This window comes from Coregonus clupeaformis, chromosome 11, assembly GCF_020615455.1.
Source record: "Coregonus clupeaformis isolate EN_2021a chromosome 11, ASM2061545v1, whole genome shotgun sequence".
In the NCBI taxonomy this organism is placed as follows: domain Eukaryota; kingdom Metazoa; phylum Chordata; class Actinopteri; order Salmoniformes; family Salmonidae; genus Coregonus; species Coregonus clupeaformis.
Genome location: NC_059202.1, coordinates 1473841 through 1545929, shown reverse-complemented (window position 1 = coordinate 1545929; position 72089 = coordinate 1473841). Strand labels below are relative to the sequence as shown.

The following is a 72089-nucleotide window of genomic DNA, read 5'->3' as shown; positions in this document are numbered from 1 at the left end:
CCAAGCAATCTCCATAGACAAACATTGGCAGTAGAATGGCCTTACTGAAGAGCTCAGTGACTTTCAACGTGGCACCATCATAGGATGCCACCTTTCCAACAAGTCAGTTCGTAAAATGTCTTCCCTGCTAGAGCTGCCCCGGTCAACTGTAAGTGCTGTTATTGTGAAGTGGAAATGTCTAGGAGCAACAACGGCTCAGCAGCGAAGTGGTAGGCTACACAAGCTCACAGAACGGGACCGCCGAGTGCTGAAGCGCGTAGTGCGTACAAATCGTCTGTCCTCGGTTGCAACACTCACTACCGAGTTGGTATTGGTATTTTATTAGGATCCCCATCAGCTGTTGCAAAAGCAGCAGCTACTCTTCTTGGGGTCCACACAAAACATGACATAATACAGAACATTAATAGACAAGAACAGCTCAAGGACAGAACTACATATATATTTTTTAAAGACACACGTAGCCTACATATCAATACATACACACAAACTATCTAGGTAAAATAGGGGAGAGGCGTTGTGCCGTGAGGTGTTGCTTTATCTGTTTTCTTTAAAAACAGGTTTGTTGTTTATTTGAGCAATATGAGATGGAACGGAGTTCCATGCAATAATGGCTCAAAATAATACTGTATGCTTTCTTGAATTTGTTCTGGATTTGGGGCCTATGAAAAGACCGCTGGTGGCATGTCTGGTGGGGTAAGTGTGTGTGTCAAAGCTGTGTGTATGTTGACTATGCAAACAATTAGGGATTTTCAACACAATTGTCACGAACCGGCTCAAGTTCGTAACAAAAGGGAGACACGTGGAGACAAGGAATACTTAAAGTATATATTTATTAACTAAAGTAAACTAACTCAAATAACGATGGGGTGTGTAATCAGTAATCAGTAGTGTAAGTGAGTGTTTGCTTGCATAAATGTAATATGGAAAAGTGTTGAGAGGTGCCAAAGCAAACAACCAAAAAGGCCACAAAAATACCACAACCAAAGTCAAAGTATCTGCCTGGAGAGAGTCTCCTTCATGAATGTGGAAGAGGTCCATTTATGCTGGGACACACCCGGCCCAGGTGTTTCCCATGTAGCTGACGACCCTCCCAACTCCGCCCACCGGCATCCTAATAAGAAAACAAGAGCAAAGAGAGAATACGGCAGACAGAGTGGGAGGTTCGTCACACCCCCCCCCCATAAGACCGGGGACCAACAAGGACCCCGGACCAACGTACCAGCCCCTGCGTCCCAAACCGACAAATTGTACATGTTCACACCTCCACTTGCCCCACCCATCATCCTCCTCTCCAGACCTCAGAAACCTTTACACAGGAAGCAACCTTTAAGAGGAAAGAAGAACACAAGACTAGGAAGGGACAAACAGGAAAGATAGAACATGACAAAATCAAACAATGGTCGGTCACATCAATATTCATGAACAGGGCGCACGAGAGCGCATCAGCAATCACGTTATCAGTCCCCCGGATGTGCCGCACATCTAGATGGAAGGATTGTAAAAATAAACACCATCTCATTATCCTCTGATTAGGGCACCTCATGGACCTCAAAAAGGTGAGAGGGTTATGGTCGGTGTAGACCACAATAGGTACTACACCCGACCCAACATACACTTCAAAGTGTTGTAGCGCCCATATAAGTGCTAATGCTTCTTTTTCAATGACCGAATAGTTCAACTGATAATGGTTAAACTTTTTGGAAAAGAAACTAACAGGCCTCTCAACCCCAGCCACATCTGCTTGCAGCAAAACTGCACCCGCCCCCACATGACTAACATCCACCTGCAAGGTAAATGACAAATCCACACGAGGAGCAGCCAGTACCGGAGTTGAAGTAAGCAACCTCTTTGCATCTTCGAAAGCCTGTTGACAATGAGAAGACCATACGTACACAGCCTTAGCTTTCAGCAAATCTGTCAAGGGAGCGACCACAGTAGAGAAGTTCCTACAAAAACCACGATAATACCCAATCATTCCCAAGAAACGCATCAGTTCCTTTTTAGTAGCTGGTAGTGGAAAAGCATCAATAGCTACCACTTTAGCCCGAACAGGACGCACTTCACCCTGCCCAACCACCTTTCCAAGGTATGTAACAGTCGCCTGAGCAAACTCACATTTAGCCAAATTTATCGTGAGGCGACCCGCAGCCAGACGTCCAAACAAGGCTTGAATACGGGACAGATGTTCCTCCCAAGTATCTGCATATATCACTACATCGTCCAGATAAACAGCGCACCCGGCCAGACCAGAGACAACCCTGTTCATAAGTCGCTGAAAAGTGGCAGGCGCATTACGCAGTCCGAAACTCATAACCGAATACGAGTACAGACCAAAAGGTGTAATAAAGGCAGAGATTTCACGTGCCCTACTCGTCAGTGGCACCTGCCAATAGCCCTTTAACAGGTCAAATTTGCTCACAAACTTAGCTGCGCCGACTTGATCAACGCAGTCCTCCATCCGAGGAAGAGGAAATGAATCCGGCTTAGTGACATCGTTTACCTTACGGTAGTCCGTACAAAATCTATTTGTTCCATCCGATTTACTGACCAAGATACAGGGAGAAGCCCAACTGGAGAAAGAAGGCTCTGCTATTTTACTCTCCAGCATGTACCGGACCTCAGCATCCAGACAACGCAGTTTCTCTGAAGAAACTCTATAGAACCGTTGACGAATGGGGTCAGCATCTCCAATGTCAATATCATGTTCTATTAAGTTTGTACGTGTAGGTGTATCAGAAAACAACCCTGGAAATCTCCGAATCAAACCAACTATCTCTTTCCGCCCATCAACAGGTAGATGAGTAAGAAGGCTATCTAAAATCTCCAGTGTCTCTGAATTTTTCAATCTACCCTGCAGTATGCAATCGTCGGGACCAGAAACATCTTCCCGCTCCTGCACAGACCTAGCATGACCAAAACTCTTGGAATAAACAGTATCAGCCAAAAGAACAGCCTTACCGTCCTCTGTAGACTCCCACTGTTCAGTCTCAGAGGAACGTGCATAATAGGGTTTTAACAAATTTACATGGCACAGTTGGTGTGCTTTCCTCCGTTCTGGAGTGGCAACTAGATAATTTTGCTCAGTGTACTGGGCGCACCACTGTATATGGACCTTGAAACTTGGCTTGAAAAGGAGAACCAACAATTGGCAGCAGAGCCAGAACCTGATCACCTGGACTAAAGTGACGAGGCTCAGCTCGGGCGATCATATATGCTCTTCATCCTGTCCTGTGAAGATGATAGCTTCTCTTTAGCCATTTCACCAGCGGCATACAAGCGTCGCCGAAAATCACCCACATATGATAACAGGGACTGAGGAGGCTCGGGAGACTTCCAGTCATCCTGGAGAACAGATAAAAGCCCACGCACCCGATGTCCAAACACTAGGTCATTTGGGCTAAAACCCGTGCTCTCCTGTGAAACCTCCCTAGCAGCTAACAATAACCAAGGCAACCCCTCCTCCCAATCCTTTTCCATCTCAGTACAATAAGCTCTCAACAAAGACTTAAGTGTTTGATGGAAACGTTCCAGTGCTCCTTGACTTTGGTCATGATAGGCGCTAGACAAGTTGTGTTTAATATGGAGTTGTTGGAGAACCTGACCAAAGAGATTAGAGGTGAGAGGTGTTACGTTAAACGGTTGTCGGGAGAGGTTGTGTTTTCTCTAGCAGGAGGTAAGCTTGGCTTCTTATATGGTGTTGAGTAAAGCTTAAACCATGTATTTAGATTGTAGGTAGGTATTGTAGGTAGGTATTGTAGTTAGGTATTATAGGTAGTTTACTTAGGTAGTTATTGTAGGTTATTGTAGGTAAGTATTGTATTCGGCGGACCCCGGCGAAGCACGAGGCTAGCTTACCCACTACTTGGACCAACAAAGCTAGCTAGCTAGCTAGCGGGTAGCTACTGGTAACTTTTAGCAACTGTGGTTAGTTGTTTCCAATGTTATTTCACGCTTAAGAGTACCTGTGATTGAGCCAGCTGTTTTTCTAACCTCATTATCCGAGGCATGGTTGGTAGCTGCTGTACTTAATTACAGCTACTGATTGCAGTCTGCCACACAGACAGCTGGCGTCGGGTAAATTTGGCTTTATACATAGCTTGGGCTTTGTCGAGTAAGGCTTAAACTATGTATTTAGATTGTAGTTAGGTATTATAGGTAGGCATCGTGGGCTGTATATTATTAGGTAGTATAGGTAGGCATCGTGGGCTGTGTGGGTAGTTGTTGTATGTAGTTATTGTAGGTTACTTTTGTATTCGGCGGTGCCGGGTGTAGCACGAAGCTAGCTAGCTAACTCACCTCCTGGATTAGCTGGCGAGTAGCTATTAGCAACGGTAGCAACTAAAAACATTATCCTTTTAGCCAGCTACATTCGTTCGCAACGACGCCGTTTTCAAACAAAGTCAACACAGCAGCCATTGCTAGCTAGCCAACACTACCAGCTGGCTGTACTGTGGTAGCTAAATACAATATCTTTGTGCTAGCTAGCCAACGTTTAATTATTGCTGCGTTATGAAAGAACTAGAGACGGACACGAATGATCTGTTTAGTGTGTTCACACACTATTGGTAGTTTGTTGTAACCAAGTATTGGTGCTAAACTGTGTGTTATTGGATGCTAGCATGCTAGTTAGCTATGGCGTCATAGTTAGCTAGCTGAATAAAGTAAGTTGAGTCTATTCATTGAAACATTGAACCGCTGTAGTTTACAACAATTCTAATTTCTAAAGTGGAAGTTGGGAGAGTTTTATCCGGGTGGTTCAGTGAAACAATTATAGTTTCTGAGGTGGAAGTTGGGAGAGTTATATTTTTTTTGGTGAGGGAGGCCCTGCTCTCTCCTTTCCCAGATGTTTAGTTCATTTCATTCCGATCTCCTCTGCATTATTGTAGCCATCTGCTACAGCCTGTCAACTATGCCTCTGCCTATCCCTGTTCTCTCCTCTCCGCACAGGCTACACAAACGCCTCACACCGCGTGGCTGCTGCCTCTCTAACCTGGTGGTCCCTGCACGCACCACACACCTGGAGTTCCAGGTCTCAGGCAGCCTCTGGAACTGCCGTTCTGCCGCCAACAAGGCTGACTTCATCCCAGCCTATGCTACCCTCCAGTCCCTCGACTTCCTGGCGCTGACGGAAACATGGATTACCACTGAAAACACTGCTACTCCTACTGCTCTCTCCTCGTCTGACCATGTGTTCTCGCATACCCCGAGAGCATCTGGTCAGAGGGGTGGTGGCACAGGAATCCTCATCTCTCCCAAGTGGTCATTCTCAATTTTTCCCCTAACCCATCTGTCTATCTCCTCATTTGAATTCCACGCTGTCACAGTCACTAGCCCATTTAAGCTTAATATCCTTGTCATCTATCGCCCTCCAGGTTCCCTTGGAGAGTTCATCAATGAGCTTGACGCCTTGATAAGTTCCTTTCCTGAGGATGGCTCACCCTTCACAGTTTTGGGGGATTTCAACCTCCCTACGTCTACATTTGACTCATTTCTCTCTGCCTCCTTCTTTCCACTCCTCTCCTCTTTCGACCTCACCCTCTCACCGTCCCCCTACTCACAAGGCAGGCAATACGCTTGACTTCATCTTTACTAGATGTTGCTCTTCTACTAATCTCACTGCAACTCCCCTCCATGTCTCCGACCACTACTTTGTATCCTTTTTCTCTCTCGCTCTCCTCCAACACTACTCACTCTGCCCCTACACAGATGGTAACGCGCCGCCGCAACCTTCGCTCTCTCTCTCCCACTACTCTCTCCTCTTCCATCCTATCATCTCTTCCCTCTGCTCAATCCTTCTCCCTCCAATCTCCTGATTCTGCCTCCTCAACCCTCCTCTCCTCCCTTTCTGCATCCTTTGACTCCCTGTGTCCCCTATCCTCCCGGCCGGCTCGGTCCTCCCCTCCAGCTCCGTGGCTTGATGACTCATTGCGAGCTCACAGAACAGGGCTCCGGGCAGCCGAGCGGAAATGGAAGAAAACTAAACTCCCTGCCGACCTGGCATCTTTTCACTCCCTCCTCTCTACATTTTCTTCATCTGTTTCCGCTGCTAAGGCCACTTTCTACCACTCTAAATTCCAAGCATCTGCCTCTAACCCTAGGAAGCTCTTTGCCACATTCTCCTCACTGCTGAATCCTAAACCCCACACCCCCCCCCCTCCTCCCTCTCTGTGGATGACTTCGTCAACCACTTTGAAAAGAAGGTTGACGACATCCGATCCTCGTTTGTTAAGTCTAATGACACTGCTGGTCCTGCTCACACTGCCCTACCCTATGCTTTGACTTCTTTCTCCCCTCTCTCTCCAGATAAAATCTTGCGACTAGTGACTGCAGGCCGCCCAACAACCTGCCCGCTTGACCCCATCCCCTCCTCTCTTCTCCAGACCATCTCCGGTGACCTTCTCCCCTACCTCACCTCGCTGATCAACTCATCCTTGACCGCTGGCTATGTCCCTTCCGTCTTCAAGAGAGCGAGAGTTGCACCCCCTTCTCAAAAAACCAACACTCGATCCCACTGATGTCAACAACTACAGACCAGTATCCCTTCTTTCTTTTCTTTCCAAAACTATTGAGCATGCCGTCTTTAGCCAACTCTCTTGCTATCTCTCTCAGAATGACCTTCTTGATCCAAACCAGTCAGGTTTCAGGACTGGTCATTCAACTGAGACTGCTCTTCTCTGTGTCACGGAGGCTCTCCGCACTGCTAAAGCTAACTCTCTCTCCTCTGCTCTTGTCCTTCTAGACCTGTCTGCTGCCTTTGATACTGTGAACCATCAGATCCTCCTCTCCACCCTCTCCGAGCTGGGCATCTCCGGTGCGGCTCACTCCTGGATTGCGTCCTACCTGACCGGTCGCTCCTACCAAGTGGCGTGGCGAGAAGCTGTCTCCGCACCACGTGCTCTTACCACTGGTGTCCCCCAGGGCTCAGTTCTAGGCCCTCTCCTTTTCTCCCTATACACCAAGTCACTTGGCTCTGTCATATCCTCACATGGCCTCTCCTATCATTGCTACGCTGACGATACACAACTAATCTTCTCCTTTCCCCCTTCTGATAACCAGGTGGCGAATCGCATCTCTGCATGTCTGGCCGACATATCAGTATGGATGACGGATCACCACCTCAAGCTGAACCCTAGCAAGACGGAGCTGCTCTTCCTCCCGGGGAAGGACTGCCCGTTCCATGATCTCGCCATCACGGTTGACAACTCCGTTGTGTCCTCCTCCCAGAGTGCAAAGAGCCTTGGCGTGACCCTGGACAACACCCTGTCGTTCTCCGCTAACATCAAGGCGGTGACCCGATCCTGCAGGTTCATGCTCTACAACATTCGGAGAGTACGACCCTGCCTTACACAGGAAGTGGCACAGGTCCTAATCCAGGCACTTGTCATCTCCCGTCTGGATTACTGCAACTCGCTGTTGCCTGTGCCATTAAACCCCTACAACTCATCCAGAATGCCGCAGCCCGTCTGGTGTTCAACCTTCCCAAGTTCTCTCACGTCACCCCCCTCCTCCGCACACTCCACTGGCTTCCAGTTGAAGCTCGCATCCGTTACAAGACCATGGTGCTTGCCTATGGAGCAGTGAGGGGAACGGCACCTCCGTACCTTCAGGCTCTGATCAGTCCCTACACCCAAACGAGGGCATTGCGTTCATCCACCTCTGGCCTGCTGGCTCCCTTCCTCTGCGGAAGCATAGTTCCCGCTCAGCCCAGTCAAAACTGTTCGCTGCTCTGGCACCCCAATGGTGGAACAAGCTCCCTCACGACGCCAGGACAGCGGAGTCACTCACCACCTTCCGGAGACATTTGAAACCCCACCTCTTTAAGGAATACCTGGGATAGGATAAAGTAATCCTTCTACCCCCCCCAAAAAAAAAAAATTAAAAAAAAAAAAAAGGGTTTCTTGTAAAGTGGTTAACCCACTGGCTATAGGGTGAATGCACCAATTTGTAAGTCGCTCTGGATAAGAGCGTCTGCTAAATGACGTAAATGTAAAATGTAAATGTAAATTAGATCCTTGATCACTTTGAATGACCTTAGGGATTCCAAACAGTGAGAGAAACTGAGTCAAAGCTTTTAACACAGCCTTAGTCGTGATAGACCGGAGAGGATAGGCAGCAGGAAACCTAGTGGTCTGACACATCACAGTCAACAAATAATTACTACCCTTTCTAGAACGAGGCAGAGGACCAACACAATCAATAATCAAATACTCAAAAGGTTTACTGAGTACAGGAATAGGGAACAGTGGGACCGGCTTAATAGCTTGATTAGGTTTACCAGTTAATTGACAGGTGTGACAAGTTTTGATGAAATCAGAAACATCCCTCTTTAATCTTGGCCAAAAGAAATGTCGTAATATACGATTGTAGGTTTTTCTCACACCCATATGCCCAGCAACGTCATTGTGAGAAGTTGTTAGCACCAACTCACGAAGCTTAACTGGTACCACCACCTGACTAATCGCCTCCCCCAGAAAACAACTACCATGAGACATCCACTTTCTCATCAGGACCTCTTCTTGGAGAAAATAGCCCTGTGCGACATCTCCCAACTGTTCCACAGGCACAATTTGGTCCCGCAACTCTTCTAATGTAGGGTCAGTCCGTTGCGCCTCGATTAAATCGGAGCGGGATATAGATAACGGGATAACAGGGAAAACAGTAACAGACTTCTTTGTGGTATTCTCGTTAGCCAGCTCCGTGACCAGGTCGTCATGGATCATAGAACGCGTCACTGCACACGCAGAAAACACCTCTGGGAAATTCTGCGCACTCTCATCAGGAATCCCTACAATTGACGGCTTAGTGGAAACCACTAAAGATGGAAACGCGATAGGCCACACACGCTCCCCAGCCAAGTTATTTCCAAGGATCACGTCAATACCCTCAATAGGCAATGAAGGACGCACCCCCACAACAACCTCACCTTTCACCAGTCCACAATCCAACATCAGTTTATGCAATGGAACTGACAAGAGTGTTCAAACCTATTCCCCTAATTAGAACACTATTCCCCGAATCAGTCTCCGCAGAGAAGGGTAACACAGATTCCAACACAAATGATTCAGAGGCACCTGTGTCTCTTAGGATCTTTACTGGCACTAGGTTCTTACTTCCTACCATAGACACAAAACCCTCCGTAACGAAAGGTAAATAGTCGGGATCAATATAACCTTTCACCTGGCTCTGGGCATGAGACAATGCGTCAGGAGTGAACTGATGTGGAACAGGAGCTGCTAACGCTGCAGGCCTCGATTTACCATAAGCACCTGTACTGAATTTACCCCTAGACCTAAGAATCGGACATTCATTTTTCCAATGACCTAATTCTTGACAGTAGTGACACTCTTGACCAACGTCAGTTTTACCACGGGTATCAGGCTCAACCCTAGTTGAATGAAACTCTGCCCGGGAACCGAAGTATCTCGGCGAGCGAGGCCCAAATCTCTGCGAACGCCCCCACTCACTCCGAATACGGGGTTCTGCAAAAACATTTGTGTGAGTCAACACATATTCATCTGCCAAAACCGCAGCTTCAGCGACAGTCTTTATTTTTCGTTCGTTAATGTACGTCGCTATACGATCAGGGATTGTGTCCTTAAATTGTTCTAACATAATCAGATCACACAGCCCTTGGAACTGCAGAGGCAGAACACCAGCGATTGAACTGTGAAGATAATATTCGCGCAAACTCAACATGAGTCTGCTGATCATCCCTTTTTAAAGTTCTAAATCGTTGGCGGTAAGCCTCAGGGACCAATTCATAACTCTGTAACACAGCCGTTTTAACCTTCTCATAACTAACACTGTCTGCTACACTAAGAGCTGAATATGCTTCTTGCGCTTTACCAGTCAGCACACACTGCAACATCAAAGTGTGATCAGAATCAGGCCAACTCCTAGCGTCAGCAACACGCTCAAACAACGAAAAGAATGTCTCCGGGTCCTTTTCATTAAACTGGGGCAACAACCGTTAATTCCCAACAACATCAAATGTGTCTGGATTACGACCAAAAGAGGAACGACCCCTAGGTAACTCTGGGTCACCTTCCCAGAGCAAACTCTCCCCTGAGAGCTTTCCTTCCCTAACCAACTCTAGTCGCTCTTGTTGCAGCTTGATTTTAGCACGCTCCATATCCTGTTTAAATTCCAATTCCCTTTCATATTTTACACGATCATGCTCCATTTTAGCTCTTTGTCCATTTCGTTCATGCTCCATTTTAGCTTGTTCATGCTCCATTTTAGCTCTTTGTCCATTTTGTTCATGCTCTAGCTGTAACAGAAGCAGTTCTTTCTGCTGTTCAAAAAGAAGACTACTATGACTAACCGATGGAGCGGTCATTGTAACATATCGGGGAGACAACGTGTCCTCAGCAGAGGCTGCCCCAGTGGTAACATCCAGAATACCACTCTCCATCAAATTGGCCTTCAATATTAACCTAATAGAATTTTTTAGGCGTTTATCACTAATTTCAACCTTTTAGTGTTCAGCAACCTTCAACAGCTGTTCTTTAGTACATAATTCTAACAGTTCTTCTGATGGAAAGCGAATGAACTCGTCTACATTAGACGCCATAATCAGGAGAGAAAAAAAAAATATATATATCATAATAATCTTGCTCAACCCCTCTGCTGAGCACACCAGACACAAGAGAAATGACAATCACACCGAGCACCACAGAAGAGAGCTGGGATATGGAGCTTCCCCATAACCTACAATAACTCAACCCTAGTCTTCGTGTGGATTCGCGGTGGGTAATTACGCACTGTAGCCCGCTGGCAAGGAATTAAACCCCCCAGCACGCTGGTAGATTCCACCAAGCCACGGATGTGCCCCCGAGACAACTGCTCAGTCCACAGACACCACACAAAAATAACAAACATTTAACCATGCCCAACGTATCCCAAAACAAAACACGTCACTAAGCCTATCAGGGGAAAAAGCTATAGCTCCGGGTAGAAAATGTCACTACCCTACCCAATCTCCCACTGAGGTACACAGCCGATTGTACTCACCTCCTCAGACCGATGCCCCAACAGCGAGTAGAGCAAGAGTTTCCAGGCTGGGCAGGGACTGGAAACTAACCAATGTACTCTCTCCAACGCAGTACACAACCCAAAGGAAACCAATACTGGGCCTATCAAACTCAAACAAACTAACAAAATTTACACAAAAAAAAACCTACAGAATTGGACATTAACTCCACGTTCTCCCAAACACAACCAGTTCAAGATCCCGGACGAACCCCCACTTGTCACGAACCGGCTCAAGTTCGTAACAAAAGGGAGACACGTGGAGACAAGGAATACTTAAAGTATATATTTATTAACTAAAGTAAACTAACTCAAATAACAATGGGGTGTGTAATCAGTAGTGTAAGTGAGTGTTTGCTTGCATAAATGTAATATGGAAAAGTGTTGAGAGGTGCCAAAGCAAACAACCAAAAAGGCCACAAAAATACCACAACCAAAGTCAAAGTATCTGCCTGGAGAGTCTCCTTCATGAATGTGGAAGAGGTCCATTTATGCTGGGACACACCCGGCCCAGGTGTTTCCCATGTAGCTGACGACCCTCCCAACTCCGCCCACCGGCATCCTAATAAGAAAACAAGAGCAAAGAGAGAATACGGCAGACAGAGTGGGAGGGTCGTCACACAATATAAAAATTATAAAAATAAGAAGTGATGCAGTCAGTCTCTCCTCAACTCTTAGCCAAGAGAGACTGGCACGCATAGTATTTATATCAGCCCTCTGATTACAATGAAGAGCAAGACGTGCTGCTCTGTTTTGGGCCAGCTGCAGCTTAACTAGGTCTTTGCAGCACTCGACCACACAACTGGACAATAATCAAGATAAGACTAAACTAGAGCCTGCAGAACTTGCTTTTTGGAGTGTGGTGTCAAAATAGCAGAGCATCTCTTTATTAATAATATAATATAATAATAAATAATATTACGGACAGACCTCTCCCAATCTTTACAACCATTAAATCTATAAGTTTTGACCATGACAGTTTACATTCTAAGGTAACGCCAAGTAATTTAGTCTCCTCAGCTTGTTCAACAGCCACACCATTCATTACCAGATTCAGCTGAGGTCTAGAGATATTCAGGACCAGTTTGTTACTGGCCACCCATTCCAAAACAGAATGCAAATCTTTGTTAAGGGTTTCAGTGACTTCATTAGCTGTGGTTGCTGATGCGTATATCGTTGAATCATCAGCATACATGGACACACACGCTTTGTTTAATGCCAGTGGCAGGTCATTGGTAAAAATAGAAAAGAGTAGAGGGCCTAGAGAGCTGCCCTGCGGTACACCACACTTTACATGTTTGACATTCCAAACTGCCTCTGGAAGTAATGTCAACACAATAACTGTTAGTCGGGAGCTTCATGAAATGGGTTTCTATGGCCGAGCAGCTGCACGCAAGCCTAAGATCACCATGTGCAATGCCAAGCATTTGCTGGAGTGGTGTAAAGCGCGACGCCAGTGGAAACGCGTTCTCTGGAGTGATGAATTACGCTTCACCATCTGGCAGTCCGACGGACTAATCTGTTTTTGGAGAACGCTACCTGCCCCAATGCACAGTGTCAACTAAAGATTGGTGGAGGAGGAATAATGGTCTGGGGCTGTTTTTCATGGTCGGGCCAGGACCCTTAGTTCCAGTGAAGGGAAATCTTAACGCTACAGCATACAATGACATTCTAGACAATTCTGTGCTTCTAACTTTGTGACAACAGTTTGGGGAAGGCCCGCTCCTGTTTCAGCATGACAATGCCCCTGTGCACAAAGCGAGGTCCACACAGAAATGGTTTGTAGAGATCAGTGAAGAACTTGACTGGCCTGCACATAGCCCTGACCTCAACCCCATCAAACACATTTGGGATGAATTGGAACGCCGACTGCGAGCCAGGCCTAAACGCCCAACATCAGTGCCCGACCTCACTAATGCTAGTGGCTGAATGGAAGCAAGTCCCCTAAGCAATGTTCCAGCATCTAGTGGAAAGCCTTCCCAGAAGAGTGGAGGCTGTTATAGAAGCAAAGGGGGGACCAACTCCATATTAATGCCCATGAGTTTGGAATGAGATGTTCAACGAACAGGTGTCCACATACATTTGGTTATGTAGTGTACTTGTCACTTCAAAAGCACTCAAGGATCTCAGTCTCGGCATTTGAACTTTGTTTGTGGTATAGCGTGATAAGCATAATTCAATATAATTCCAATGCAAGAACCCCCCAAAAATCGCAGAATTTAACTGCCCCCTTAGTCACTTTATCCTGGCGCCCGGTCTCAAGTCATTTCATCCTCTCTCTCTCTCTCTCTCTCTCTTTCTGGTCTCTGTCCATCTCTCCTCACTCTCTCGGCTCCAAACTTAGCCACCCCATCCCTGCATCATTTACCTCTGTTTTTCAGCAGGTTTCCCATGCAGTTGCCATGGCAACCGCTCCAGTCCCTTGGTCAGGGCCCAGGGTTGTAAAACATGAAGGATCCAGGCCGTTACACCCAGGGCTGTTTCCTCATCTTTAGGAAAGAGGAGAGAGGACGGCCAGGTCCCCCTTGGATTCAGAAGGGGAAGGGAGGGGGGAAGAGCCGGCCAGGGGGAGGCTGGGACTGCCCATGCCAAGACTTACTGCTCTACAGGGTCAAACAGTGTGTGAGAGTCAGAGTTCGACAGAGGAAGAGAGCAAGACGAAAAGAGAAACCGAGTGGGATTGAAACAGAGGAGACAGAGCATAGGCAGACAGAGACAGAATGAGAGAACATAAAGGGAAACAATGGAGATGTTTTTATCAAGTTCTGCTTTCCTAGTACGACTGGTTCTTATTGCCGCTCCAAATACTGTACACCATTACATCACACTGTGTCTGGGAAATCTCCCTAAAGCACTAAAGTGCTCCGAAGAGCCCAATTTATCTGGAATAGAGTCGCTCCTCACACACTTGTACACACACACCCCCCCGATATGTACTGTATGCATGCACAGGTGTGCGTACACACACAGAGAGGATGTGTTTTTTTAAGGGAGGGAGTGAGTGAAAGAATGAGTGATCTGTACCATTAATCCATATGGGTTGGCCAAGTGTGGAAACTTACATCAGATAGCGTAAGCCATCTAGTAATATAACCCCACTGCGTACAGTTGAAGTCGGAAGTTTACATACACCTTAGCCAAATACATTTAAAACTCAGTTTTTCACAATTTCTGACATTTAATCCTAGTAAACATTCCCTGTCTTAGGTCAGTTAGGATCACCACTTTATTTTAAGAATGTGAAATAACTGAATAATAGTAGAGAGAATGATTTATTTAAGCTTTTATTTCTTTCATCACATTCCCAGTGGGTCAGAAGTTACACTCAATTATTATTTGGTAGCATTGCCTTTAAATTGTTTAACTTGGTTCAAACGTTTCGGGTAGCCTTCCACAAGCTTCCCACAATAAGTTGGGTAAATTTTGGCCCATTCCTCCTGACAGAGCTGGTGTAACTGAGTCAGGTTTGTAGGCCTCCTTGCTCGCACACGCTTTTTCAGTTCTGCCCACAAATGTTCTATAGGATTGAGGTCAGGGCTTTGTGATGGCCACTCCAATACCTTGACTTTGTTGTCCTTAAGCCATTTTGCCACAACTTTGGAAGTATGCTTGGGGTTATTGTCCATTTGGAAGACCTATTTGCGACCAAGCTTTAACTTCCTGACTGATGTCTTGAGATGTTGCTTCAATATATCCACATAATTTTCCTTCTTCATGATGCCATCTATTTTGTGAAGTGCACCAGTCCCTCCTGCAGCAAAGCACCCCCACAGCATGATGCTGCCACCCCCGTGCTTCACGGTTGGGATGGTGTTCTTCGGGTTGCAAGTACCCCCTTTTTCCTCCAAACATAACGATGGTCATTATGGCCAAACAGTTCTATTTTTGTTTCATCAGACCAGAGGACATTTCTCCAAAAAGTACAATCTTTGTCCCCATGTGCAGTTGCAAACCGTAGTCTGGCTTTTTTATGGCGGTTTTGGAGCAGTGGCTTCTTCCTTGCTGAGCGGCCTTTCAGGTTATGTCGATATAGGACTCGTTTTACTGTGGATATAGATACTTTTGTACCTATTTCCTCCAGCATCTTCACAAGGTCATTTGCTGTTGTTCTGGGATTGATTTGCACTTTTCGCACCAAAGTACGTTCATCTCTAAGAGACAGAACGCGTCTCCTTCCTGAGCAGTATGACAGCTGCATGTTCCCATGGTGTTTATACTTGTACTATTGTTTGTACAGATGAACGTGGTACCTTCAGGCGTTTGGAAATTGCTCCCAAGGATGAACCAGACTTGTGGAGGTCTACAATTATTTTTATGTGGTCTTTGCTGATTTCTTTTGATTTTCCCATGATGTCGAGCAAAGAGGCACTGAGTTTGAAGGTAGGCCTTGAAATACATCCACAGGTACACCTCCAATTGACTCAAATGATGTCAATTTGCCCATCAGAAGCTTCTAAAGCCATGACATCCTTTTCTGGAATTTTTCAAGCTGTTTAAAGGCACAGTCAATGTAATGTATTTAATGTGCAGTAGATCACCTGCTGGGTGTCGACAAACACTGGCGATTCAACATGTAGAATTGTTGGGTAATTAATAGAAAACGTCATCTGATGTTTTGTGGTCAGAGGCGATACCACAGCCATCATTCGTGTTGGTTTTGTTCTTGCCCTTAACACAATTTAAATGGCAAAACACAGACTAGCTCCAAAACAGCACAGCAATAGCATATCGTCACACACCATGGACCCAAACACCAAAGTGTTGAGCACTGAGCGCTCCCTTCCACTCGCTCAACATCTCCACAGAAGCATATTTCTGTACTAGAGAATCTTGAGCTTGTTTTGGAGTTCGTTGACCACTGTCTATAAAGAGAAGATGAACATACTGTTGAATTGCAAGAGCAAAACTTACATTTGTGGCAACCAAAAAATATTTTATTCACATGAATGTGTCCTTCACAGAAATACAGCAGGAAAAACAAAACGTTTTTTTCTTTCTCTTGGTACTCTACATGTAACTCATTGTCAATGTAGTCATTGCGTGCTAGGAATATGGGACCAAATACTAAACATTTGACTACTTTGTTTATAAGAATCTTTAGGGATGTCAATCATTTTGACCCCTACCTTTTTGAGAAAAAAATGTATTACTTCTCTTAGCAATTGTATTAGTATAAAATAATCTAATTTCCAAATTCTTTGAGCATACAATATGTTATACAGTCATTATTGCTCATCTTCATCAAGGGTGTCAATAATTTCAGACCCCACTGTATGTGGGTTAACCAATATGAAAACAAGCTAGGAAAAGATGGCAAAGAAAGGTGGGGTCCAGACCAGAAATGATGTACAAACAGACCAAAGAAAACACAACCATGAATTAGTGCTTGTCTTAGGCTTGTACTACTTTCCACAGCAGTCCAACATGACACGATTGCAGGATGCTATAGAGGAGAACAGTACAGTATTGGTTGTGTGAAGTACGTGTCCAGGGGGTTAGCCTAGCCTACTGTAACCCCTCGAGAGAGGAAAAATTGAGCCAAGCGGCTTAACTTCTAATAGCTCCATGCTTTTCCAGCGCTGAGGTGTAGCCAGTGATGGTCTGTCTGCCTGAGCAGCATCCTTCATGGGTGGGGTTTAATCCCCTGCACTTTGCCCAGGCCAGGTCCTCTTCTGATGATGACAATCTGAGAGGAATAACTAGTTCTTGGTAGGAGCTGTAAAAGTCTCTGGGTGCTCTATGGACATTTCCATCTCTTGATCTGTTCTGTTGACATTTGCTCATTTTCTCTTATTTAATTGATTGTTGATTTAATTGTCTGTATCTATTGAATCCCCACACTCCTCATCCCTTCCATCCACACCTCTGTAGTGGCCATCTCTCTCTCCAGGCCCTCAGGTGCCCACAGAACTGACGATCTGCACCACCTCCCCGTTCTCCCCTACTGGCAGATGGATGGATCCCTCCTTCACCTCCATCTCACCCTGCATGGCTGGGGCCAGCTCTGCCGTCTGGGAAAGGAGAGAATGGGGGAGGGAAAGGAGGGGAGGAAAAGGGGAGTGGGGGTGGGAGGAAGAGATGGGGTAGGAGAAATAGGAGAAGGGAGGGAAGCCAGGGACGAGAGAGTGAGTGGAGGACAGCGGAGGAAGGGGAGAGACAGAGAGCAATGAGAGTGAGAGTGAGTCGGAGGGGAGAGGTGGAGAGATAGGGAAGATGAAAATAGAACAAAAGTAGAGGGAGAGAAAGAGAGACAAGTTATAAAATATAGCTGCAAGCAGACATGGCAGGGTTCAAGCTATGGCCCTATACGGCACCATCAAGACAATTGACACCTCGCCCTAGCATGAGCTTCTTAGTAATCCTTACCACGCTTGCCAAATATTAGAACTCAAAATCGAACAGATCATGCAGTATGCTTTTCATGTAATTTTGAAATAAAAATATGATGTTGACTACTTTAAAATGTATTATCCAGAACCGCTAAGCACCAAATTTGGTGTATAGCATCTATGGATGATTGGCATCAATTGGCATGTGACTGCAGACAGACAGACACAGACAGACAGGACAGAGAGCGCGAGAGAGAATCGCGTTGAGTCATTCTTTCCTGGCAGAGATGCCCAAGTTCTCCCCAACAGCACACCTGCAGGGTTTTCTTCTGCACAGAAAAGTCTTAGGCGGGTGGCCTTTCCCCCAAAAAAAAATTATTTGGGAAATTATTTAGCGTGGGAAAACATTGTGTAAACTTAAAATGACTAAAACCAGGAAATTTGCTTTATAAACTGCCATTTTTTTTCTCAGACACATGGCAAAACCTTCTAGATATGCAGGAAATTAGCTTTAAAACTTTTTTTTTTATTGCCTCATGGCAAATGTGTAGAATTACAGGAAATTAGCTTTAAAACAGCAAAAAAATGTACCACACCATTGACCACAACCACTGCCACGCCCCCACCCACAACCTATGCCCTTATTTGGACATAGAAAAAAAAACCTGACCTGCATCTTTTAATTCTCTTACTCTCACTGTAGTGCAGCTGCACTGGCACAGCAACAGCAGTAAACTCAGCTCAACTCTCTAGGAACAGAGGTAAAACACTAGAGAAGTGCCAACACAACCTGCTCCCCAGCAGTGGCGGTCAATGCCGTTTAAGATGAGGGGGGAAGATTTTTTTTTCATGAGCATGGCCTTATTTCTATTACAGCATATTGGATGACTTTCATTCATATTCCATTGAGGTGACAGTGATACATTCAATACCGCCTTGCACACTCTTGCCTGCATCTAGCTGATATAGGGTGTAGTCATTAGTCCAACAGTTGCAAACCAAAGTTTCTATTGGACAAATGCAGGTATATTTATCGCTGTTCTGTTCGCTTCTGTTTAAGAAATGCTTTTCAACAAAATCGGCGGAATGAATACACCCCTGATCACTTGTGAACACAGTTCACTTTCATAGCAGCCACGTTGTATTCCTTCTCACACCTATGCGCTCTCCTCCTCTCACCTTGTCCCTTTGCTTGTGGATTTCAATGCACAACACATCAGCTGTATTTGACCAGGCAAAAAAAAGAACTTTCCAAGCCAAGCCATATCATAACCACTACACACAGCCTACGTCGTTGTCACCATATTAGCTAAAGTAACATCATAGTCAACATAGCTAATAGAACTAACTCGTTAGTAAACCCGCTACAATCATGCAGCAACGTTACAGTGTAGTCAGTAAGCAGTTTAGCACTTACACCGGCGGCAATAAATTAGTGAAACCAAAAGCTTACCTTGACTTGGAAAAGTTCCAGTGTTGTGTTGGATAGTCGTAGCCAGCTAGCGAACATAGCATCCCTCTGTTTGAGCAGGGTATTCGAGTAGGCTAAACAAGCTAGCTGCATTTGCTAGCTAAGTAATTGAAACTGAAACTCACTTGCTTATCCATTTTGGAAGAAATTACATTTGTTCAAAACTGTTCAACTATTGTCTTTCTCTCACTTTGAGTCAACTACTCACCACATTTTATACACTGCAGTGCTAGTTAGCTGTAGCTTATGCTTTCAGTACTAGATTCATTCTCTGATCCTTTGATTGGGTGGACATCATGTCAGTTCATGCTGCAAGAGCTCTGATAGGTTGGAGGACATCCTCCGGAAGTTGTCATAATTACTGTGTAAGTCTATGGAAGGGGGTGAGAACCATGAGCCTCCTAGGTTTTGTATTGAACTCAATGTACACAGAGGAGGATGGAAGCTAGCTGTCATCTGGCTACACCATGGTGCTACCCTACAGCGTGCTGTTGTGGCTACTGTAAACCTTAATTGCAAAATAGTGTGTTTTAATCAATTATTTGGTGATGTGATTATATTTAGCATAGTTTTATCTAAAAAGGATAACTTTTAAAATGTTTTACCATTTTTATTTTTATGAAATTCACTGAGGATGGTCCTCCCCTTCCTCCTCTGAGGAGCCTCCACTGCTCCCCAGGTTACCCAAGCTAGTGCGCACAGAAGAAGTGTCTGGTGCACCAGACTAGCCAACACAAGACTAAGGTGAGTGGATACCAGCTGGTGTCTGATCTGGACAACTGTATTCTATCCACACTGAAAATATTTCACTAGATTAAACCCAACTCTCATTGTAACAGCCATGAAATCAGCCCTGCAACAGAAACCACACAGCTTAAACTGTGCGACCACCTAGCTACAGCATCCAACCAAACACATCTAATACTAAGTTGTACCATCTCACAAGCATATCCCAGGATCGTATCCATTAGAGCACACCATAGGAAACCATTAAAAAATGTTTTTCAACAGAAAAATAAAACAAGCAGTTGTTATTGAGCATGTCCAGGTAGTCCCTCCCTGTTTCAGTCAGCTTTCTTCCATTTGGTGCCTAATGAATATGACCCAGGTGTCCAACTAAAACTCTTCCTATTCATCTCTGCAAGTGTTTTTCATCTGGCATATAACAGACACCTGTCACTGTATGAGGACCCCGACCAGGACCAGACCCTGTTAGGGTGTAGTAGGGCCAGCCTTAGACCTGACCAGTGTCTGAACCGTCACAATGCTAAATGTAAAAAAACACAGAAAAATCTTTCACGAGGCCAAACAGGCCGTCCTGTTCGGAAAGATCTTATTTGAGTCTAGCTTGTGTACTTTATTTGATCTAGCTTGTGTAATGGAAACTATTATATAAAGAGGGAGAAAAAATGTAGAGATAAATAAATAAAAAGCTGAAGTAATTTTTCAAGAGCTTAGTTATAAATGCTACCACATGTTCGGGAAAACAGATGAGCGATTTGCTCGGTTCAACACTTTTCAGGGAGGGAAAAATGTAGTGACCTTTCCCTAACCTTTGAACTGGAAAAGGCGGCAACCCAATGGTCAGTATTGGCCATTAGTGTACATCTCCTCACAAGCCCACTGTGTTTGATTTGCTTAATGTTTAAAAGGCTCACTCTGACATTTACAGCTATATGAATTTGAGTGTTAGTCTACATTTCTCAAACCCCAATCCCTCCGCTTTATAGCAAACAAAGTGGAATCTTGGTGGCCACCGTTTTGTTGAATTTCAAAATAAAGCCTTCAAAACTTTGTTAAATGACAATGGAGTTGTCTCACTTTGAGTAGCCTAATAGAACAGAATGTAGTGGCTGTTCAACAGTTGTATTCTCTCCCCTGCCTGGTCCATATGCCCTTAGGTTAATCCAAGAGGCTTAATTTTATCTCTTGGGAGCAGGAAATTGGAGATTGATCAGGGCCCGGTCAACTTTGTTGATTTCTGTCAAGCTGTCTGTGTACAATCAACCATTAGAACAAATAAAGCCCATTCACAAAAAGTGTACACAAACAACGGTCTGATTGCTGAAGAGAGAGGAGAGACTAAACACAATGTATGGGGTGGCAATCATGTATACATCTATAGTGACATCACAAACACCAGCCTGGTGGAAGAGAAATTCATTAATTTAGGATGTCTATGGTTCCAAGAGGGGAATGGGGGACGGGTGGGACAAATTACCCAACCGACAAAGAGAGACACCAGGGATGACAGAGGATGCCATGCCTCATTCAGCTAGTCGTCCAAAAGAGTGATAGGTGGTGGGACAGGATATTCTCTGCGTATGCATAAGTATACAATCACTCCAGTCCAAATTAACAAGGAGACTCAAATTACTCCAACTCCGAGTAGGACTGGCATTTCTACAAACAGCCAAACAACAAATCACTGTTAAAAAGAGCCAAGCTTTTTTCGGGTCCTCTTTTAATGTCACACAGGGACGAATCGGCGATAACCATATAAAACGTGACTTTGGGGGAAGTGAGCAAACCAAGCATTACGGAGGACATGTGGCATTTAACATGGTTTTTGAAAAACAAGAGTAAAAAACTAAGCGAAAGGCTTGTTATTTTGTTGTGTTTCTGGCCGTGCCAAGCTAACCACATAAAAGGAGGGCCTGCTGTGGGTGCCTGTGCACCCTTACTGCTTCCAACACATGGCTCCCATTCTCTGAACTCAACCATCAAGGGATTCAAAGCTAATCTAGTAATTATTACTTTCCTCTTTCTGACGCTGAATCTGTGCATTTTACATTGTTAAATGACTGTTTACTAAACACCAGCCCTAGGACTGAAAGGATAAGGGCATTAGCTTTAAATGAAAGCATGACAATAAGGAGAATAGCTGAGTGTTGAGTACCTGCAAGCAGTTTAGTGAAATTGCTAGTTATAACACTGGCATTTCGATTTCAACATGTCACTAATTATAAGGAGAAAGAGCAGCGCACCACTGGGATATAGATGTGTGTGCATCATTTAAAGGGGGTGTGAGAGACTGAATGTCTGTGTGAGCTCTTAACCAATCAGGTATATTTAGAACCCAACCCTCTATACTAAACCCCCATAACCCATATTTGTCTACCTGCAAATCGTTCCACTCCTATTAAGGTAGGCTATTATGCAAAACATAGCTCAAGAGAAAGTGCAAGTGCCCATTCTCGAGCCAACTCTGGCTCTCTTTCAAACTAAGTCTAGCCTATTGGCTGACATTGCCCAGTAATACTGATAGCCTAATATAAAATGGGTCACATGAGAAACTCAGGTAATTTAACCTATTTCTTGGGTTATTTTTGCACATTTTGATATTGCCTATAGAACGCAAAATAGCTAGCTCCATGGCTGCCAAGTGACCTGCGCCACATACACCTAAAATAACATTTGTGGGACTGCAGTCGGGTTCGGGACCAGTTCTCGCGGGAGCGGGTAGGAATCAGACAAAAAGCCAGAGGGACCGGGCGGGTGCGATATGAAAAGCTGCGGCAGCGGGATGAGGAAATCAGTCCCGCACAGACCTCTAATGTACCTTTGAAGTCTACTCTACTGGATGTGTGTAAATGTAAAAGTAACAGGTATACCTCAGGAGTTTGAGCAACAAGAAGTTGGAACCAATGCTAAGATGCAAAAGAGGTCAGAAATGCTGCTGTCAGGCCCACCGGACTCAATGGCCGGTTCATCCAAGGACGTCTGTCTGTCTTTGCACGTTCCTCACCTGTACAGTAGCGGTGTGCTCGTTGACGGGTGCCAGTTGGACGTACTGCACCTGGATGTCACTGGCCTGTAAGGGGGAGCCCTCCACTGCTGTGGCCCCTCCGTCAGCTGACGCCACCGCTATCAGCTGGGCCCCACGCAGCACCTGACCAGGGGGAGGAGAGAGAGGGAGGGAGAACGTGAGAGAAAGAGGGAGGTGGGATAGAATGGGAGGAAGAGAAAAAGTACAAGAAAAGGAGGGAAGAAGAGGGAAAAGGGGAGAGATTAATATAAAATGGAATTGAAAATATTTGAGCAAATCTTTCACAATTAGGCATAACTATAATTTGCTTAAATTAGTCACAAAACTATTGTTAATATAATTGCAAGAACAGTTTTGCCTGTGGTGAGCGCTTGTGCAAGGGTCAACCAATGTGTCTATTTGTGAGTCAAACTTCAACACGCACGACCCCCAGCTTTCCCTCCCATGATATCGAGAGAGAGAGAGAGAGAGAGAGAGAGAGAGAGAGAGAGAGAGAGAGAGAGAGAGAGAGAGAGAGAGAGAGAGAGAGAGAGAGAGAGAGAGAGAGAGAGAGAGAGAGAGAGAGAGAGAGAGAGAGAGAGAGAGAGAGAGAGAGAGAGAGAGAGAGAGAGAGAGAGAGAGAGAGAGAGAGAGAGAAGACCACTCAGGTCTCTAAGAGGGCTGCTTAGCATCACCCAAAATGGCACCCTATTCCCAAAGTAGTGCACTATGTAGAGAATAGGATGCCATTTCAGATGCAGCCAGTGTTAGCTGCTTCTGCCCACTAGCTAATGCTCTGAATCAAGAGTTTACTGCCAGGATCTGGGTCTGCTCTGTAACTCTCTCTAACTGGCTGGCTACACTTCCCTGAAGAGAGGCCAATTAAAACAAACAGCAGACAGACATATTTATGCTCAATCTGATGTGTGTTTACACAACTATCAGGGTGTAACAGGCACAGACTAGTGCCGTGCACACACACAGAGAGACGTAGAGACACGGACAACAGTAACTAGAAGAAGAGAGTGCTCCTTCATTAGGGAAAATCTAGCAAAGAAGTCCTGGAGGATGCAGGTGACCAATAGAGAACGCTAAGGCAGAGATCAGCCAATAAGAGCCCTGCCATTTGAAAAAGTTTGTTGTTTCCCCATGCACAGCCACCATGGAGAGAGAGAGCGAGAGAAAATGAGAAAGAATGGGGGAGATAAAACAGAGAGAAGGGGAGAGAGGGGAAACCCCTAAACCCTGTTGTGTTGAACTCCAGCCAAGCTGTGCCAGAGCTCGTTTTTTAACACACTCATTAATAATAGAGCAGGATGAGGCAGCTGAAACATGGTGTGGGGTATTCCTATAGATTTACATTCTCACACACACACACACACACACAGTAGGAACCCAGGACTATAGGTTTAGAGTTATGAAGTCTAGGCCTAATTGGATAACATACAGTAGGCCTACTGTAATAAATTGTTGAATGTGCAAACAGACATGCAAAGCTAACATAAAATCATACTGTCACATCTGACCCAGCAAGAGTAAGGGAAATATTAAGTGAGGTGTGTGTGTGTTGGTTACTATACTTGTGAGGACAATAAATCCTCACAAGAATAGTAAACCAAGGAGAATTCGGACAAGTGAGGACATTTGGCCGGTCCTAAAATGGAAAAGGGCCATTTTAGGCTTAGGGATTTTGAATGGGAATCCACTGGTGGTCCCCAAAAAGTCCTCACAAGTATACTAAGACAGCTGTGTGTGTGTGTGTGTATATGTTTGTGTGTGTGTGTAAATAAAACCATGCCTCTCGCTTGCAATTAATACTCTACACTACAACATGGTCTGTCTCTCTCTATCTCTTGCATGATCTGAAGCTTCTCTGGCATGTGATGCTGTCTCCCGCTCTAACCCAGTCTGACTTACTCCCATGCCAGCAGAGTAGAGCAGAGCAGTTGGGAGCAGGCCTACCAGACATTCCCAATTTGGGGATGAATCAGAATCTGCTAGTCTGGAAAAATAAAAAATAAACCTCAAAAACCCCAATTACAGATGCTGTATGTGCCCCCCTTGCCATACCAAGCCGCCCCCTTCCACCCCCTTCCACCCCCCACCAAACCCTGACCTTCGCTTTGAAGTTGCTGACTCTGTAATGTGTTTCGTGAGTCGTCAGAACAAGCCAGTCCCAGCCAGCCTGATGGGAACTAATAGATGAGGAGGAAGCCTCAATGGCGACGCTAGCCAGATCAGAGCCACAAAACAGACAGACATAGTGAACTAGGGAGCGGCTGATTTGGTGCGACGGTAGCCATGAGAGGTGGGCCAGTAATCAGAGAGCTGCGGGTTCAAATCCCAGGGCTGACAGAGGAATCCTGTAGGAGTGAGCCAGCAGCTGGAGGGTTGCTTGCTTTAATATCCTGTCCTACCTACTACCGTTCTGCCCTTGAGCAAGGCACTTAACCCCCCAAATCTGCTCCAGGGGCACTGCTCTGCGGTATTGTAATGGACTGTTTACACGCACACACTGACATGCTGTGTGTGATTGGACAAGGGGTCCGTACACATATTATATATTATATTATGCCATTTAGCAGACGCTTTTATCCAAAGCGACTTAGTCATGCGTGCATAAATTTTTTTTTTTGTGTATGGGTGGTCCCGGGGATCGAACCCACTACCTTGGCGTTACAAGCGCCGTGCTCTACCAGCTGAGCTACAGAGGACCACACACTGAGTACACAGCTACAGAGTACACACACTGACCACTTACATATGACAATAGCCTTGGTCTGACAGTGGTCTTGCTGAGTGTCATCCGAGTTAACATACACAAACTGAAGGGCTGTAGGTCGTAGTCTGAGTAACAGTATATACACAAACTGACCACAGCGAAACAGACCTATCTGTGAGACAAACACACTGACCACCGAGACAGGCTGACTAAGGGCCTGTACAGATAGACAAATCGATGGTAAACATTCTGTCATATACATCTGTGGTACATCAAAAGTTCAAGTCAGCTCTGCATAAAAAGACAGATGGCTGTGAAATAAATACGGATAGCCCATCAGTCATATGAACCCTGTAGAAAGACACTAGGCTCAATCTGTTTATTAGGGATACACATGTTCGACCCTAGTCATTTACATACAGGTGGAGCAGGAATGTCATGACAGTACGCTAGGAATATAGTAGGTACTAAATGAAAATGCTTAAGCTGGTATGTGGGGGGGATAGATGAAAAGGAGAAAGCAGACAAATCCGCAAGGTAATGAATTACTGACTGACAGGTAGATGTGGTGGGTAATGACTGAAAATAGTTGAGCTGGTATGTGGGAGTATATAGGTGAAAAGAGGAAATAAATGATAACTTACAAGATGATGAATGAATTCAACAAGGCAGGTAAGTTAGGAACTATAGTAAGTATTGGGTGAAAAGGGTGGAGCTGGTATGCGGTAGGGAGTAATAGTGTAGGTAAACATGGCAGGGCAGGTATGATTTGGACAGCATGTGGTGATGACAGAGACTGTTCAGATCAGCCAGAGGATTGTTGTTACATTTCCTCTTCCACAGATAGTCAGGTCCTGAGGGTCTGAATAAACCAATGCGTACAAGATAATACTGACACACACACACAAATATTAAATAGTTCAATTTCCATGTGCACACTTGCCCACATGCAAGCCCACGCACGCACACAGACAAAAACACACACACACACACACACACACACACACACACACACACACACACACACACACACACACACACACACACACACAGCTAGCATACCTGGCATGGAACACTTTTTATGAGGCATTGAGAGAGAACAGAGACAGTCTAGTGCAGAACGGAGGACAGGATTTGGATGTCTATGGAGAGGACACAATGTTGTGCACACTCCTCTTTCACAATGATGTTTGAGATATAATTATCATTGGCATCCATTCATTGGATGGAAGGTAATACTGCAGTATTATCAGTGTGCAGTATGTTGTCTATGTGGACTAAGACGATTTATGAACGCTGTGCTTAATGATTAGTCGAATAATGATTAAATTATTCTGGCCTTGTCAGGTTAAGCGAAATTCTAAGTGTGTTTGAGTGTGTTAGGTGTAGCGTTTGAGCGTCTACTAGTATATTTACAGTGCATTCGGAAAGTATTCAGACCACTTCCCTTTTCCACATTTTGTTACGTTACAGCCTTATTCTAAAATGTATTACAAATAAAAAACAGAAATACCTTATTTACATAAGTATACAGACCCTTTGCTATGAGACTCAAAATTGAGCTCAGGTGCATCCTGTTTCCATTGATCATCTTTGAGAGGTTTCTACAACTTGATTGGAGTCCACCTGTAGTAAATTCAATTGATTGGACATGATTTGGAAAGGCACACACCTGTCTATATAAAAGGTCCAACAGTTGACAGTGCATGTCAGAGCAAAAACCAAGCCATGAGGTCGGAGGAATTGTCCGTAGAGCTCCGAGACAGGATTGTGTTGAGGCACAGATCTGGGGAAGGGTACCTGGCCTTGGTCAGGGAGGTCACCAAGAACCCGATGGTGACTGACATGCTCCAGTTCCTCTGTGGAGATGGGAGAATCTTCCAGAAGGACAACAATCGCTGCAGCACTCCACGAATCAGACCTTTATGGTAGAGTGGCCAGACCGAAGCCATTACTCAGTAAAAGCCACATGACAGCCCGCTTGGAGTTTGCCAAAAGGCACCTAAAGGACTCTCAGACCATGAGAAACGAGATTCTCTGGTCTGATGAAACCAAGATTTAACTATTTTGCCTGAATGCCAAGCGTCACGTGTGGAGAAAACCTGGCACCATCCCTACGGTGAAGCATGGTGGTGGCAGCATCATGCTGTGAGGATGTTTATCAGCGGCAGGGACTGGGAGACTAGTCAGGATCAAGGGAAAGATGAACAGAGCAAAGTACAGAGAGATCCTTGATGAAAACCTGCTCCAGAGCACTCAGAACCTCAGACTGGGGTGAAAGTTCACCTTTCAACAGGACAACAACCCTAAGCACACAGCCAAGACAACGTAGGAGTGGCTTTGGGAGAAGTCTCTGAATGTCCTTGAGTGGCCCAGCTAGAGCCCGGACTTGAACACGATCGACATCTCTGGAGAGACCTGAAAATAGCTGTACAGTGACACTCCCCTTCCAACCTGACAGAGCTTGAGAGGATCTGCAGAGAAGAATGGGAGGAATTCCCCAAATACAGGTGTGCCAAGCTTGTAGCGTCATACCCAAAAAGACTCGAGGCTGTAATCACTGCCAAAAGGTGCTTCAACAAAGTTCTGAGTAAAGGGTCTGAATACTTATGTAAATGTGATATTTCCGTTTTTTTATTTGTAATAAATGTGCAAAAAAATCTAAACCTGTTTTTGCTTTGTCATTATGGGGTATTGTATGTAATCTATTTTAGCACAAGGCTTTAATGTAACAAAGTGGAAAAAGTCAAGCGATCTGAATACTTTCCTAATGCACTGTAAGTGTGCAATCAAGGAGGACAGGGGGATTCAAGGGTTGATTAACTCCTGTTCATTTAAAGGTTGGGTCTTCAATCCTTCATGAGAGCATTCTCAGCTGTGAGGATCTGAGCACACAAAGAGCAGAGGGGTTTATAGTTCTGGAGCGTTGTGTGAGATCTCTACAGCGAATACAGGAAGTCTCCCAGGGACCACTTCCTGTCCCACTACTTGGTTTGTAAAGAGAGCTCATCTCTTTCCCAATTTGTCTTTCACTGATTCCTCAAATCCGGTCTCCTCACCTTCTTCTCAGAACGCATTGTAGGAAAAGGTCAGAGCGGAGGGACTGTGTTCTGATCAAAAACACTAACTGTCGTATGAAATTATGGGTCTGACACTCGGGAAACACGTTGACCACATTAACCCAAACACATGATAGAGATCTGTAAGCGATACGGCGTAAACTACACACCATCTCACACTTGGACACAGTCAGACACGCTGGCCCCCCAGTGGGCCAATCCATTCAGTGCCATATTCGGATTTTTACACAGGCACGCAACTCTTGCATTGCTTCCAATAGCCTAATTTGTGCTTTAGACCCAAGTTCGCACACATTACGAAAGTCGAAATCACATCCACTTGCAGTGAGTTGTCAGAAGAAGAAAAAAACAGCCAGTAGAAAGAAAAATCTAACTTGGCGAGAGAGAAACCGTACAATGAGAATAGGACCTGGTAGTTCGGCTGCTCTTAAGTGCATTAGTTAATGTTGTCCTCCGGCTTGCAGGATTGGGGCCCCTAAATAATAAGAAATACTGGCTGTCCACACCGGTAACGTACTAGCAGGGCCCAGTGAGGGGTGTGTGTGTGTGTGTGTGTGTGTAGAAGGGAGGATTAGAAGGCTGCATCAGACGAGCCCACGCCGTCTCCATGCCAAAGAGAGCTGGAGGAGAAAATACAACGAACAATCAAGTCATCTTAAATTCACTTCAGCAGAGTTTGCTAGTTGCTATGACCTTCTGAAAAGAACAAAAAAGTGGATAAATCTATTTTTTTTTGTTATTTATGCCATAATGCTTTCAACAGTAATGGAGACAGGATACTGAAGAAATACAGCTTCGGCCACGAGAAGGCAGAGAACCAAACAACAAATGCGGCTTAATGCAAAAAACAGCCAGAGAGGGCCAGATTGAAACACAATAACCAACTGTGCAAACAAGGTCCTTTTTCTCAGCCCAACCTCTTTTCTGTTGTCGCAATTCAAACTATACTTTTGGTTGCATGTGATTCTGGTTTAGATTGAATAATGAAAAGATACAGGGCAATAAGACAGTTGTTAGAAAACAAAAAGAAAGCATCTTTGTTTTGTTAACTTGTACGCAACCCTTCGGTCTTCAGCGGTTAAAGTTTGACTGTGCAATTGCAGAAGATTCTCTTTCGATCTAAAATAATGAATTATTCTGTAAGCCAGGTCTCTGGCACTGGGCAGCGTGCGTTTATCTAAGTGCATGCATGCGTGTTTTGTCAAAGAGCTCTGTTTCACTGCAGCACACTTGGCTCACCCAAACACACAAAGACCTACAAGCACACACACTTTTACGAGGCATCGCTCAAATAAAACTGAGGCACCACTCCAATCTGTTTTCTATCAGTCCCAGTAGAATCACTCATTTCCTCTCAGATCTAACGTGTAAAAAGAAAAGAATAGGAAAAATAAGCGTTTGAGAGTTTGGAACTTCCTCCTTGCTTTACAGCCGTCAACAACATCTGCAGCAGCTCTCCTGAGCCAGTCAGGACAGATGTGTGTGTGTGTGTATGTGGGGAGGGGGGTGCAGGTCGAGCAGGGGCATCAGGACACAGAGGGAGCAGCTGCAGTTGATGCTCTGTATCCCCTTTCCTACTCAATCCTTCCAGAAGTCTGTCAGTCTGCTGTATCCTTATACACCTACACCACTCTATAGAATATGATGCTCAGGTGTTAACCCAACACTCAGTCACACTGAAGATCCTCTATTAGTTAAGCCTACCTCTGGAGCGTCAGTTGAAAGATACCCTCTCCAAGTCAACTATCACCACTAAATAACTTTCTCAACACAGATCTACAGTTGGATATTAATTTGACCAGTCATCATCACAGGAGCAAAATAATCCTGCAGCAGGAGGATTTGATTATAAGTATATATGATAATTCCTAAAGTTAAATACATTTTGATAGGCTAAAGCAGGCTACAGTTTAGGTGTACCCTATGGCTGTATTTCGTATACACTTGTATGTCGTAGTGAAGACCAATATCTATCTTGTGTTATTAAGCTATATAAAATGATGGCTGTTGATGTGTATGGCTGCACTTCAGATACATTTTTGTACATTTGAATGTCGCAGTAGTAGAGTAGGACCTACAGTAGTAGGACCTTTATTCTGTTTGGTGCTTTAGCATTTGAGCGAGCGAGAGAGAAAGAAATAGAACTGCGGGTTTTCAGTGAATTCACGTAAATCACAAGGCTCATTGGAATTTCCTGCGTCGCAGGAAAATCTCAGCGACAGAGTGATCAAAATAAGGGAGCACATCTTTACTGTCTCCACAGCTGGAAAGAGAGCGCCCTGAAATCCACCTGTCATCATCTCCACAACTTTCATATTTCGCTTCTGAGTGGAATGCCTACCAGAGTGAATCAGTTCAAGTCATAGAACTAAGGCCAGGAGGTTTTCCTAACCACATGACCTGACCAGCAAAAACCTGTAGCTACAGTGAGGGAAAAAAGTATTTGATCCCCTGCTGATTTTGTACGTTTGCCCACTCACAAAGAAATGATCAGTCTATAATTTTAATGGTAGGTTTATTTGAACAGTGAGAGACAGAATAACAACAAAATAATCCAGAAAAACGCATGTCAAAAATGTTATAAATTGATTTGCATTTTAATGAGGGAAATAAGTATTTGACCCCCTCTCAATCAGAAAGATTTCTGGCTCCCAGGTGTCTTTTATACAGGTAACGAGCTGAGATTAGGAGCACACTCTTAAAGGGAGTGCTCCTAATCTCAGCTTGTTACCTGTATAAAAGACACCTGTCCACAGAAGCAATCAATCAGATTCCAAACTCTCCACCATGGCCAAGTCCAAAGACCTCTCCAAGGATGTCAGGGACAAGATTGTAGACCTACACGAGGCTGGAATGGGCTACAAGACCATCGCCAAGCAGCTTGGTGAGAAGGTGACAACAGTTGGTGCGATTATTCGCAAATGGAAGAAACACAAAAGAACTGTCAATCTCCCTCGGCCTGGGGCTTCATGCAAGATCTCACCTCGTGGAGCTGCAATGGTCATGAGAACAGTGAGGAATCAGCCCAGAACTACACGGGAGGATCTTGTCAATGATCTCAAGGCAGCTGGAACCATAGTCACCAAGAAAACAATTGGTAACACACTACGCCGTGAAGGACTGAAATCCTGCAGCGCCCGCAAGTTCCCCCTGCTCAAGAAAGCACGTATACAGGCCCGTCTGAAATTTGCCAATGAACATCTGAATGATTCAGAGGAGAACTGGGTGAAAGTGTTGTGGTCAGATGAGACCAAAATCGAGCTCTTTGGCATCAACTCAACTCGCCGTGTTTGGAGGAGGAGGTATGCTGCCTATGACCCCAAGAACACCATCCCCACCGTCAAACATGGAGGTGGAAACATTATGCTTTGGGGGTGTTTTTCTGCTAAGGGGACAGGACAACTTCACCGCATCAAAGGGACGATGGACGGGGCCATGTACCGTCAAATCTTGGGTGAGAACCTCCTTCCCTCAGCCAGGGCATTGGAAATGGGTCGTGGATGGGTATTCCAGCATGACAATGACCCAAAACACACGGCCAAGGCAACAAAGGAGTGGCTCAAGAAGCACATGAAGGTCCTGGAGTGGCCTAGCCAGTCTCCAGACCTTAATCCCATAGAGAATCTGTGGAGGGAGCTTAAGGTTCGAGTTGCCAAACGTCAGCCTCGAAACCTTAATGACTTGGAGAAGATCTGCAAAGAGGAGTGGGACAAAATCCCTCCTGAGATGTGTGCAAACCTGGTGGCCAACTACAAGAAACGTCTGACTTCTGTGATTGCCAACAAGGGTTTTGCCACCAAGTACTAAGTCATGTTTTGCAGAGGGTTCAAATACTTATTTCCCTCATTAAAATGCAAATCAATATAACATTTTTGACATGCGTTTATCTGGATTTTTTTGTTGTTATTCTGTCTCTCACTGTTCAAATGAACCTACCATTAAAATGATAGACTGATCATGTCTTTGTCAGTGGGCAAACGTACAAAACCAGCAGGGGATCAAATACTTTTTTACCTCACTGTAACTAGGTAGGCTCAAGTGTTTTTTTTTTATCGTCAGGTGGTAAGGAAGAACTCCTGGCACTGTCATGTAACCACCATCTTAATAGTCGAGAGAGGAGGCAGCAAGGAGTTAGGAGTTGCAGAAATACAAATTAAAATAAAGCCCTAACCTTTGTAAATCTGCATCCGTCCTAAAAGGCACTTACTCTCACACTCCGCTGCAGTGTTTCTCATCCACCCACTTGATGACACCATTCCTAAACACAGGCTTGACACCTCATTAAATTTAACCCTGCTTTATATGTTTTCTCTCCTCCTACTCCCACACCTTTCAGTAGAATGCAGAGTCAGTTTCAGTCGAGGCTAGTGTGATTTTGACTCAACCAGATCGGTTTGAATTGTGATCGAGGACCAGTATTATCAAAGGCCTTCGGTCGGCCTCTGCGATGACTGAAATAACATCTGTAATTCAGCAGGGCCTTTTTCTTTTAAGGAGGCAGGCCCCCAGTGTACTATATACACTCGTGTCTGTTCTTGGGCTCAAAAATCTAGCTTGGCCTAGCTGATTGACAGATGCATTTTTACGAGGGCCTTTAAAATCATTCTATTTACAATGATGACTTTATCATGATTCTAATTAGCTTGTTTGTTTAGATGGCCTCCCGGCAACCTCCTGCAACCCCGCTCTGAGGGAGCCTGGCAGGGAGGGGCCGCACCCTCGCCGCCGTGCTTTTCACACAACGCCCACATGGCCCACGATACAACTGTCTTACATGAAAGAACATCTCTGGCTTATTTACAGACATAAATAAAAGCCTCTTTATCCTGATAAGAGGCATCATTCAGTGTTTTTACTGCCGTTTATACGAGCAGTCTTCATCAGAAAAAGAAAACAAAAGATGGACCCTTTTAAAGGGATCCTCTTCATCATCTTTGCTTGAGTCATCAAAGCGGGATGGGATGGAACGTGTGTTTATTGGCTGTGTATTCTTAAAGGGATAGTTCATCCCCCAGAATTTATTGGGGTCAAATTCCTCTTTGGCCTACAGATACAAACTTGAGTTGTGTCTGTAGGCCAGTAGTGACAGTATTCACAATAAACTGTTGTTAACTTTTGTCACAGCCAGGGGTTAGCATGATTAGCATCATCCCAAAAAATGCATGTAATTCATGGTAACGATGTTAGCAAAGCTGCATTGCAAGCCGAAACGTCCTCAAAAAAAACTTTAAACTAAGTTTGGTAGTTCGTTTTAATTTTTTTATTTGCATGCATACCTCTGAAATAGTCACAGGAATTTTGTTACGCAAAACTGGAGCTATTTCCTTATGTATTCTCACAGCCACATCGGTCTGTTTGCTGTAACATGGACAATAAAGTTGTATTGTATGCTTCCTTTTCTGTTGGGCACTCCGACGCAGATTGATTACCAGCTGCGAAACTCACCGGTGGCTTGATGGAACTATCAGAGCATTGGAATATTCAGATATTACTGCAACAAATAACATTCCTGCAGGAAAGAAAACATGGACAGGTTCTTCTCAAGTATCGACACGTAGTATTAAGTGTTTTTGAGGAAGTTACAGCTTGCAATGCAGCTTTGCTAACATGGATTACATAATTTTGGGGGGAAGATGCTAATGATGCTACCCCCTGGCTGTGGCAAAAGTAAACAACAGATTATTGTGGATGCCATCACTACTCGCCTACAGACAACTTCAAGGAAGAGGAATTTTACCAAAATGTGTCACATTTTCACTTCGTGTCTCATTGACATCAATGCATGACTAAGGAAAGATGTGACTAAGGGGGCTTTCACACCTACTTTTTCAGAACTTTGGTGCGTTTACCCCCTTAGTTCGGTTCGTTTGGACTGGTGTAAACACTATCCCAACTCGGGAGCACACTAAACAACGCACCGTGGTTTACTCAAAAAGGGTGATCTTGGTCCGATTCAATTCGCACCATGGTGTGGTTCGAGCCAGGTGAGAATGCAGTCCAGACCAAACACAGGAAAAGACTACGTGTTAAAGCTCAAAACTACGTGTTAAAACGCACTAGGTAGTAGTTACGATTAACCCCTAAATGGGGAATAACGTGTCATTTGAGACACTCTAAGCCCTGCTGTGGTGCATCTTCGTGGGGTGGCTGTGGGCTAGAACCCAGCAGGAGTCTAGAGATCGGGTGTGGTGGTGGTGCTCCAGGCACAGTAAAGTTTCTACCAGAGACATCTGGTTCTTGTTAACACACTACCAGGGACATCGAGTACCTCTCAGCTATGCCCAGTACAAAAACACACACACACGGATGACTCACCCCACAGACTCGCACTGAAAAACAGATACATAAACGTCACACAATGATATAGGCACTAACACTTACACAGCAAAGCAAACACCAACTAGACACACATTTTGGCATGCGATCTGTGATCTCCATCTGTGATCTTGGAGATCAAGAGAATGATCTGTGATCTGAGGGAAAGCCCCTTATCTTCCTCCCATAATGCCATAGGTCAATATGAGATAGTGCAGGCTCCCTAAAAACACAGCTCCTTTGAAATGGGATCCTCTGTAATAGCACCAGCTTTAAATCCTACACTGCTAACATGCATGTTCTATGTCCCATGTTTAATGTATTTCTGTATGTATATCACTCTGTTTCCAATTATCCAACTCCCTCTTCCCCCTCCCCTCCATGGACGCTGGCTCCCTCCTCCATTTACTCTATCTCCAACTGTCTCGCCACCCTCTCTGTCTCCCCCTCTCTTTCCCTCCTGCATTGTGGATCCCAAAATGCTCAACAAGCTCTCCCATGATATTATCAACAACATTCTTGGACAGGGAGAAATAGGATGATTAAATATCAGTATGGGCTGTGGTCTAGCGGTTCGATCCGGAGTGTCTTATGTTCTAAGTCTGTGTGCTTAACCGTGTGGACCTCCTCAGCATCTGCTCTGTGTCAAACATTAGTAACAGTAGAGAGATGGTGACTGAAGGTCCACACCTAGGCCTAATCTGTAGCAAACTCACTTCAGCCATCTGTGAGAGGAACTGATGTCAACCTGCTATTAAAAACACACACACACACACACACACACACCAACAAGCAAGCACAAACTCATACACGTGCTTGTGAACTCTAAAAGCGCACGCGCACACACAAACTGCCAAATGGCATTTACTAGTTTGAGTGCAGCCATCTCCTGGTGCTTTTCTTGTGTTCTCTGGGCCATGAGCTAAGTGCAGTCCAGCCAGAGTCCAGCCCAGAGCCCCAGAGGGAAGCAACAGATTAGAAGCAGAGGGAGCTGAGCTCCAAACAGCCATGCTACGATATGTTGCTGCTTCCCCCTAATCTCATCTCCCTCTACCTGTTCCATCCTCCCCCTCTTAATCTGTACCTCAATTTCTCCCTCTCTCCCCTGCCAGCTTCCCCTCCCTCCCTCCCTCCCTCCCTCCAATCCACTTATCCCTCCCATTTCCCCCCTCCCTACCTCTCTCTCCCTCTGGTGTATACAGGCCCTGACAGACAGATGGGCCTGGGGAAGTGAGAGGGGACTGGGGTTCTGGACAGACTCCAGGACACACTAAGCCGTCTGGCCAGGACCACTGATCCCTGACCCGGTTCCCACTGCTGATCCACAACAGCAGAACCTCAGGATGTTCCAGGTGTTACGCAACATCTGCCTGAGAGGAGGAGGCCTGGTCCGAGGCTCTACCGGAGGCTGCATGGGGGGAGCGAGAGCGAGAAAGACAGGGAGGGAGGGAGACCTCACTGACCCCTGTGGATTCTGAATGTTCTGGTAGAGCCTCAGTGAATGACACAGACTTGGAAGAACGAGCCAGTAAATTTAGAGGGTGAGGTCTATGGTGTTCTCCAGGAGTGAGATGTTGTTCAGCTCCCGGTGGTGTGGGGTAAGGATGTCTAGTGTGTGTGACAGAGCCCTCTCACTCTCACATTCAGTGTCCATCAGGGTATGGTTAGAGCAGAGCGGACAGCAGATAAGAGGTTCCAGGAGGGCTGAGGGGGGAGTGCTGTAAAAGTGTATTTCTTTATGGTTTCACAGGCCAGCCTGCTCTTCCAGCATCATGAATGAGTTTTTAAATCGTACCTGCTTGGATCCACCATCCAGCCCTGCCCAGACCTCAACAGCCATCGACTGGCGGTAAGCTGGCTATGAGGAATGGAAACACACACACACACACACGAGTGCACAGACCTACAGGCATGCACACACACACACGATAAGTGATATACTGTGCTGCTGTCTCTTAGCAGGCAGTAAATGTCCAGAAACTATGACAGTCACAGAAGGGTGGAGAGGGCAAGATTGGGGCAGTCTGCACCAGTCATAACTTTTTAACTGTCTCCGTCTGTCTCGGTTTGGCCAAAACCCTCTCAGTCTTCCCCGCTCTCTCTTCCCCTCTAACTCCAGAGCAGACTGTCAACCCTCACCCATTAACTAGCCTCCAGACCTGTGATAGGGAATCACAATCCCCAGTATGTTACACACCACTGCAATGACACAGGCCTATACTTCAACTGTTGTGTCTGGACCATGAATACACGCCCCTTACACAAGCCACAATCCCCCAAACGACCACTGTGGATCCCACCGCCACAGAAACATCCGTCACCACATGAAACATAGCATCCCCACTGCACCTCAGAGGGCAGCAGTCAGCAGCTGTGAGGAGAGGAAGTGAGAGGTGCAGAGGGAAGCGCCCAGCTTCTGCCTGACAGGGTCAGTCTATCTATAGCAGAAGGAGATGAAAAGAACAAGGGACGGAGAAAGGGAGGGAGTAGAGGCCCAGATAAGAGAGCAGAGGAGGGAGGGTGGAGATGTGGAAGTCTTCCAGCAGTGTGCTATAAGTTACACTAGCATAGTCTCTGTGTGATGTCATTGTTCCTCCAGTGCAGTGGGATACTGCTCACTCAGGCTAAGTGTAGCTGTAGCCTGCCTACTCAGAAACAGGCCTTGTAGATTGTAGCAGATTCATTCACAGGCCCAAATGGATATGCTGCAAATGGACACATTTCTCTATGGTCTTTTGACAATGTGTGCTGTGCTCTCACCATGTTCGAGCATTACCAACACCCAATGAACAGAACACAATCCGAAATGCAATCAAGTAGAGTTATTTGGATAAATCTGACTTCACTTATAAAAGTGTCTTCACTTAAACTGTCCATACACACCATTCACATATATGTGTGTATCAGTGGCGGTCAGTGCCATTTAAGATTAGGGAGGACAATTTTTTATTTATATACATGGCCTTATTTCTATTACAGCATATTCGATGACTGTCTTTCATATTCCATTTACCCAGCTCAATGTAACGTCTATAGGTTTAGGCTACTAGATGACACTAAAATTGTCCCTATACCCACCTAGCCTATGAATGAAAGTTTACAATGTAGGTGCACAGGTCAAGAGAAATTTGAGTAATCAAAGTGACAGACCGTGACATTCAATACCGCCTTGCACACTCTTGCCTGCATCTAGCTGATCTAGGGTGTAATCATCAGTCCAACAGTTGCAAACAAGAGTTTCTATTAGAGAAATTCAGGTATATTTATCCCCATTTCCTTCTGTCTGCTTCCGTTTAAGAAACGTTTGTCAACAGAATCGGCAGAAGGAAAACACCCCTGCTCACATGCAAACACACTTCACTTTCATAGAAGCCACATACAAACAGCATGATCTGCTCGTTGTATAATTCCTTCTCGCATCTGCCCGCTCGCTTCCTCTCACCTTTTCCCCTCCAACTGTGGACTTCAGTGCACAACACGTCAGCAGTCTGTGACCAGGTCGAAAAAAACTTTCCAAGCTAAACCTTCATATCATAACCTCGACACACAGCCTACATCATTGTCACCATATCAACTAACGTCATAGCTAGTCAACATAGATACTAAAACTAATGTGTTAGTAAACCTGCTACAATCATGCAGTACAGTGTACAGTCAGTAAGCAGTTCAGCAGTTACACCGGCAGGCCCTGGTTGCAATACATTTATAAAACCAAAAGCTTACCTTGACTTGGAAGAGCTCCAGTGTTGGCTAGCCATAGCCAGCTAGCTAACATAGCATCCCTCTCTGTTTGAGACTGATGTTTGAGTAGGCTAAACTAGCTAGCTGCATTCGCTAGCTAAGTAAGTGAAAGTGAAAAAAATACAATATAAAGTTAGCTCTCGCTCTCTTCTCCTTCATTTTTGAAGAAATTAATTTGTTCAAAAATGTTCAACTATTGTCTTTCTCTCTCGGAGTCAACTACTCACTACATTTTATGCACTGCAGTGCTAGCTCCCTGTAGCTTATGCTTTCAGTACTAGATTCATTCTCTGATCCTTTGATTGGATGGACATGCCAGTTCATGCTGCATGAGCTCTGATAGGTCGGTGGACGTCCTCCGGAAGTTGTTATAATTCTTGTGTAAGTCTATAGAAAGGGGTGAGAACCATGAGCCTCCTAGGTTTTGTATTGAAGTCAATGTATCCAGAGGAGGACAGAAACTAGCTGTCCTCTGGCTACACCATGGTGCTACCCCAAAGAGTGCTGTTGAGGCTACTGTAGACCTTCATTACAAAACAGTGTGTTTTTATCAATTATTTGGTGACATTAATATATTTAGTATAGTTTTATCTAAAAAGGGTAACTAATGTTTCACTATAAAAAAACAAAAATCTCAGAAATTCACTGAGGATGGTCCTCCCCTTCCTCCTCTGAGGAGCCTCCACTGGTGTGTATTGTTATTGGTAGATATTGCTGCACTGTTGGAGCTAGAAACATAAGATTTCGCTGCACCTGCGATAACGCCTGCAAAACTGTGACCAATAAACTTTGATTTGAAGTTACTCATGAGTCAGAAGTGACTCAAATGAAACAACTTCACGCGCCGTTCTTATGTGCCTTTTCCGTGTGTGTGTGTGTGTGTGTGTGTGTGAGAGAGTGTCCTTCCTTTCATTTGATCTGGGTTGCATCAACGTTCAGAGCAATTACACAAACACAAAAACACCACGCTCTCATTTGAACAAAACTGACAGAGTCAGCTAGTGCTATTCTTGTCTCACTCCCTGGGAAAACACACTAGCAAGGAGGGAAGATGCCATTGAGTCACTGTTTGTGCATGTGTGCCATGTCTCTGTGTGTGTGGGTGTGTGAAAAGCCAGACCCAGAACACAAGGTTAGAAGAATAATTCACTGTGTGTTTGTTTTGGCGCTGGCCTCATATAATTTTACAGACACAATAAAAATAAGAGCTATTCATGGTCTGCATGTTTCGTCACAATATCGTTTTGAATGTTCGTTTTGGACTGATGCCCGACTGACCATTCTACTCAATGCATCGTCAATGGGCGCTGATGAAGATTCCATCAAAAGTGCATTACAGTGGCTTGCAAATACAATGACATTCAAAATGAGGCAAATAATTAGTAGGAAAACCTTTTGACGTCACCAGATTGGCTTTAGATGCAGTATAACATTAGCTAGCTAGCTAAGATTGGGGGGAGGCCACCGGATTTTAGCTAGCTAACGTTAGCATTGCTAGCGATTTTTGACAAACGTTGCTAGTTAATGGCAATATTGCCATCTGTGAAAAATAAATCTGACAACGCTGGCAAAGTTGTTTCCTACTAAATATTTGACTACTTTAGCAATGTCATCGTATTTCCAGGCACTATAGTTTAATTTAGACTAAACAGTAGTTAGCATCCGTCCAGAATGACTGGGCTTAAGGCACCACTTTAAGGCACCACTATAGCGCCGCCAATAGAGTTCAGCTTGAGAAGGTTCATAACAATGGCGTGACAGAGGTGCAATCTATTAATAACGTTAAGAGGAAAAGAAAAGAGAGGGTCTTTATTGGACAAGGCTTCCATGCTCTGCCAGGGGGATAGGGCCCTGCCTTGTTAAGTCCCTATACACAGCTAGGGTGCGTCCCAAATGGCACCCTATTCCCTATGTAGTCAAAAGTAGTGCACTATATTATAGGGGATAGGGTGCCATTTGAGACGCAGCCCTAGTCAAGCTACACTCTGGCACTGTGAGGGACACAGATCTAAGACACACTCTGCTCTTCAGTGCACTACATAGTTTGTTTACACAGTGTGGCAGGATCTAGTGTTAATGACAGAAGTTGGTGTTTGGAGTTACCAGGACTGTTGGAGTTCCTTACCTAACTTTAGCTGCTCTCCAAATAATGACAGCACCTTGGAATAAGGGATGAGCTAATTGGCTGAACAATTGCTTGGGTTTAGGAAGAGCAGATCTCATAAGCTGAGAAAGAGTTAACGTCACAAAGACGGTGCTGTGCACACACGCACCTGTCCTCAGAAAGAAAAACGCTCTAGGGAGCGTGAGAAAGATAGCGAGCCACTTCCTCTACGACCAGGCTTCTAGACGATCGAGATCATGAATATGAAATAATGCCCTGGTCTGCACAGCGCCCATCTGTGATGTATGATCTGCGATCGTCACACAGCCCTGGTGCTTTGATCAGGAGGTTCCCTTTGATCCCAGAGGAAAGAACAGAGAAACAGGAAGAACAGAGCCTTCTGTACTAAACACACCATCCTCTCCTCTACCCACAAAGAGAGGAGAGAAGGGAAGGTTGGATAGATGGAGGTGGGGGGAAAGACTGACAGGAAGTTGAGAAAGCATGCGAGACACAGACAGTGAGAAAGGCACATAAGACAGAGAAAGAGCAATGGAACGAAAGATTAGAAGCCAGAGAGGAAGAGCCAGAGAGAGAGAGAGCCAGAGTGAGAGGCAGACCAGACAGGGATGGAGAGCTAGCTCCTCTCGGTGTGTGTTTGTGGGGTCTGCAGGAAAGAGGGGGTACAGCACACTGAGGTAACCCAGAATTAATGAAGAATCTGTGGGAACTTTAAACCTTAAACCTCCATGGGTCGTGTTCATTAGGCACCAAATTGAAGAAAACGGCCTAAAACGGAGGAGGTACCTGGACTTCACGTGTTCTGTTGCAAAAACGTTTTAAAGTGTTTTCCGTGATGAAACTTAAGGATAAAGTTACTGCAGGGGGTGAAGGGACTTACCTGTCCATCCTGCCCAACATGCACCTGGTGGATCTGAAGGTTCCCCTGAAAGAGAGAAGAGAGGGATCATTCAGACAGCCTGAGTGCATCACAGTCTCACACACATTTTGTAAACACACACTAATCATGCTGTATAATAAGCATACCGATCACAGCATCATTCACTCACACAGCATAAACAAATCACACAGAGACCATGACATTAACAAGACCACATGAAAAACAAGCCCAATTTAGCTATATTCCCTCTGTGCTGTTTTCACTCCTAATTGTATTTCATATTTAACGCTGTCGGAGCTGCCATATGGACAGGCAGCATGGTAATCCGTCCCAAATAGCTTTATTTCCTTTTCCAACATGCTGAAACCAATGGCTTTGATGAGGAGGGCCCTGTTCCTAATGAAAACACACTGAGTGACAGTTGGGAGAAGTGGGATTTTGTTGCTATGCTTTGAACTCCCAAAACAAACAAAATCATTGAGTGAAAAAAATAAAATTCTGGCGTCCGATCACAAAGAGCAGGAAAGGCTTTTAGAGCTTTTCTTCCTCAGTCTCTCTCAAACTTTCTTTCTCCCTGTGTCTTGGTTGTATATGTTAGGAACCTCCGTAGAATACCTGGTCGGTGTGTCAGCCCTATTTGCATGAGTGCAGGTGTTTGTTTGTGTACACACGATGGTTGCAAGTATGTGTGCATGTGTATATTTTCAAGTATGTGTATGTATACATCTACTCAAGTGTGTGTGTGTGCGCGTAGAATGTCGCCTCAAAATAAATATCTACCCCACATATTATTAAAAATGTTTAACTATAATGCTGATGCAGATAACTATTCCTCAGACACTGTGGTTTTGGGTCAGATTCTCAAAGAGCCAAGCCATTGTGTGCATGTGAGGCTGTCTGGTGAGAGACATGGGCAATCTGGGTATTATTTGGAAACAAATAGTATAATAACCCATGCATAGGCAGGCGGTAGATTTAAACAAGCACTGTTAACATTTAACATCTGTTGACGGTGAACTCTGCCTAATGACTTTAATACTGGCTATTAAAGTGCCCTCAGTCACTCACTGGGATACCCGGATAGACAGACAGGCTGACAGAAATAAACACTTACCTCACTGTCCTGTGTGATCTGCACCTCTTCCCCCTGTGGCACCTGGGCAATATGGAGATGTCCCTGAGGGATCTGATAATGGAGAGAGCGAAGAGAGAAAGTGAGAGAGAACAAGAACTCACAATGTGTGTGTGGCACCGTTAACACATACGGGTTTCAGGAATACTACATTGGTCCATTAAGCCAGGCAAGCTCAATCAATTATTTCAAATAGTTTAACCCAGGTCTACTCACTAATACCTTTTCCTTCTCATCCCTCCTTCTCCACCCAGTTCCTTCCTTCTCCCTCCCACTCTCTTTCCGGGATAATGTCAGACTTTAATAACCCTGCACTATCGATAACAGATTATTCTTTTTTTAAATAGGAGTTAACCAGGAAGATCACTTGAAAATGTCATTTTTCTACATGATAATATTGCATTTTCATTGGATATTAACCCAAAACAAATCTCTCATGGACAGACTAGCATCTGACCAAATTACGCAAGATTTTAGTTCTGGGTCAACAGAGATGAACACAAAACTAAACATTTCAATTTTATCACAAATAATGATTGTTTACTTTTTAATAGTCCGCAAGGGTGGAATTCTGGCCTTAGCCTGCGCTTAGCCTGTCGTTGTATGCACAACTATACTTCTCCCAAATAAATAGTAACTTTTTTTGAAACCGGTTCCGGACTTTTGAGAAAGCGTTTTAGTCTGCGTGGGGCACGGCCAGCATCAGCACACTCTGACCTAACATAGATTATAATATTAGCAGCATTTCCCATAACGCTCTCTGCCTCTTCACCACGTCTAAGCATTTACAACAGAGTCAAGCTGCTAGCCTGATCCCAGATTGGTTTGTGCTCTTGCCAATTCTTTTGCTGTCATTGTCAAGCCAAAACAGTCTTACTGGCGTCACAGCAATCTTCAAATAATGTTTATAAACATTATTTTCCCCCTCAATTTGGCATGGCAATAACTGACACAGAGTTGCCATGAAAGCACAGACAGACTGGCACTCAGGCTATCAAGCTAATTTCTACCACCATGTTAAATGTGCAACCAGAGGAAAAAAAACTCTAGAACACCTTTACTCCACACACAGAGACGCATACAAAGCTCTCCCTCGCCCTCCATTTGGCAAATCTGACCATAATTCTACCCTCCTGATTCCTGCTTACAAGCAAAAACTAAAGCAGGAAGCACCAGTGACTCGGTCAATAAAGAAGTGGTCAGATGACGCAGATGCTAAGTTACAGGACTGTTTTGCTAGCACAGACTGGAATATGTTCCGGGATTCTTCCGATGGCATTGAGGAGTACACCACATCAATCACTGGCTTCATCAATAAGTGCATCGATGACGTTGTCCCCAGAGTGACCGTATATACATACCCCAACCAGAAGCCATGGATTACAGGCAACATCCGCCCTGAGCTAAAGGGTACAGCTGCCGCTTTCAAGGAGCAGGACTCCAACCCGGACACTTATATGAAATCCCACTATGCCCTCCGACGAACCATCAAACAGGCAAAGCGTCAATACAGGACTAAGATTGAATCGTACTACATCGGCTCCGACGCTCGTCGGATGTGGCAAACTATTAAAGACTACAAAGGGAAGCACAGCTGCGAGTTGCCCAGTGACACAAGCCTACCAGATGAGTTAAATTACTTCTATGCTCGCTTCGAGGCAAGCAACACTGAAGCATGCATGAGAGCGTCAGCTGTTCCGGACAACTGTGTGATCACGCTGTCTGTAGCCGATGTGAGTAAGACCTTTAAACAGGTCAACATTCACAAGGCCGCAGGGCCAGACGGATTACCATGACGTGTACTCCGAGCTTGCGCTGACCAACTGGCAAGTGTCTTCACTGACATTTTCAACCTGTCCCTAACTGAGTCTGTAATACCAACATGTTTCAAGCAGACCACCATAGTCCCTGTGCCCAAGAACACCAAGGTAACCTGCCTAAATGACTACAGACCCGTAGCACTCACGTCTGTAGCCATGAAGTGCTTTGAAAGGCTGGTCATGGCTCACAACACCATTATCCCAAAAACCCTAGACCCACTACAATTTGCATACCGCCCCAAAAGATCCACAGATGATGCACTCTCTATTGCACTCCACACTGCCCTTTCCCATCTGGACAAAAGGAACACCTACGTGAGAATGCTATTCATTTACTACAGCTCAGCATTCAACACCATAGTGCCAGGATAACAACCTCTCCATCAACATGATCAAGACAAAGGAGATGATTGTGGACTACAGGAAAAGGAGGACCGAGCACACCCCCATTCTCATCGACGGGGCTGTAGCGGAGCAGGTTGAGAGCTTCAAGTTCCTTGGTGTCCACATCACCAACAAACTATCATGGTCCAAACACACCAAGACAGTCGTGAAGAGGGCACGACAAAGTCTATTCCCACTCAAGAGACTGAAAAGATTTGGTATGGATCCTCAAAAAGTTCTACAGCTGCACCATCGAGAGCATCCTGACTGGTTGCATCACCACCTGGAATGGCAACTGCTCCGCCTCCGACCGCAAGGCACTACAGAGGGTAGTGCAAACGGCCCAGTACATCACTGGGGCCAAGCTTCCTGCCATACAGGACCTCTATACCAGGCGGTGTCAGAGGAAGGCCCTAAAAATGGTCAAAGACTCCAGCCACCCTAGTCATAGACTGTTCTCTCCGCATGGCAAGCGGTACCAGAGCGCCAAGTCTTGGTCTAAAAGGCTTCTTCACAGCTTCTACCCCCAAACCATATGACTCCTGAACAGCTAATCAAATGGCTACCCGGACTATTTGCATTGTCGTCGTCACCCCCATCCACCCCCTCTTTTATGGTGCAGTACTCTCTGTTTATTATCTATGCATAGTAACTTTAACTGTACCTACATGTACATATTACCTCGACTAACCTGTACCGGCACCCCCTGTGTATAGCCTCGCTACTGTTATTTTACTGCTGCTCTTTAAAAAAATATATTATATTTTTTACTTCCTGTTGGCCCACACACCCATAGTGATGCAGTGGACCTGAGTGTGACCTCTGTATAAGGTCATCCAATCTCTATGCATGATGGAACTCTGCTATACTGACACACCGTCTTCCTGTGGAGCATTGTACACAGTCTTGGTGTAGAAGGGTGAGATGATCTAACCCCCATACAACATAGATAAGAGACTCAATCTGGGACCTTTGGATGACTAAGGAACTGGAGGAAAGGTGTGTGTTTGTGTGTGTGTGTGTGTGTGTGTGTGTGTGTGCGCGCACAGGGGTTTGTGGAGAGAAGAACCGAGACCGAAGGCAGAGAGATGGGGAGTGCAAAAGAAAAGAGGGGAAAAAGAGAAGAGAAAAGAGCGACAGAGAGAAATAGAAGAGAGATCACAAGAGGAGAAACAAAAATGATAGAAAGGGGGGGGGGAGTAAGCCAGAGAGAGAAACAGGGCAGGTAAGAGAATGAGAGGGAAGCAAAAGAGGATGAGATAGAGAGATGAACAGAGAGAAATCAGGGCAGTGGGGCAGGAAGGAGAGAGGAGACGCAGACAGTGGGGGGAGACGGTGACATTCACCACTTGGACCTGTCCGTCCTCTCCTATGCGGTGGATCTGGACCTGTTGGACAGCCTGGTTGGCCAGGGTGTAGTGTAGAGTCTGCTGGGCCACTCCCTCCATGTGAGCCGCCTCCGCCACAGCGCCACCCTCTGGGGAGGAGGAGCATGAGCACAGGGCAGGATGAGGCACTAGTGTAACGCAATAGAGTTAACAGTAGGATGCAGTAAGATGTGGTAGAAAATATACTCTGGATAGAAGTTACCCAGCTTAGACACAGATCTAATAATAATAATAATAATAATAAGCCATTTAGCAGACGCTTTTATCCAAAGCGACTTACAGTCGTGCGTGCATACATTTTTATGTATGGGTGGTCCCGGGGATCGAACCCACTACCTTGACGTTACAAGCGCCGTGCTCTACCAGCTGAGCTACAGATCTAGGAACAGATTATTGACCGACTCCCCCAGATCCATTAGGTGGAAGGGGGGAGGCTGAAATAAAAGCCCATTCACCTCTAGAGGAATACTTGGCAACAGCTCAGGCCATCTGCTGGATGATGGTGTGTGTTTATACTGTATCAATCATGTCTAAATACACAACAAGGACTCTCAAGCTAGCAGTCCAAACACACTCATGACCCAGCAGCCAAACACCCACCACTAGCACATCCACAGCCCACGTCCCCCATCAGCCCACCATAGCTCCATCTACTATCTCATTGGGGGTGTGTGTGCGTGGTGTGTGTGATTATTTTACACTGGTGTGTGCGTGCTCACTATGAGAATATGGGTTTTTGTTGCTAGATTGATGTAGGCCTACATTGAGGAATTCCCACCACACGGATGTGACAAAGCAGGCCTAAAGGACTCGTACTCAAAATAATAATATCATGGTATAAAAAACACGGGGCACAGATATCTGATTGGTACAGCTCATATCATAGCTATGTGTTGTATATACTGCCAGTAAGAGGTCCATCTTCCAACCTTCAGCATGACCACGGGTGTCTTCCAAATGGCACCCTTAACCCTATATAGTGCACTACATTTGACCAGAGACTTGTGGGCCTTGGTCAAAAGTAGTGCACTATATAGGGAATAGGGTGCCATCTGGGACACAACCCATGTACTGTAGTGTGTAAATAATCCCCAGCCCAGCCATTGGCAGTGAGGCGAGAGCCAGGTGGCTCGAGGAGACTGTACTTTTGGTGTTAGCTCACTCTCCACATTCATTAACAAATAACTGTTTAAAGTTAGTTTAATGTTGAAGCAGTTTTATTAAGCGGAGTGTAAGAGAACTTGCTCTGTGTGTGTGTGTGGCCTGGGAGGAGAGCGGGCTGTGACTGTACAGCGGACACCCCTGGTGTGGGCTCACAGGATATTTGGGTTTCCCCTGCTGTCCCACTCTCGCTGGTCAGGGGTGAGAGGTGATGGATCATAGGGAGGGGAGGACAGGAGGCGTTGTTGTGTTGTGAAGATTAGAACCATCTGCTACACTCTGCATCTGCACTACTCACTGGGTTCCTTATATACACTTACATAAGTGAGAGGAAATACTATTTTTACTATAAAGTGTGTGTGCGTGCGATGACCCCAAGTATCCTGCCTACCTGAGCTGCCCGGTGTGTTGGTGCTACGTCTGGAGAAGCTCTTGACCGCCAGACTCTGGCCGCGCTGCTTGCGTCTCCATGCCGTGCGACATTTGGAGTCGATGCTCTGCTTGATCCGGTACCAGTCTGACTCAGTGATGCCAAACTTATAAAACAAGTGACCTGAGGGGAACAATGACCGAGGGCACAGGAGTTCAGGGTCATTTCATTTAACCATGTTAGGATGACTTCAGTTTAAGATGGTTAACTCACCATGACAAGGTAGAAATAGTCATATGAATTGCTTAATATGGACAGCAGTTCATGCCAAGTCTCTGTGTGTAGTTTGTACAGTGCAACCTTGTCCCACTATCAATGCAACTCTGCCTGAGCTGTCAAAATGTCAGAAGCACTGAAAACTCTAGCTAGATTCTAAATCTGGTGGTCAAGGTACAGGTGGTCAGGTACACTGATAGCACCTCATATCATCCCAATCTCCGACACTGGGGACTATACCATGTAGGTGGATATATAACATGTGAGAGGGTGCGGTTATGTTAGCAGCTGGTTTGAGGGTGAGACGGAGGAGTTGACAGCTTCTTTCTAACCCGATTAATGAGGCTGCTGTCGCCCGAGGGGAGGAGTTGAGACACGGGGAGGGGGAAGGGGGACGTAGAGGGAGTTGGCCTCTAGCACACACACCAACACCTGACGGTCGTGTACAGGCAGGCAAGGCAGGTGCTCTCTCACCAGTCCCAGTTGGACAGGCAGGCAGAGTCAGTAGCTATGTTCCCATGAACTTGTCCAGTGATTTTTGGTCGACATTTAGAAAGTTTGCATAGAAAATAGATGTGACAATTGCCTGCTAGAGTGCGTTTCCATTTAACTATCGTGCGATAAAAATAGCTGAACGTAATGACAAATAAAAAATATCGTAAAAACCTAGTGTCTAATAAAAATGTAGTGGTTGAAGTGTTACCCATTTAGGCAAATTGCGCATTAATAAATTGGCGACAGCCTGTATGCCCTCCCACCTATCTGTTTCATGTCTCAGGTAGCCGGCGAAAGCCAGCATGGATAGAACGCAATAATTAAAATTTGCCATATTCTAACAATTCTCATGTGCCAAAGTATCATCACGGTCTGTGCCATAGTGAAACTTGCACTCCTGTAGATCTGAAATAATTGGATGGTTAAACTTGCCAGCCAACCAGAAAAGCAAGGTGAAGCAATTCAGGCATTCTTGAAAGTCAGGACAATCTTCGTCCTGCAAAGAAACATTTTTATAGTAAAAAAAAAATTGATTTTGCATGTAGTAGGCATTTAGAATTAAATGTTGAGTGGAGCTTTATAGTTACGCGGTGACATCACGTGCCCTGCGTACCTTCAAAATGATTTGGCAATCATTTAAATCGAAAAACACAGTTTCCATCATAATTTATCGCAATAGAGAAAGTTTGTCGACAGAAATATCCACTCCTGTCGAACGGATACAAAATGTTGTCGATTTTCAGAACATTTCTCCTTTATCTGCCGTTTCCATTACACATGCAAAGATTTTGTCGAATAAACCTGGGTCAATGGAAACCTGCCTACTGTGAGCGAGTCACCTGGTCCTGCTCCAGCCCCCACATACCTGTGTCAGCCCAAATCTGTCTCCACACACACACACACACACACACACCATACCTGAATTGCATAAACACACACACCTGAATTACACAAAGACACACAAAACACCTGCATCACACAAGCCAAGTGCACACACACTCTGCCACTCCTGCACGGCACCTGCGATCAACAGAGAGTAATAGATGTGGGGTGACAGAGCCCACTCCCTGTGCAACTCCCTCACCACACAACACATGAGACTACTCCCAATAAATACTCCTCTACCACAGCCACCCTCCCCTGGCTCCCCTCCTCTCCCCTGGCTCCCCTCCTCTCCCCTGGCTCCCCTCCTCTCCCCTGGCTCCCCTCACCAGACATTTAAGCTTAATTAGGAATCAAAGGGGTCAGCGCATTAGCTACGGCCCCATCATGAACACTCAGACTTACATGTGCTTGTCATTTGGAGTTTGGTATGTTGTAAAATGTGTTACGCATGAATGCATGTGTTCCATGATGAATGTGTGTTGTTCTAACCTGCCTGGGGAATGCAGAGAGATTCAGGTCTGTGCTCACTGGATGGAACTGGAGCTACACTACAACGGGAGCATTTGGAGTTGAGGGTGTGGCCGTTGTGACAGGGTCAAAGGGTAACCTAAGTGCTAAAGGGTGAAGTGATTGAACCCTGCCTATGATACATCTATGGGGAAAGATTGGTCAGTTGGTCAATGGCAGGGGATGAGATGGTCAGTTTGTCAATGGCAGTTGGTCAAATAGTAAATGGCATGTCAAGTGTGTGTGAGTGAGTGAGTGAGTGAGTGAGTTGGTGTGCGTGACTCACAGCGTATGCCGTAGATCATGAGTGGGTCCAGCTGCTTCTTGCCGTGCTTGCCCTGGCCTGACAGGTTGGACATGGCCTGCACCTCGCGGTGGAAAAGGTAGTCCAGCAGCGTCAGCGCCATCTTCTCCGCCGTGCGGCAGTTGGTGCTAATGTGGAGCATGTCGCCCGGCAACACAGGGCAGCGCACGCGCATCTCTGCATTATTCTCGTCACCAAGCCACGTACCTGCTGGGTAGTCGTCTATAAAGAGCGGTGAAAGGGGGAGTTAAGTGGGTGGGTGAGTGAGTACAGTGGTAAAGGTATAACCCCCAAAACTGCTCTGCAGGTGACCCTGTGCTGCTCCCTGTCTGTCATACACTATATATACACAAAAGTATGTGGACACCCATTCAAATTAGTGGATTTTTTGTGGCAGCCTACAGATACATGAGGTATAAAGTGTGTAAATTGACAATAATGTACCTGTAACCCCGCTAACAAAAATATGACAGAGCACGGCGCTTGTAACGCCAAGGTAGTGGGTTCGATCCCCGGGACCACCCATACACAAAAATGTATGCACGCATGACTGTAAGTCGCTTTGGATAAAAGCGTCTGCTAAATGGCATATTATTAAAAAGATAGGCTTACACCTTCCCAATCTCTGCTAGTGCTGATACCACAGCACAGCCTTGTGGCGACCATCAGGAGTACACCAACACAGTCCTAGAGGTTATTATGAGTGTTGTGACATTCTCTAACAATAGGATGACATCTCCCTGGGGCATTACAGAGTTCAACAAGGAACAACACACTTCGTATAGGATAGCTATATCTATCTACACAGAGAGTAAAAAACATTATGCTCTATCCATGACAGACTGACCAGGTGAAAGCTATGATCCCTTATTGATGTCACTTGTTAAATCCACTTCAAAATCAGTGTAGATGAAGGGGAGGAGACAGGTTAAAGAATGATTTTGCGACAATTGAGACATGGATTGTGTAGATGTGCCATTCAGAGGGTGAATGGGCAAGACAAGATTTAAGTGCCTTTGAACGAGGTATGGTAGTAGGTGCCAGGCGCACGGGTTTGTGTCAAGAACTGCAACGCTGCTGGGTTTTTTACGCTCAATAGTTTCCCGTGTGTTTCAAGAATGGTCCACCACCCAAAGGACATCCAGCCAACTTGACACAACTGTGGAATGCTTTCAACACCTTGTAGAGTCCATGCCCCAACGAATTGAGGCTGTTCTGAGGGCAAAGGGGGGGTGCAATATTAGGAAGGTGTTCTTAATGTTTTGTACACTCACTGTATATCTATCTATCAAGAGTAGTAACCAGAGACCTCTCTATGAAGAGGTGTGGAGAGACAGACAGCTGACAGTGAAATTGATAAAGAGAGTAAGATGCAGGGAAGTGGAAGGATATCGCACGCACACACCCAGGCAGGCACACACTATTCCTTTTTGAAAACCACATGGTGCCCTCCGGCTAACACTGACAAAGACACGTCGCCATGGAAACTTGCAGCTGCAAATAAATGAATATGTGTCCGTGGAACGTCTTTGAAGCTAACCAAGGAACTCCAGAAACCACGAAAAACTGCACAAACAAAAACAACAGCATGAGCTGCAGAGTGAGACTTTGCTCAATCAGAAAAACATGTCCTCTCCTCAGGCTTGTAAGTGACCACTGGGAAAGCCGTTGAGTCTCGACAGAGTGAGACCATCCTAGAAGACTTCAAAACAGTCAGAGTGAGACACTAGCTACCACAGATGTCTAAGCTGGTAATGATACAGACTGAAACTTCAACACAGCACCATTATACACCAACACAGGTGGTAGTATTTGGGCGTTAAGGAAGAAGTGCCAGGCAACATACGTCACATCCACAAATCAAATTCCAGCTGCATTTGAATTCAAATCTGTTGATCCATCTGTCTCACTGAGAAGACTCCAGCCCAATTCACAAAATGGTGACAGGGCTAAATAGTTCAAGTTGCTTTTTCTTTACAATTCACACTTCAAACCATGTTTGGGACACGTTTGTGTTTCTGGGTTTCTCTGTGTGTGTGTATTTATGGGTTTCTGTGTAGGTGTGTTCGTGAGTGTGTGTGTGTGTGTGTGTGTGTGTCTGTGCATGAGTGTGTTGTGTGTTCCGACAGGGCCGTACCCTCGGAGTTGAGGGTGATGAGGGTGACGTTCTGGGTGCTCTGGGCGTTGTTGGCCTGGCCACTGTTGGACACCGAGTCGCTAGCCTCCGAGCCGCTCTCCTGTTCCTCTTGGCTGTCCTCCGGCGCCGGCACCTTCACCAGGAACGTGTTCTGCCTCCGCCCACCCACCGTGCTGATGGAACACACACAGAGGCTTAGTTAGAGCGAGGTATCAACACAGGGACCCATGGGCCGAGCCAAACTGTGTTCCATTGTGTTCTGTTTGAGCCACTAAACTCTGCAGGGTTCTGAGTACCATTGTGTTATGACGGTTCTGTGTAGATCAAACTTTAGTGGGGATCACAGTTTCATGCACAACATTGTTTGTTCTTTATGCGATTCTACATTCTGCATGATGGCAGAAAAAAAACAGGTGTCAGTCACTCACTTGCTAAGGAGGTTCTCCAGTGAATCTGCCCCTCGAGTTACTGACTCCTCCTGACCCTTCAGTCGGTCTTGGCTCACTATCACATTGGTCTGTGGAACAACACTGCAGGGGCAGACGGGGAATTCTTCTGTGTCAAATACCTCAACAGGCTCCAGTGTCAAATTGTGTTCATGGGAATAGGCGCATTCTACTTGAGCACTCACTTGTAAGAGAATGAGTACTCCCTCATAAAGTACAAGTCAACCAGTGTCATTGTCCCCCAGTGTACCACCCTTTGTCTCCAAGTCCTCATCTCACCCTGACCAGTCCCAGTCCAAGCATTTTATCCCACCATGATCCCCAGTCCTAACCAGGTTGTATTCATTAGGCACCGGACAAAAACAGACTGAGACAGGAAAGAAAATCTGAACATGTCCAATAAGAAACTCTCGTTTTTGTTTGCCGTTGCAAAATGGCCTGCTACGATATACCCTAATGAATATGGACCCAGGTCCACACTTTAACTCACCAGCGCACTTTGTTCCAGGTCTGGGTGGCCCCCAGAGGGGAGCCGGCCACCATAGGGACCTGGATGGGTGCCTGGTTCTTGTTGACCACGGCGTCCAGCTTCTTCTCCAGGGCCCGGCACGTCACCTCCACCACCTGCAACTTGGCCTCCATGTTGTCCAAACGCTGGCAGATCGTCTGGCTGATGGAGTACAACAAGGTCTGGAGAGAGGAAGAGGGAACGAGGCAGAGAAAGTGAATTGTGTGTGTGTAAATGCATGTTACACATTGGTGGTTGATGAAGTAAATGCCCCTCTTTACAATGAGCTTAGAGTCTAAGCACTAAAGTAGACCTATTCTTACAGGCTTTGGTTTCCGTTCTTCTATAGTATTATGGCGGTCCGCAAACAAACATTAGAGGTGCATGCTGCCACCTACTGTACAATCCATTATACTTGGTGATATAAAATTTAAAAAATACCCTACCAAATATTAACCCATTTAAAAGACACCACTCCATTGCACTACATTAACACTGTCTAATCCTACCCCAGGCCGACATCCTGGGAGGACAGAACAATACCATTCAACACCCCCTATATGTAACGCTTCTGCAGTAAAATCTCGTAATCCAAGTACTTCTCTGTAGCTGGCATCACAACATCTATTTTCTGTGACTTACCTTCCATTTCTGCGGTACATTTGATAACTTGTTTTCTGTTTTTGAGGTTGGTTCTATTTAGGTGGGGACGCGCACTGATTGGAATCATCCTCATTGGTCAGGATATATTGCACCTGTCGCCTCGTTAGTTTCACCTGTGCTGGCACAGGTTATATTTAAGAGCGGCTGGCCCAGTGTTCCAGTCGGCATGAGAGAGGTTGGAAGAGCTAGACCGCTGTTTAGCGCTCCCTTTAAGCTTGTGAATACAAAGCCTTATATTTTGTGTCTCCCTGTTTGGTTGGCTTCATGTTTATTTTCACTTCCTAACCTAAGTTGGTATGGGTTCTTTTCTTTAGCTTCTCTGTTATCAGGCAAATCTCATGGGCGTCCATGTTGGGTGTTAAGACCCTACCTTAGCTTGCTTGGCCAGCACCCAGTCAGTAGGCACCCCAATGGATGCCTTTCAGAACCCATTTTAAAATCCCACCTGTTTCGTACTGGTTGTCAGTGGCTCATTTTTTTGTTCCCTATTTCTGTTGAGCTATGTTTTTTTGAGTTCTTGTTGGGGAACGTAACAATATATAAATGCAATTTATGATATATTTTCATATGAAAAACAAACTGACATGCTCACATGACTGACTCAGCTTAGAAGTTCATATCGTATCCAATATACCCCCGACGTAGTGCACGAGTAACCTACCTTTAGAGATGCATCCTGGGCGCTGTGGTCCACCCTTGGCCTTTTCCTATCAGGCTTGTCATCACAATCTTCATGATTGTCCAACACATCTAACACAAATCACACATGCAGTCACACACATGATCATTAAAAAAACTGCAATGTTTCTGCTGGTATGTAGCTCTTTCAAAGTGATTTATCCAAATGTACCCTAGCAGCGAGCATGCCCCGCCCATCTGAGGATGTATTTTTCAACCATATACAGTTGAAGTCGGAAGTTTACATACACCTTAGCCAAATACATTTAAACTCAGTTTTTCACAATTCCTGACATTTATTCCTAGTAAAAATTCCCTGTCTTAGGTCAGTTAGGATCACCACTTTATTTTAAGAATGTGAAAATGTCAGAATAATAGTAGAGAGAATTATTTATTTCAGCTTTTATTTCTTTCATCACATTCCCAGTGGGTCAGAAGTTTACATACACTCAATTAGTATTTGGTAGCATTGCCCATTCCTCCTGACAGAGCTGGTGTAACTGAGTCTGGTTTGTAGGCCTCCTTGCTCGCACACGCTTTTTCAGTTCTGCCCACAAATGTTCTATAGGTTTGAGGTCAGGGCTTTGTGATGGCCACTCCAATACCTTGACTTTGTTGTCCTTAAGCCATTTTGCCACAACTTTGGAAGTATGCTTGGGGTCATTGTCCATTTGGAAGACCCATTTGCGACCAAGCTTTAACTTCCTGACTGATGTCTTGAGATGTTGCTTCAAATAGCCACATAATTTTCCTTCCTCATGATGCCATCTATTTTGTGAAGTGCACCAGTCCCTCCTGCAGCAAAGGACCCCCACAGCATGATGCTGCCACCTCCGTGCTTCACGGTTGGGATGGTATTCATCGGCTTGCAAGCAGCCCCCTTTTTCCTCCAAACATAACGATGGTCATTATGGCCAAACAGTTCTATTTTTGTTTCATCAGACCAGAGGACATTTCTCCAAAAAGTACGATCTTTGTCCCCATGTGCAGTTGTAAACCGTAGTCTGGCTTTTTTATGGCGGTTTTGGAGCAGTGGCTTCTTCCTTGCTGAGCAGCCTTTCAGGTTATGTCGATATAGGACTTGTTTTACTGTGGATATAGATACTTTTGTACCTGTTTCCTCCAGAATCTGCACAAGGTCCTTTGCTGTTGTTCTGGGATTGATTTGCACTTTTCGCACCAAAGTACGTTAATCTCTAGGAGACAGAACGCGTCTCCTTCCTGAGCGGTATGACGGCTGCTTGGTCCCACGGTGTTTATACTTGCGTACTATTGTTTGTACAGATGAACGTGGTACCTTCAGGCATTTGGAAATTGCTTCCAAGGATGAACCAGACTTGTGGAGGTCTACCATTTTTAGCTGATTTATTTTGATTTTCCCATGATGTCAAGCAAAGAGGCACTGAGTTTTAGGCACAGTCAATTTAGTGTATGTAAACTTCTGACGCGCTGGAATTGTGATACAGTGAATTATAAGTGAAATAATCTGTCTGTAAACCAGTTTTAATGACTCCAACCTAAGTGTATGTAAACTTCCGACTTCAACTGTATTTCCTGTGTTTGAGGGGTGCAAAATCCACTTGTCACTTAAATCTCACTGGATTGATTGCTTTAATTTTGAAAGCAACTTCTGAAAATAAACATGGATTATTGTGATATTATGTTTGATCTCGCAAACAATGTTAAGTCTGCTTAGATAGATATAATCTAGAGCCTGTTGATTTTTAATCCGAGGGTATCCTGCGATTGACACACTTGTTGAATTATGCAAGAGAACGTGACAACAGTAATTAATGAGCCAGTCTAGACAGCGCAGGTAAGGTAGATGGAGCAAGTGTTGTGGTTGCAGCACTGTTCCACCCTTTTATGTTAATTAATATATGCAAAAAGGGGCCTTGTTTATAAACACTGCGCAAACACAAAATATGCTTCAAAACATGTGTGCGCCAGTTCACGCATTAGTTATCTATATAAAAACTGAACTTGACATGAGAATGTGCTTATCCTCCCACCACCTATAGACCATGCGTACGGATAGTTTCTAATCGTTGAAGTATTGCATTGTAAGAAGGCAAAAGTAGCCTTGTGCAAATAACAGGTAGCTAAATATAATAAGATGCAATCATTCGCTGTTAGTGAGACGATTTCTTTTATCTTTGCATTCTAAAATAATTAGAAATCTATTTCCAATTATTTATATCATTTCCATGATCATTGCAGAATAAATTCCTCACATTTTCTGACTGTGATGGTTTCAAACTCACAAAATAGCTTATAGGCCTACAACAAGTTAGGATAGGCTACTTTTCTATGCGATCCGATGTACAGATAAACGATTGAACAGACTGTTCACCTTTTCTATTGACGTTTGTAGGCTACGTCTGAAAACTGTACTGTCAAATTTCTCAAGTAGCCTAGACACTATTTCATTTATAAACATAATACATATATCATACCCATTCCACCATTTTTAGCCATGATGAGTTCATATTCCCAAATTAGCCATCCAACAAATTACTATGCGCATCTCTCATTTAATTGGGCCTATTAGATTATTATAATTTCAAGTTTTTGCTCTATGCGTCACAAAGGGAGCGCGGTTTATAACATACAGTAGAATTTAACAGGTGAACAGACAGTTGATCTTTTGCACTGAAGTGTGTAGGCTACCACTGTAAGTAGGCCTACTGCCGTTTTCATTTTTTTCAGAGTAGACAATGTTTCAGAATTCACGGGCATTGCAGGAAATTTAGGTTTGTGAGAAAGTAAATACAAAACATTATTGAATTCAAACGATCTGTTTAGAGGTCCACAACAATTTGAAACTGTCAGATACAGCAAATGTCACTTCAAAAAGAAAAAATCTGCCAACACCGCCAAAGACATTTGATCAAGTTCACCATTGATAATTCCTTTAAATATACTGTCTTGGCCTAATTCCAATACTTCCAAAGTATACAGCAAATAACAGCATTATTGTCACCATAAAAGGTGAATGATGGGCGTTATTCAGGAAGAGTTACAGTGCATTCAGAAAGTATTCAGACCCTTTCCTTTTTCCACATTTTATTACGTTACAGCCTTATTCTAAAATGGATTAAATCAATTATTTTCCTCATCAATCTACACACAATACCCAAAAATGACAATGCGAAAACAGGCTTTTTGTAATTTATGCACATTTATTAGAAATAAAAAAACTGAAATACCTTATTTACATAAGTATTCAGACACTTTGTTATGAGACTCAAAATTGAGCTCAGGTGCATCCTGTTTCCATTGATCATCCTTGAGATGTTTCTACAACTTGATTGGAGTCCACCTGTGGTAAATCCAATTGATTGGACATGATTTGGAAAGGCACACACCTGTCTATATAAGCTCCCACAGTTGACAGTGCATGTCAGAGCAAAAACCAAGCCATGAGGTCGAAGGAATTGTCCGTAGAGCTCCGAGACAGGATTGTGTCAGGGCACAGCTCTGGGGAAGGATACCAAAACATATCTGCAGCATTGAAGGTCCCCAAGAACACAGTGGCCTCCATCATTCTTAAATGGAAGAAGTTTGGAACTACCAAGACTCTTCCTAGAGCTGGCCGCCTGGCCAAACTGAGCAATCAGGGGAGAAGGGTCTTGGTCAGGGAGGTGACCAAGGACCTGATGGTCACTCTGACAGAGATCCAGAGTTCCTCTGTGGAGATGGGCAATTAGGCCTTTATGGTAGAGTGGCCAGACAGAAGCCACTACTCAGTAAAAGGCACATGACAGCCCATTTGGAGTTTGCCAAAAGGCACCTAAAGGACTCTCAGACCATGAGAAACAACATTCTCTGGTCTCATGAAACCAAGATCAAACTCTTTGGCCTGAATGCCAAGCGTCACGTCTGGAGGAAACCTGGCACTATCCATACGGTGAAGCATGATGGTGGCAGCATCATGCTGTGGGGATGTTTTTCAGCGGCAGGGACTGGGAGACTAGTAAGGATCGAGGGAAAGATAAATGGAGCAAAGTACAGAGAGAACATTGATGAAAACCTGCTCCAGAGCACTCAGGACCTTAGACTGGGGCTAAGGTTCACCTTCCAACAGGACAATGACCCTAAGCACACAGCCAAGAGAACGCAGGAGTGGCTTCGGGACAAGTCTCTGAATGTCCTTGAGTGGCCCAGCCAGAGCCCGGACTTGAACCCGATCAAACATCTCTAGAGACCTGAAAATAGCTGTGCAGTGCAGTGACCTGACAGAGCTTGAGAGGATCTGCAGAGAAGAATGGGAGAAACTCCCCAAATATTGTGCCAACGCTTGTAGCGTTATACCCAAGAAGACGCAACGCTGTAATCGCTGCCAAATGTGCTTCAACAATGTACTGAGTAAAGGGTCTGAATACTTATGTAAATGTGATGTTTCCGGTTATTTTTTTTCAATAGATTTGCAAACATTTCTAAAAACCTGTTTTGATTTGTCATTATGGGGTATTGGGTGTAGATTGATGAGGTAAAAAAACAATTGAATCAATTTTAGAATAAGGCTGTAACGTAACAAAATGTCTAAAAAGTCAAGCGGTCTGAATACTTACCGAATGCACTGTATAATGCTTGTTTACGCGTGCACAGTTTTTCATTCAGGTGTTTTATAACGGGAAACATGAGTATGTATGGCATGTGCCAAGTTTATAAATCTCAATATTTGTGTGTGTGCACAGTCTTTTCAGAAATAGCGCACGCAGATATTTAGTGTAAAATGTATGCAACGGTTATAAATGAGGCCCCTGGTGTATTTATGCAAATGAGGCACATATATTTTTACATTATTTTAACAAATAATACAAATAATGATACAATAACAAAATGTATATATGAGCACATTCTACAAAAGTTAATTTAACAAATTTAACACCCAAATTCCCACCAAAATCCCTGAACTCCATTATTTGTCCATGCCAGAAAAAAATGTATATGCTATAATTCAGTCGATATCTGATAGATTGTAAAAAGTTTGGAGTATCTTCATCCATTGTGCATTTATTTGAAATATTTTTAAAACCTTTTAACAATTTCGATGACTGTTGCTAATCTACCCACATGGGTAGTAGCTAACCATCAAGATAAAACATCTAAAGCCAGAAGTAAAGCTTCACCATTAGCCAATGGATAGTCAGTCAGTGGTGACCTTTCCTTTACAATACAGGCAAATGGATGTATAGAGACATTTTTGGAAGTATTAGCCTGACATTTATATAGAGCCAGCAATTTCCCCCTCGTGGTTTTCCTTGTCAGGTCACATGGCCCTAGTTATGGTGATTGAACAGAGCTTTGTGGTCTGTAATATAGATCTTACCAGTCTGGTCGCCCTGGCCCAAGTCCTCCACTGCTATCTGCACTATCTCTGCCAAATCTTGTTCCGACATCATTCAGACCTGTATAACCAGAGAGGGCCACAAAACAACAACATTATTACAAATAAAAAGAGCCTTCACATTCTCTGGCTCTTCAATCCCAATGTCAGTGAATGTATGACTGTGTCAGCAATAAGCTAACAAAACATATAGACAAAGGAGGTTGTTATAAAAAGAAAACCTGATATGTCTGTGCTACATTTTTCAAGCAGACCACCATAGTCCTTGTGCCCAAGAACGACATGGTAACCTTTCTAAATGAATACCGCCCCGTAGCACTCACATCTGTAGCCATGAAATGCTTTGAAAGGCTGGTTATGGGAACACCTACATGAGAATGCTGTTCATAGACTACAGCTCAGCATTCAACACCATAAAGCCCTCCAAGCTCATCACCAAGCTAAGGTCCCTGGGACTGAACACCTCCCTATGCAACTGGATCCTGGACTTCCTGACTGGTCACCCCCAGGTGGTGAGGGTAGGCAACAACACATCCGCCACGTTGACCCTCAATACGGGGGCCCATCAGGGGTGCTTGCTTAGTCCCTTCCTGTACTCCCTGTTAACCCATGACTGTGTGGCCGCACACGACTCCAACACCATCATCAAGTTTGCCGATGACAGGAAGGTGGTGGACCTCATCACTAACGATGATGAGACAGCCTTCAGGGAGGAGGTCACTGCCAGGACAACAACCTCTCCATCAACGTGGGTGAGACAAAGGAGCTTATCGTGTACTACAGAAAATGGAGGGCCGAACACGCCCCCATTCACATCGACAGGGCTGTAATGGAGCGGGTCGAGAGCTTCAAGTTCCTAAGAGTCCACATCGCTAAGGATCTATCATGGTCCAAACACACCAACACAGTCATGAAGAGGGCACGACAACGCCTCATCCCCCTCAGGAGGCTGAAAGGATTTGGCATGTGCCCTCAGATCCTCAAAAACGTATACAGCTGCACCATTGAGAGCATCTTGACTGGCTGCATCACTGCTTGGTATGACAACTGCTTGGCATCCGAACGCAAGGCTCTACAGTGGGTAGTGCGTACAGCCCAGTACATCACTGGGGTCGAACTCCCTGCCATGCAGGACCTCTATACCAGGCGGTGTCAGATGAAAGCCCTAAAAATGGTCAAAGACTCCAGCCACCCATGTCATACACTGTTCTCTCTGCTACCGCACGACTAACGGTACCGGAACGCTAAGTCTGGGACCAAAAGGCTCCTGAACAACTTCTACCCCCAAGCCAAAGACTGCTAAATCGTTAACCAAATAGCTACCCGGACTATCTGCATTGACCCTTTTTGCACAAACTCTTTTTGACTATGCACACACACTATGCATAAACACTGGACCCACACTCACACAGAACGTACACAGGCACATATTCACCACACACACGCTTACACACTCACCACATACACTGCTGCTACTGTCTTATCTATCCTGTTGCCTAGTCACTTTATCCCTTACAGTGCAGACCCCTTGACTTTTTGCACATTTTGTTACGTTACAGCCTTATTCTAAAATGGATTAAATTGGGGGGTTTCCTCTTCAATCTACACACAATACCGAATAATGACAAAGCAAAAACCTTTTTTTTTTAAATGTTTGCAAATGTATTAAAAATACAAAACTGAAATAAGTCAAGGGGTCTGAATACTTTCCAAAGGCACTGTACATATCTACCCCAATACCCCAATTCCTTGTACCCCTGCACATCGAATCAGTATTGGTACTCTATGTATCATTGCTCATTGTGTATTTATTCCTTGTGTTACTATCTTTTTATATTATTATTATTATTTATTGTATTCTGCATTGTTGGGAAGGGCCCATAAGTAAGCATTTCACTGTTAGTCTATACCTGTTGTATACGAAGCATGTGACAAATGTGATTTGATCTGTGCCTTTTGTTTAACTGGACCTCATCATTCAAGAATGAGTCACTTAACTAGTTTGGCACATATCACCACTCACTGATTGGGGACTGGGATACATTTGTTTCAAGATTGGTTGAGTCATGTGAATTTACTAGGCTTGATTAGACGGCCACATATCCTGACTTGGCATAGAATATGCGTAACTCATCATTTCAATATTAAAACCTGCAATTAACAGGTAAATTACCTCAAGGTCAATATAAGATGACTGAAGAACTGACTACTTGAGCTATTCCCTGCAACTGAGAAATGAATGTGCTCAGAGCCTTGTAGCTAGTAAAAGTATTCATTTTATTGTCAATATTATTAAATATCTATCAACTCAGTCAATCAAATGTAGTTAATAGCAATAACTGATTACTGTCGGGTTCCATTTGTCAAAACACCAGACTTCCACCAGAGGGCACTCAACCCTAACCCTGTTTGAAATTCAGGTTGAACATCAAGTATTTTCTTGATTGTCCTTCATTTTTTGCCTCTTGGGTTCTGGACAGAGCCCCAGATTCAAGGAGAAAACAACTGAGAAAGAGCCTGATTTTTTTCCTGCTCTATTCCCTGTGTGCTGGGCGAAGTTTTACCTCAGTGGGTCTGGGTCATAGAACTAATAATAACAGGTAGCGTGTTGGCTTCTTGTTGAGCAAGCTTCCTAATGTGGGTGTCTGAAGTGGCATCCTCTCGTCTCCTCATCTAGAAAGACGAGGAAGCTACTTTATACTGAGATGTAGAGTGCCTTCAGAAAGTATTCATATCCCTTAACGTATTCCACATTTGGTTGTGTTACAGTCTGAATTCAAAATTGATAATGACAAAGTGAACATGTGTTTTTAGAAATGTTAGCAAATTTTTCATAAATGAAACACAGAAATATCTGATTTACATAAGCATTCACAACTCTGAGTCAACATGTTAGAATCAACATAGTCAGCGATTACAGCTGTGAGTCTTTCTGGGTAACATGCTGACCACACAGGCAGCGCTGCGTGCGCAAGTGTTGCAAAAATAAATGTACACATACATGTTATTCAATCATTTCAGCCAAACAGCTTGCACGCGTCTGCGTAGCCAGGCGCTAAAATAGAACGGTTCTATTTTAGACGCTTGACACGCTGCAAGTCCAGTCTCTCTCATCTCCTCAATGATTTTTAGGAGCATATACAAATGTGGGCGATTGAAAGATTAATTAGGTCCACACTCCAGTCCAGTTGGTTGCTGTAATGCACCTTAAAGTTGGTTGCCAACCGCCATATAAAATCCACAGAAGAAGAACTAGGAGAGATTACTAGAAACAAACTAGGTTTCCACTTTTATCTGTGGATTAACTGTCAGAGTAGAGAACGCACAATTTTGTGTTACTTAAAATTGGTCAATATTCTACAAAGATCCAGCAAAAAAAAAAGGACATTGTACATTTCAGGTAAAATAACAACCCAGTGTTTATATCCAAGGACAAATTTGCTAGCAACAACAAGCTAGCTAGCTAAATGTCCATGAATGTTTCATGTGTTTCGACCTGTCCCCAAATTAATATAGTTGGTTCAGAGTTCGTTTTGACATTTCAACCTGCGTGTCCTGATCATGTCTGGTGGGGATAGACAAAATCAACATGCGCACGATGGCGCACACACGCGCTGCGCCGGTTTGGTCAAGATGTTAGTCTCTAAGAGCTTTGCACACCTGGATTGTACAATATCTGCACATTATTAATTTTACAATTCTTCAAGCTCTTGTCAAGTTGGTTGTTGATCATTGCTAGACAGCCATTTTCAAGAAAGCAGAATTAACCAGTTTTTCCTCTAGAATTTTGCCCGTGCTTAGCTCCATTCCATTTATTTGTATAAAAATAAACTCCCTAGTCCTTGCCGATGACAAGCATACCCATAATATGATGCAGCCACCACCTTGCATGGAAATATGAAGAGTGGTACTCAGTGAGTTGGAATTGCCCCAAACATAACGCTTTGTATTCAGGACATAAAGTTAATTTCTTTGCCACATTTTCTGCAGTTTTACTTTAGTGCCTTATTGCAAACAGGATGCATTTTTTGGAATATTCTTATTCTGTACAGCAAATTTTCCCCAACTGGCAGGCCGCGTGCCGAATTTGGCCCGCATTTGATTTTATTTGTCCCCCCAAGTTTTCTGAACAAAAAAAATACATTTAAACTCAGTAAAAAAAGAAACGTCCCTTTTTCATGACCCTGTCTTTCAAAGATAATTAGTAAAAATCCAAATAACTTCACATATCTTCATTGTAAAGGGTTTAAACACTGTTTCACATGCTTGTTCAATGAACCATAAACAATTAGGGTAAACGTCCCTATTAAGCCCACATACCATATAAACCCACTTGCAACTTCTGAGTCAAAAAGAAAAACTACATCATTTTTTGCTGTGTGATGTTTCTTCCAATGAAGCTGCTTGTTAAATAAATGACACTTATTATTGTAAGCCAATCAGATTTGTCAATATTGATTTATCAAAGCATGTGTGACATGTGCCTGCTGATCCCAGAAGAAGTTGCAAAAAAACTTAGGTTATTTTGGTACCCTCAAAAGATAACATTTTTTGCATATTTCTACTTGGTAAGTACTCATTTGTTATCAAAATGTAAGTGATTAGTGTTTTCAATAAGACATATGTTAGAATATTACTTGAAAAATAAATATTGTTTATTTTGAAATCAAAATATGAGTTTTAGCATGCTAGCAAACAGACCACATGCTGCATCAGTACAGTAGCTGCATAGTATGGTTCATTGCAATGACATAAAGCATGATAAGCAGGTATAGTTTACATTTTTGTATGCAGTTTATATTATTATACTGTTAAATAGACAATAAATGTGTATGTTTATATTTATTACTTTTTTAATTAACATTTTTACCTGGTGGGCTTAAACGCTAGCAAAGATATCACACTGTCTGGGGTGGATGTAAATGAGTATAGCTAATTACTTCTCTGCATGATACATTTATACTTTTCATGTTATGTTAGTGCACCATATATAGATTTATTTCATATAGTTGTTTTCTTATTGTCATGTGTGTATAATAAAATATTCTGTCTTTTAACCATAACTTCACTGATGTTCCCTTTAAGCCAACCTGCTTCCATTAAGCCCACGTGACTGTGTTTCAATGGGGATTTTCTTCCTTTTGACCTTTGAACCATTTTCCTCCGTAATTTTGACCTCACCTGATAAATCAGCTCATAATTCAGATAATTAATACCCATAAGACAAGATCCGAAAATAGGATTTCCCATCCAAACTGAAGGCGGTGTTGGAGATAGGTCTAAAGGATGAGAATCTGAAGAGTGGGTTTAAAAGCACTGGCATTTATCCTTACTGTCCAGACAGAATGATAACAGAAGACTACACACCGTTCACCATGGAAGATGGCCAATCACAACCACAGCCTCTGGCAGAAGCTATGACAAGCAACGATACTCCTCTGGGACCCCATGTAATCGCTCTGTCTCCACCTGCACAACCTCGCCCAGCCAGGAAAACAGCACTAAACTTTCCAGTGGGACCCCGTGCCATCTCTATATCTCTAACTGCACAACCACGCCCATGCTCAACATCTGTGGGCGAATAATCCATGTCCCAGATTATCCTCAGTGAAGAAACTCTTGCTGGGTCCAACATTCTCAACATCACCAATATTGAGGTTGCAATGCCTGCAAATGATGAAATGTCACAACCCCAGCCATCAACGTCTGCATACTCTGCAACTTCAAGCCCTTCACCCTCATCAGACATTGGCATCAAAGATTTCTTCAGGCCAACCAAGAAGAGCAGTCCTGCCAAAAGACAGAGAATCAACACTCTAAAATATGGAGAGTCTCTAACATCTGAACACGCCTTGTTGCGGCTAGGGGAAAGTGGAAAAAAGGCAGCAGCAAAAAAGAAACAACCAAAGGATGGCAAGACCAAGAGCAAGGCTCCTCTGGAGAAGGCAAATGCATTGGAGGCAGTGGGCAATGAGGCAGTGAGCAAAGAGGCAATTGAGAATACAGAAACCTGTACCACAACCTTCACAGTGGTGAGAGACGTGTACTATGCTGTCATGTTCACGAAACCAGCGGCATATTACATCGCACGATCACTTAACGAGTCAGCACCACCAGAGGGTGAACGGTATGTGATGAAGGTCCTAGACAGAGGGCCAAACAACACATTCTTCCTCCCATCCAGGGACAAGATTGAGGATGTAGAGCTCAAGTTCATCCTCTGCAAAGCAGTGCTGGAGGGACCTGTACCATTCTAATTGCGCAATCATGAGGTCATTGAAAATCTGTACAAAAACAAGATGAAAACCCTCAAAACTTGTTAGCGTAAGACTGGCAAGCAAAGACAACCACACCGTAGGCAAAAGATTGAAACAAACAAACAAAATAAAGCTTAGACCACCCTATAACCTGTTATGTTACACTACTAAGATAACTAAAACGATAAAATCACATAGGCCTGCGTTTAGCCTAGGAGAAAGTAGAAATTGCAGAAATGTTTCTTGTTTATTTTGCTTTCGTTATAGGCTAATTATACATGATCTTCAAGATGTTATGACTGATGTCTCCTCACAATGAACTGTATGTTTTAATGTTACTCCAAAATGAACTGAGTGGTTTTAAAATGTGTTTTCACATTGTTTTCAAACTACTAGCCTAAATGTGATTAACATTTGAAAATCAATTAAAGTTATTTTTAAATGTAAATCCTGAAATTGACTCATTTACTATCCTTAGAACATTAGTATTGAACCTGCAAACTGTTTTTCTTTGGCCAATTTCAAATGCCAAAAGCACACCATAGGATAGAGAGAGACAAAATGACAACACATATTGAAAGATTAAGTATTAAAGAGTAATTTCCACTATAATTTTGATTTTGTTCTAAATAGTTTTTTGGCTACAATCCAAAGAAGACATGTTGTAAGTTTAGCTTTTTCTGCGTTTCTGCGTGGAGACAAAATGAACTATTGAGAGCTAAGAGATTACAGATTTGAATAGAACAAGTTTGTTTAAATATATATATTTATTTATTTATCAACAAATCTGTAGTGGGCTTATTTGGAACACCCATTGGCTTAAAGGGTACATTAGGTACCCATTAAGCCCATGCCAGACTTTCAACATATTTTGACAAATTAAACAATAAAAACATTAGAAATTGGTATAAATGAATTATTGACACTTCAAATGAGATATTAGACTTTCATTTTAACTAAAATATTCTCACTTAAATTGGGGCAGTATATATAAAAAAATGTCTGAAAAGCGGATTTGGTGGGATTAATAGGGACATTTACCCTAATGAACATGCACCTGTCGACAGTCCTTAAGACACTAACAGCTTACAGACGGTGGGCAATTAAGGTCACAGTTATGAAAACTTAGGACATTAAAGAGGCCTTTCTACTGACTCTGAAAAACACCAAAAGAAAGATTCCCGGGGTCCCTGCTTATCTGTGTGAACGTGCCTTAGGCATGCTGCAAGGAGGCATGAGGACTGCAGATGTGGCCAGGGCAATAAATTGCAATGTCCGTACTGTGAGACACCTAAGACAGCGCTACAGGGAGACAGGACGGACAGCTGATCATCCTCGCAGTGGCAGACCACGTGTAACAACACCTGCACAGGATCGGTACATCCGAACATCACACCTGCGGGACAGGTACAGGATGGCAACAACTGCCCGAGTTACACCAGGAACACACATACATTTAACATTTTAGATTTTAGTCATTTAGCAGACGCTCTTATCCAGAGCGACTTACAGGAGCAATTAGGGTTAAGGGCCTTGCTCAAGGGCACATCGACAGATTTTTCACCTAGTCGGCTCGGGGATTAGAACCAGCGACCTTTCGGTTACTGGCACTACGCTCTTAACCACTAAGCTACCTGCCGCCAGACTGTCCGCAATAGGCTGAGAGAGGCTGGACTGAGGGCTTGTAGGCCTGTTGTAAGGCAGGTCCTCACCAGACATCACCGGCAACAACGTCGCCTATGGGCACAAACCCACCGTCGCTGGACCAGACAGGACTGGCAAAAAGTGCTCTTCACTGGTTTTGTCTCACCAGGGGTGATGGTCGGATTCACGTTTATCGTTGAAGGAATTAGCGTTACACCGAGGCCTGTACTCTGGAGCGAGATCGATTTGGAGGTGGAGGGTCCGTCATGGTCTGGGGCGGTGTTTCACAGCATCATCGGACTGAGCTTGTTGTCATTGCAGGCAATCTCAACGCTGTGCGTTACAGGGAAGACATCCTCCTCCCTCATGTGGTACCCTTCCTGCAGGCTCATCCTGACATGACCCTCCAGCATGACAATGCCACCAGCCATACTGCTCGTTCTGTGCGTGATTTCCTGCAAGACAGGAATGTCAGTGTTTTGCCATTGCCAGCGAAGAGCCCGGATCTCAATCCCATTGAGCACGTCTGGGACCTGTTGGATCGGAGGGTGAGGGCTAGAACCATTCCCTCCAGAAATGTCCGGGAACTTGCAGGTGCCTTGGTGGAAGAGTGGGGTAACATCTCACAGCAAGAACTGGCAAATCTGCTGCAGTCCATGAGGAGGAGATGCACTGCAGTACTTAATGCAGCTGGTCGCCACACCAGATACTGACTGTTACTTTAGATTTTGACCCCCCTTTTGTTCAGGGACACATTATTCAATTTCTGTTAGTCACATGTCTGTGGAACTTGTTCAGTTTATGTCTCAGTTGTTGAATCTTGTTATGTTCATACAAATATTTACACGTTAAATAAACGCAGTTGACAGTGAGAGGACATATCTTTTTTTGCTGAGTTTTTAACCTTTATTTTATTTTATTGTTGGACTTAAAAGACTGTAAAAACAACTGAAAATCAGCTCCAAGTTATATATATATTTTTAATCTGTTCCAAAGTACTCCCACACATAATAGAGAGACATACACTATATATACAAAAGTATGTGGACACCCCTTCAAATTAGTGGATTAGTCTATTTCAGCCACACCCGTTGCTGACAGGTGTATAAAATCGAGCAGACAGCCATGCAATCTCCATAGACAAACACTGGCAGTAGATTGGCCTTACTGAGGAGCTCAGTGACTTTCAACGTGGAACTGTTACAGGATGCCACCATTCCAACAAGTCAGTTCATCACATTTCTGTCCTGCTAGAGCTGCCCCGGTCAACTGAAGTGCTGTTATTATGAAGTGGAAACGTCTAGGAGCAACAACGGCTCAGCTGCAAAGTGGTAGGCCACACAAGCTCACAGAACGGGACCGCCGAGTGCTGAAGTGCGTAAAAATAATCTGTCCTCGGTTGCAACACTCACTACGGAGTTCCAAACTGCCTCTGGAAGCAACGTCAGCACAATAACTGTTTGTTGGGAGCTTCATGAAATGGTTTTCCATGGCCAAGCAGCCACACACAAGCCTAAGATCACTGTGCGCAATGCCAAGCGTCGGCTGGACTGGTGTAATACTCGCTGCTATTGGACTCTGAAGAAGTGGAAACACGTTCTCTGGACTAATGAATCACGCTTCACCATCTGGCAGTTCGACAGATGAATCTGGTTTTGGCGGATGCCAGGAGAATGCTACCTGCCCCAATGCATAGTGCCAACTGAACATTTTGGTGGAGGAGGAATAATGGTTCGGGCTAGGCCCCTTAGTTCCAGTGAAGGGAAATCAACGCTACAGCATACAATGACATTCTAGACGATTCTGTGCTTCCAACTTTGTTTCAACAGTTTGGGGAAGGCCCTTTCCTGTTTCAGCATGACAATGCCCCCATGCACAAAGCGAGGTCCATACAGAATTGGTTTGTCGAGATCAGTGTGGAAGAACTTGACTGGCCTGCACAGAGCCCTGACCTCAACCCCATCGAACACCTTTGGGATGAATTAGAGCGCCGACTGCAAGCCGGCCTAATCGCCCAACCTCACTAATGCTATTGTGGCTAAATGGAAGCAAGTCCCCACAGCAATGTTCCAACATCTATTGGAAAGCCTTCCCAGAGGAGGCTGTGGTGATCTTAAGCTTGATTGCGGCTGAACTTGATCGAACAGGCAATAAACCAGAGGCTCCATGCGACTCTGTGCAAAAGCGATACAGTATTTATATAATCATTCGCTGACAATATGTTTACAAGCTAACTTGAAGTTGCAGATATTCTAGGTCTTCTTGATATTGACTCTGAACTAGCTCAAACCTAGGGTGTAATCACTAGTCCAAACTGTTCAGTTTAGCAACGAATTCGAGTTTCTATTGGACAAATGTAGGTAGGTCCCTCCCCGTTTGCTTCCGTTTAAGAAAGGTTTTGCCACAGTATCGGGGTAATGAATAAGCCCCTGAACCTAAATCATGACTGTCCACCATTGCATGTAGCTATCAAGGCCTGCGTTTCACAAACTCGGTCCTTGGGACCCCACACAGCTGATTAAAATGATCAAGCTTTGAATGTTTGAATCAGCCGTGTACTGCTAGGGCAAAAAACTAAAACGTACATCCCTTGGGGTCCCCCAGCACGAAGTTTGGTCTAGGCTAATTCAAGTGAGTTGTAAAGTAGCTTGCTAGTTAGCCCGTCTTATTTACATTCTAGATAAGAATATACATATACATGGATAAATCCTGGCTTAACAGCTGAAATTGTGAATGAGAAACTATTGCATGACAAACCATGATTACAGAGTAGTTAACTAGTTAACGCATGTCTGACAGTCATTACCAGTGAAGTGCGCTACTTAGCTAGCTGAGCTAATATGCATGGTAAATAGGGAAGAACATTGCTGACATATCTTACACAACGTCAACAAAAAGGAGGCTACAAATTGAGTCACAGCGGTGTATTTAGATGTGATATCTGGGCAAAAACATTGCCATTCCAGCAGGTACTCTAAACTAGCTAACTAACGTTAACCATTTAGAATTCGCGTTGCGGTAGCTAGCCACAAGTACAACAAGCACGCAATACAAAACAATGGTACACTAGGCCTCGAAGCCCATATCCGTTGCCGCGGAGAAGATTTATGTTGTGCTTTGTTTCATATTAATAGTCCTCTAAAATGACATTTTGAATGTAGGTTCAAAGCATTCAGTATCTCCACTTCTGGCTCACGAGGAATGTACGGTGTTAGATTGGGTTATATTACCGTGTGAAAGATGAATTCTCGTGTTGTTTGTAGGGATTCCGATAACGGCGTCCTTCCTCGCGAGAGGAAAAGCCTAAACTTCGCCTCAGTTTCTTCACTGACCACCAGCTGCGATGGCAGGGTTGCCAGGGCAAGCCAAAATGTCTAGCGAATGATCTATGAAAAACTGACAAGGTCTTCAAACTAGCCGACCTTCTTTTTTTTTTTTGCGGCCAGAGATGGAGTTGCTACATTTATCAATCCCTTTTTCCATTACGTTATCGAGCGAATCAAGAAGGAATATCGACGTCATTTTTAACGACATAGGCTATGAAGCAAAATTTGGTTTAACATCAAAATAATAATTATTGAGAGTTTAAGAATGTCGCAAGAGAAAATATAAGATAAATCACCCTTATTAAACTCTCCAGATCATTTTCCATCAATGGATGTCGATTTAACTTGTTTTGACTGCTATTATTACGCAATAAGGCCTGAGGAGGTGTGGTATGTCTCTTCTTATGACATAGCCCTTAGCCATGGTATATTGGCCATATACCACAAACCCCTTAGGTGCCTTATTGCTATTATAAACTGGTTACCAACGTAATTAGAATATTTAAAAAAACGTTTTTCTCTCCTTCCTGTGGTACACAGTCTGATATACCATGGCTTTCAACCAATCAGCATTTAGGGCTCAAACCACCCAGTTTATAATTAAGCAATAAGGCACAAGGGGGTGTGGTATATGGCAAATATACCAAAGCTAAGGGCTGTTCTTATGCACAACCCAACGCGGAGTGCCTGGATACAGCCCTTAGCCGTGGTATTTTGGCCATATACCACAAACCCCTGAGGTGCCTTATTGTTATTATAAACTGGTTGGCAAGGTAATTGAGCAGTAAAAATAAATGTTTTGTCATACCCGTGGTATTACATTTTACAATTTAGTCATTTAGCAGACGCTCTTATCCAGAGCGACTTACAGTTAGTGAGTGCATACATTTTCATACTGGTATACGGTCTCAGG

The 72089-nt window shown here is 44.3% G+C and overlaps 1 protein-coding gene across 4 annotated transcripts; it reads right to left on the bottom strand.

The window, feature by feature from the left end:
• Positions 1-16236: 16236 nt before the first annotated feature.
• On the bottom strand, positions 16237-71280 carry LOC121577010 (protein BANP). Of its 4 annotated transcripts, none has more exons than XM_041890687.2 (13): positions 71081-71280; positions 59932-60010; positions 54580-54668; positions 53238-53437; positions 52730-52831; positions 52302-52474; positions 50147-50386; positions 47719-47880; positions 46134-46255; positions 42557-42628; positions 41443-41487; positions 22580-22723; positions 16237-17042 (listed from the first exon to the last, which is right to left on the bottom strand). In XM_041890687.2, exons 2-13 carry the CDS (start codon positions 60002-60004, stop codon positions 16926-16928), a joined length of 1539 nt encoding a protein of 512 aa, XP_041746621.1. In that variant the 5' UTR covers positions 60005-60010; positions 71081-71280; the 3' UTR covers positions 16237-16925. The 4 variants fall into 4 exon arrangements, with proteins under 4 accessions (XP_041746621.1, XP_041746620.1, XP_041746622.1 ...); XM_041890686.2 differs by having other exon boundaries at positions 46125-46255; positions 71081-71278; XM_041890688.2 differs by lacking the exon at positions 52730-52831 and having other exon boundaries at positions 46125-46255; positions 71081-71279.
• Positions 71281-72089: the final 809 nt, after the last annotated feature.

Bases quoted from the DNA above. Each gene is read 5' to 3' on its own strand.
- LOC121577010 (XM_041890686.2), bottom strand. From the start codon at position 60,004: ATGATGTCGGAACAAGATTTGGCAGAGATAGTGCAGATAGCAGTGGAG. The intron at 52,832-53,237 runs GTGAGTTAAAGT...CTGCCCCTGCAG, and splicing joins ACCTGGAACAAAGTGCGCTG to TGTTGTTCCACAGACCAATG. The intron at 41,488-42,556 runs GTAAGTGTTTAT...TCTCTCTTTCAG, and splicing joins AGATCACACAGGACAGTGAG to GGGAACCTTCAGATCCACCA.